The 72,089-nt window shown below is 35.0% G+C and overlaps 1 protein-coding gene and 1 non-coding gene across 3 annotated transcripts; one reads left to right on the forward strand and one right to left on the reverse strand.

Moving 5' to 3' along the window:
- Positions 1 to 4,579: 4,579 nt before the first annotated feature.
- Positions 4,580 to 56,971, forward strand: EMC2 (ER membrane protein complex subunit 2). Of its 2 annotated transcripts, XM_060127386.1 has the most exons (12): positions 4,580 to 4,681; positions 14,857 to 14,970; positions 15,487 to 15,551; positions 17,775 to 17,860; positions 24,928 to 24,985; positions 34,652 to 34,737; positions 34,888 to 34,947; positions 40,384 to 40,465; positions 41,282 to 41,392; positions 43,856 to 43,960; positions 53,189 to 53,276; positions 56,800 to 56,971. In XM_060127386.1, exons 1-11 carry the CDS (start codon positions 4,642 to 4,644, stop codon positions 53,273 to 53,275), a joined length of 894 nt encoding a protein of 297 aa, XP_059983369.1. In that variant the 5' UTR covers positions 4,580 to 4,641; the 3' UTR covers position 53,276; positions 56,800 to 56,971. The 2 variants fall into 2 exon arrangements, with proteins under 2 accessions (XP_059983369.1, XP_059983370.1); XM_060127387.1 differs by lacking the exon at positions 43,856 to 43,960.
- TRNAR-UCU (transfer RNA arginine (anticodon UCU)) lies at positions 49,476 to 49,548 on the reverse strand. Its single transcript has one exon. It is a non-coding gene; the product is annotated as a tRNA-Arg (tRNA).
- Positions 56,972 to 72,089: the final 15,118 nt, after the last annotated feature.

The following is a 72,089-nucleotide window of genomic DNA, read 5'->3' on the forward strand; positions in this document are numbered from 1 at the left end:
TGACCATAATTCATTCTGATGTATTATTATTCTAACTTCTCAAACATGATTTTGTAGGACAAAAAATGGAAATCATAAGATAGCTTCACATTAAAAAAAAGCATATAATAGATCACATTCATGTGCCTTTTTCATTTTGCTGTTGAGATCATTAATGAAATAGTAATTCCCATGGTGTTGGACATGGCATAATCTACTATTTGGCTGCTGGGATAGTTTCCTGATATTTGTCACCAATATTGGGCAGTTGTTCAATCAGATAAAGTGGATTAAATATTTTTAATGTGTACGAATGAAAACTCTTTTTCAAAGGAATGAGAAGGTGAGAGGTAAAACTTTGAGAACATCTGTAAAGGTGGATTTACAGAAAGTATGCTTGATGTTTATGTTGCCAAGGTTATGGTTTTATCTATAGAAGGTATTTTTAAATTTACTTTATAATTACATTATAAAATGTTAAAGAAGAATACAGAAGTTTTGTCACTGACATGCCAGTTTTTTCCTGAGTGTGTCTGAGGAAAGCAAGTTTTACTGGACAATTGAAATGTTATAAAATATGAACAGTCACTGTCCTCGCTTCAGAGAGTACTATTGGTGACAAAACATTTTTCCTGTAAATATTTCATCTTTCACCTATGAACTAAACATCTCATCTCCACCCTATGAATTTTCCATCTTTTTTACCTACTAGTAGTAAGAACTTGAGCAAATAATTTCATTTCAGGGCCTCATTAGGAAATGCATACAATGTTCATTAGTGTTTTTCAAAACATGGGTCATTACCCCATTTGTGGGTCACAACTAATATTTTTATAAAATAAAATGGAATTGACTCAATTTGAATAGAAAATATAGAGAACAAGACACAGTAAAAGGCTTGTTTGCAAATTTTGTTTTAGTTTTAAATATCTGTATGCACAGTGTGATATAAAGTGTATTCCTTAATATAAGATGTAGGCAAAAAAGTTTGACAAATACTGTTCTAAAGAATCATAAGTTCCTTCTAAGTCTAAAATGAAATTATTCTAGTTTCCAGCTCAAAAACTCTGATATTGACCTCTTTTAACCTTACGTCATATGGTTTATTGCCTGACAGACAACAGTAGCCAGCTATTGGGTTGGCCAAAAAGTGCCTTCGATTTTTAAGTAAAAATAAAAAACACATTTTTCATTTTCACCAAGACTTTTATTGAAAAAAGTGTTCACCCTTTTGTTCCACTACCTTCTGCCATTTTTCAGGCAACTTCATAATTTCATCTTCCCAATACTTTATCTTTTTGAGCAAAGAACTGTTCCAGGTACCTTTTACAGTCTTCCAGGGAATTGAAATTTTTTCCTTTAAGAGAATTTTGTAAAGACCAAAATAAATGGAAATCTGAAGGTACTATGTCTGGTGAATATGGCAGATGAATGAGAACTTCCCAGCCAAGCTAAGCTTTTGCCTGGTGATCAAAGAAACATGCAGTCTTGTGTTATCCTGATGGAAGGTTATGCGTTTTCTGTTGACTAATTCTGAATGCTTTTTTCTAGTGCTGATTTCAGTTGGTCTAACTGAGAGCAGTACTTTTTGGAATTAATCATTTGGTTTTCAGGAAGGAGCTCATAATAGAGGACTCCCTTCCAATCCCACTATATACACAACATCACCTTCATTGGATGAAGACCGGCCTTTGGTGTGGTTGGTGGTGGTTCATTTCACTTGCCTCACAATCTCTTCTGTTCCACGCTCTTGTACAGTATCCACTTTTCATCGCCTGTCACAATTTGTCTTAAAACGGAACATTTTCATTACATTTAAGTAGAGAATCACATGCAGAAATATGGTTAAGAAGCTTTTTTTCGCTTAACTTACGTGGAACCCAACCATCAAAGCGATGAACATAACTAGGCAGGTGCAAATGATTTTCAACACTTGATTTGGATATTTTGAGTATGTTGGCTATCTCCACCGTGGTGTAACACTGATGGTTCTCAATTAATGTCTCAATTTGATCGCTATCAACTACAACGGGTCTACCTGCCCGTGGAACATCATCCAGTGAGAAATCTCCAGCATGAAACTTCGCGAACACTTTTGACATGTTCAATCACTCACAGTACTTTCTCCATACACTGCACGAATCTTTTTTTGCATTTCAGTTGCGTTTTTACCTTTTAGAAATAATATGCCGAAAATGTTGCTTTTTTCCTTCCATCTTCAATGTTAAAATGGCTACAAAAAATTCACCTATTTTGATAAGTCTTTTTTAAAATGCATGCTGATGTGACAGCTGTCATGTGCAATCTAACAAAATTCTTTCAATGAAGTTAAAGACAACTAAGTGCTACTAAGCCATCTTATGGAAAAAAATGAACGAACCTTTTGGCCAACCCAATACAAGGGCATTTAGTTAAAGTGAGTGAAAAATATTTACTCCCTCAATTAGTTGTACTCGTTATAGCCACTGTAAGTCATTAAAAGACAACTTCTTGGGCTTTCACACACTCTGGGTAAATGCCAGACCTAAGGCAGATAGGAGTTTGCCATGTTTGAGAAATAGAAATAGGTGAGAATGGTAAGTATCTAGTGAAAAGAGACAATGGTAGGAGATGAAGTAAATCATGGTAAAGTGTTTAGAGTATATTTTTACTGCCAGAGGAGCCATTTGAAAGCTGTAAGCAGAGGACTTCTGTGGCCTTTTTAAGACCAGTAGGATCGCTGTATAGAAAATAGATTTTTACACAGCAAGAATGAAACTAAGAAGGTTAAAAGACTATCAGTCATTCAGGTGAGAGATGGTGTGGCTTCTATTAAGGTAGTAGCAGTGGAGATGAAAAAAAATAGATGGATTTGGGGAAAGTTTTGGAAGCATACAATACAGAATTTGCTAATAGACTGGATATAGGGGGCTTGGCAAAGAAGGGAATCAATGATAGTTCCTAGAATTTTAGTTGTGATGGGGAAGAGCAAGTTGGGGGGCATGGTGGCAGGAATCCAGATTTCTGTTTGGGAGATGTTAACTTTGAGATACATTTTAGGCATCTAAATGAACATGTCAAGAAAGTAGAACTGTGTTTCATGGGAGAAGTAAGGACTGCTGGATTTTATGCATTTGGGCATCATCAACATATAAACAGTATTTATAGCCACAGGACTGCTACTTCCATAAGAGTGTCATGCAGTATCTCTTTTAGTCTTGATAACAATTCAAGGGAGATATTTTCTTTTTATATCGATATGATTAGCTTCTTTCTATATCTGATCGACTCCTATGCTCAGAGATACATAGGCTAACTGTCAAGCAGCTACTAAATGGTGGAGCCTGGATTCAGATTTGTCTGACAGAGTACTTGTTCTTTCCATTACACCAGGTTGTTTTACTGAAGTATTAGAATATGTGAATTTCTGAGTGGAGGATTTTAAATTTTTTTGAATGAAGGTTTTTTTTTTTTTTAAAAAAGGTCTGTCTAGCCTAGAGAGAATGAACTTCATTCAGAATCTAATCCAAGTTTATAAATTCAGTAGTCTTTTTTATCCTTATGCAACTTCCCTTGGGCAGGTGCCACTGACAGTTCCTTTTTTTTCTTTTTAACTCTACTCCTTTGGCATGTGGAATATGACTCTCTGTTTTCCTTTCTCCTCATATGTTGATTTTCTTTTCTTCACTGACCCTTAAGTATACGTGTTATGCAGGAATTTTTAGCCTTCTTTCTTAACTTTATATATTCCCCCTTTACATTTTTATGTTCTCATTGCTTCAAATACTAAATATACCCTTATGACCCTCAAATTTTTTGCTTCCACTCCAGACATTTTTTCCCTAGCTCTACCCAACCAGGTCCAAAGGTTTCTGAAAGCAATTAGCCTGGAGGCTCCCCCGTGCGAATAAAGAGGAGCGAAGTGTAGGGGCTGTGATTAATTCATCTACTTATAATCATTTACATATCGGCTGCCTTTATGGAGTTTAAAAAATAGACTGGCAAGCAGACAGTGATCCACGGGGAGCGTTAACTAAGGGTTTGGATTGGCACGAAGCCATTCATGTGAACATAAGTCCTCGGCCACAGGAACATAACTTGCAAAGCAGAATTCTGCTTAGCTCCTCAAAGAGATTTAACCAGAAATTTTTGAAGTGTATCAGTTCAGCCGAACATTAAAAAGGAAATCGAAGGCGAATCCCATCATGGAAGGAGGAAAGTTGGGGACAGATAACGGGTTCGCGCAGAACTTTGCATTGCAGCAGGTCATGAAGAGAACAAGGTACCGATTAGGAAGTGGGAAGACAATGAATACAACTATGCAGAAAAAAGTGAAAAGCCGGGAGTGACACACATTAAAGACCCAGAATTTGTTAAGAATCCACGGTAAAGTAGACATCTCACCCCAAACCGGCTTCGGCGGCTCCCGCTCCAGCGGCTCCGGCTCCAGCGGCTCCGCCCCCGCGCCCTCACAGACCTTAACGCGCGGCGCACCGCCCAGCTCGTCCCGCCCCCTTTCCCGACTGCCCCTCGGCAGAGCCGCGTGCACGTGTGAGGCGGATCCCGCCCCCTCCGCGCTCTTGGCCAATGAGAAATGGTGTCGTAATTCGCCACCGCCTAGTCTCGGGTCGTGTGACCACATCTCCCCGCCCTCTCGCCCGGTTGCCTCCAGGTTCTGAGAAGATGGCGAAGGTCTCAGAGCTTTACGATGTCACCTGGGAAGGTAACTGCTGCCGGGGCGGGCGCGGAAAGACCAGAAGCCGTGGGAAGCCGTTCGGGAGTACCTGCTGCCCTCGGAGAGCTGGATTTTCCGGTCTCTCTTCGGCATTGGACCGGCAGAGCTGTGGTGGTGGCTGAGGTGGAGGTTGAGGCTGACCCCTTCCTTGGCCCGGCCACCGACTGGAGTCTGCGGTGTTTCCCACCTCTTGTGCCAGTAGGCTGACCGACCGTCCTACCTCCGCGCCAGTCCAACGGCCCAGGGTAGCTTCCATTGAAAGGCGACCGGGACCTGGGGCTAGGGTTGTCATACGTTTCCTGTGGCTGCTGGGCGGCGCGGAGGAGGCGGGATAGTTGCCTGCAGAAGCGTCTTTGCAGCCGAGAAATACACGGCCTGTACGGGCCTTTGAAGTGCTCTGTAAGGGTTACAATTCTGTGTAGTAAATGTGTGTGGAAAACTCGTGAACATATCTGATTCTTTTACATGCCAGTTTACATTTCATTCTCTCTTCAAAACTGGGTTTCTGATTTCTCCCCTTGTTAATTATTCCCTGTCCCATTTCCCCTCAAAACACATTTACACACACAACTTCCTTATTATTCCCTACCAGTAAGTAATTCCTTTTCTGAAGGGGAAGTACCTCTGGTTTAATCTGAGGTGGAGTTTGTGTTTAAATTTGGAAGCAGCCAAACTTTGGACGAGTTCTGTAAGAGATTTTCCTTTCTTAAAAACTTTCGTGGGAGGCATGCATGCTTAAGAGAAGAGCCTTGAGTTTCTCTAAGGCATGGAATTTGTGTAATCGAAATTTATATTCCCAACATTTCACAGTAGACTTCAGTAGCTTATTTGTTCGGATATTTAAATAATGGCCTGATAACACGTGGACTGAAAACTATATTGATTGTTCAGTGGTGAGTAAATCTTTCCAGTATTACAAAGTTGAAAACAATAATGAGAAAAGGTAAAATTCTTTTATACTGGAAGTGAATTCAGTGATTTATTATTGCTTTTGTGGCTTCTAGCACACTGTGAACCGCAGTGTTTCTACGTGTACTGGGGAATCCATTATATTAAAAGTATTAAGTTCTCAGTACTTGGAGACAGCAAATTAAGTGACACAGTCCCTACCTTCAGGGAGTTCATAGTCAAAAGGAGAAAGACAGACTTGTAACATGGTTTTAAAAGGCTTGTGTCAGGGTATATTCCTTCAGTAGATACGTGGCTGTTATTTTTAATGCTTTTAAGAAATTTTCAAATATTTCATGGTTTTTTGAAGGTGCTATTTTGAAGGTATGTTCAATATAAGTTTCTTAGATGATAGTGTTGTGTAGAATGGTAGGGAATGAGTGGGTGTGTTAACTACCAGCAGACAAGGTAATTTAAGTAACTTGGACCTTACCCTGTGGACATTCTAAAGATGAGTGACATAATTAGATTTAGATTAATCAATAATAACTACTTCACAAGTTTGTTGAGGAACAAAAGGGAAAACATATGTTAAAGTGCTTTTAAACTATTAAATACATATAAAAAGATGATCTGGCTCCTGTCTGTGTCTCCAGCTTTATCTTAAGCTACTCTTACCCTTGCTCTGTGAGCTGGCCACGCTGGCTTTTGTTGAATTCCCTAAATGTGCAATGCTCCTCTAGTCTTAAGACTGGATACAAGCTATTCCTTCTGATAGGAGTGTTCTTCCCTCCTGGTTCTACTCTTATACTCTGCTCTACTGACTATACTTTTATCATTTCTCGGCATTCCCCTCAAAGGTCACATACTCAGAGAGCCTTCCTTGACCACCCTACCCCCGCCCATTCTCCATCCCACCACCAAAATTTAAAAGAGAAAAGACAACAAAAGCAAGCAACAAAACTTACCCCTGGTCCTTTAACTATGTGTCCTCATAGTACTGAAGTACTTACCCAATTGTGTTAAGTTTAAAAATGTCTCTCCTCGAATGAAGAGGGACCAGGCCTATCTTGTTCTAGTGCATGACATATTGGAGGAACTTAGTGATCTGTTGACTAAATGAATTGTTAGTAGGATTAAAAGATCATCACAAAAAATACTATAAGTAATTTTCTTAGTATTGGAGTGATTTTTTTAGTATCTTAGACTTAGGCAACTCACTTAGCAAATAGAATATAGTTTGCTCATTTTAATTAATGTAATTAATAAGTAGAATTAAAATTCTATTTTAGGAGACTTTTAGGAAAAGAGTATTGTAGATTTTTCTTTCAGAGACTTTTGGTAACAAGAGGGTAATGGGAGGACCCTGGGGTAGTTTTTTTGTTTAGATTTGGGGGGGGCGGGAGTGTCAGTTGACCTGTGTCCTTTAAGAATTCCATTGAATAGGGCTTCCCTGGTGGCGCAGTGGTTGGGAGTCCGCCTGCCGATGCAGGGGACACGGGTTCGTGCCCTGGTCCGGGAGGATCCCATGTGCCGCGGAGCGGCTGGGACCGTGGGCCATGGCCGCTGAGCCTGCGCGTCCAGAGCCTGTGCTCCGCAATGGGAGAGGCCACAGCAGTGAGAGGCCCGCGTACTGCCAAAAAAAAAAAGAATTCCATTGAATAGCATCATGAATTAAAGTACTGGAAATGGTTAGTTCAAAGAGTAGTGTGATTTCTTGTGATAGGAAAGTTTATCACATTTATAAAAGGCATATATACTAAGTTTAACGCTCTCTTAGTTTCTCTTGGGCTCTATAAAAAAGTAGGTATATGGTTTATTTATCAGCCAGTTGAAGGTTATTGATGTTTATTATATAGAGGAATTTGGAGGTGGGAAAGAGTTGAAGGAGGGTATAGTCAAGTTTGTTGAGAATAGGGTATTTGGGCAGAATATGGATAGGATGCCTCACACAGTGCCTGGCCTATAATAGGCATTAAATGAATATTTGTTGAAAAAATATTTATTAAAAATGTTTGAGGGGATTTTAGTTGTGTATGCTCACTGTCTCTACTTCTCTTTTTATTCAGTCCTTTAAACAACCACAATTTGGTTTCCATGCTCTATTAGTCCAGTAAGATTTCTAGGGAGATCTAATGCTGGGTCTAATGTATCTGTTTTGTACATCTATACTACATTTGTCATTGCAGGTCATTCCCTCTATGAAAAATTCTTTCGTTGGTTTCTTAATAGCATTAAGGCTCTCTTTTTACTTTTCAGAACTTTGCTGTGTTCTCTACATCCATTTGCTCCTTAATTTTTGATGTCCCCAGTGGTTCTTTCCTTAGCCCTCTTCTTAATCTGTTATTGGTGGTGATTAATCCTGAGTTCAACAGACTTCTAACTGATGCAGGCATAGGTGTTATGTGGTCTGTGACTTTCCTGAAATTATATGCAAAATTGAGTGTGTTTTTAAACATGTACATATTTCTGGGGGAAAGTTGGTTCAAAGGTCCCATCAGCTTCAAAGAGCTCTGAAAAGGTTGAATGTCTTCTGTGGGTAATCATCCACACCTAGCTTTAATTATTAGCCTATATGCTAGATGACATGTTAGTTAAACATATATTTGAGTACTTTGTGCCAGCTGCTGTTCCAGTTCTTGAGGATACAGTGCTGAAAAAGACAAGCAGGGTCCCAGGTCTCATGGCACGTACCCTGAGATTTCACTTCTGCACTAAAAGTTCATATTTATGGATATGTAAATATTTAGTGAAGGTCATTTTTGCAAGGTAAGAGCTGGAGAGGTAGGTTGGTGCCTTGAATACTAGCCTAAGGAGTTTGGACTTTATTTTGTAGATAGTTGGGAGCCACTTTCCTATTTAAAAAAAAAAAAAAGATCAGTGACTCCTTTTGGTAAACTTAAAATTTTAAATGGACTTTTGATATAGGGCAGGGCTTTTTCTTTGATAGGGATCTCCTGATTGAAATTCCTTGTCATCTTTAATAAACCATTTTCAACTTTGCTTTCTGTAACATGGAACAAGAACATAAAGACCCTTGTATAGCAGCTTCAGTGCACAAGTCCTGTAGATTTTTATTATTTTCCTCTTATTTTTAATTGAGTCACCTTAACATAACAGCAGTTTTTGAAAGCTCTTTACCTTTGTGGAGTCTTTTTAAAGCATCCAGCTTTGTTTTGTAGAAAAAGTCTATCTTTTGCACTCAAGTTTTTTTTAGCTTTTGTAATATTTAATTACAGTATATAATTACATTAAGTTTAACTGCCATGAACTGGTTTGCATGCAACTGACTTTTTAAAATGTAACAAATAATGGAAACAACCAAGAGCCTATTGGCTAAGAGCTTCTCAAATGCTAGGGGCATCATTAGTATTTTTTGCAGGAAGAAATCTTTGATTATAACTGGAGGATAGTTAGAGTTTTTAATGAACCTTATTAATGTCACCCATCATATTTTTTTCATTGAAGTATAGTTAATTTACAAACACCCCTCATATTTTAATTACTTGTTTACATTCTGTACACACACAAATCTTCTCAGTGCTTCCAATGACCAGCATAGTGGTGAGAGTCAAAAAATAGCTCTCAGTAAATGCTAATTAAAATTTTTGTAGCACTTTATATTTTATGAAGTGCTTTACATAAATTATCTGATATTAGGAGTTCTAAACTCAGATGCCAAGAAGATGAGGATAATGTGTGAAATTACGTGAAAGATGATAGTGGTGCCTATGAAGAACTGGTGAGTGCGTGCCTTATCTAAAGGTAATCAGAATCAGATTAAAAACAGATTACCCCCCACCCCAACCCCCAACATTGTACTGGCTAAGACATTTGAGGGGTCTAGGTTTTGCTTTATGTAATGTTCATTGCAGATAGGCTTGTGATCTTCTGTATTTTATAGCTGAGGTTAGAAATGTTACATAACAGGTCCAAGATGACTGTGCTAAGTAGCAGCATTGGGATTTAAACCAAAGTCCTCTGACTGTATCTCCTATGTCTTTATGCCACTTCATGCTCTAAATCTGGAATTGGCATTATTTTCTGTAAAGGGCCAGGTAGTAAATATTTTCAGCTTTGTGTGACATATGGTCTGTCTCAACTATTCAGCTCTACCATTGTAGCACAGAAACAGTCAGACAGTACCGAAATGAATAAGGGTACCTGTGGGTTTTTTTGTTTTGGGTTTTTTTTTGGGGGTGAGGGGTCCCTGTGTGCTGGTAAAACTTTATCCATAAAACAAGTGGCTGCAAAATTTGGTCCTGGGACTTTATTGACCCCTGCTTTCAGTCTCCTGCTTTAAATGAAATATGAAGACCAAAGCCAAAGATGGAAGGATTAGGAAAAGATAAATAGCATTTGGTTTTAGAGAATGTACTGTTGGCTTGCAGAGAAGTTTCAAAGCCTTTTGGTTCAGAAACAAAAGAGAATTAAAAGTGGGTATGAGAACACGTAAGGAAACAGGGTAGAATATTAATAGCTTAAATTTTTTTGAGCACATTTTGTACCATACTCTGTTCTAAACACATAAATTATCTCACAGTGCTTACCACAACAACTATATGATACAGGTATTATTATTTTTCATCTCCACTTTTTAGATGAGAACATTAAAGTGAAAAGTGTTAACTATCCAATATCACACAGATAGAAAGTGGTAGAACTGGCATTTGAACTCCAGCAGTTTGAATTTTGCATCTTCACTTTTAACCACACTACACACTAGTGCCTTTAGATAGTAGAAGAGATATCTGAAGAAAGAAGATAAAAATTTAAAGCTTATGGGAGTTTTGAAACACAGGAAAAACCTTTGGATAGTGAAAAGAATTGTGAGGCAAAATTGAAGTGTATGTAACACTTTAAATATATCTTTGAGGGAGTCGTAACAGTGCATAGATAATACTTTTTACCTTGCTTTAAAAATATCTTGAAGTACATGTTATACTCAATTTGGTTTTCTTTTAAAATTTAGAACTTGGGTAAATAGGGAAATATTTGTGTGAACGGGCTCATTGTTTTTCCTAGTTGATCTTTAGAAAAAGTGCTTTTGTTACCAAGTCCAAGATCATTCTGCTCAACGAGCAACAGGCTAATAAATCAAGAGGTGAGTTGTTGGGACAAGGAATAGTGACTTTATTCAGAAAGCCAGCCAGCTGAGAAGATGGTGGACTGGTGTCCCAAAGAACCATCTTACCCCAGTTAGAATTCAGGCTCTTTTATAACTAAAAGAGGGGAGGGGGTATGGTTGATTGCTGCAAACTTCTTGGTGTCAAAATCCTTTGTTCTTGCATCTGTTCATGTGGGTCAGGTCATGATGTTCCTGAAAACCTCCAACAAGACAAACTTTATACTCTGTTTGCAACTTCTTATCTCTGTATAAGTAGAAAAGTGTTATACCTTTAAAGGTTGGAGTCTTGAGAAAGGGCTGGCCTGTATATTTCAGGCCATTAGGCAACACTCTTGTAGCAAAAGCAATAGAATACAAAGGTTAAAGTAAAAGAAAAAGATACAATATGGAGTCAGATTTGTTCTTTCCTATTATACTTTGCTCTCCTAATTTTCCTTCTTCTGGTGAGTGATCCTTCAGGGTTTTTTTTTGGTTTTTTTTTTTAAGGGTCTCTGGGAGTAGTCTTTGACAGAGAAACATGTTCCCCACCCCTGCTGTGGGTTACATAAACTAAGAATTAACCTGAGCTCCATTTTGCAATGGCCTGAAGGAACTGCTTTGCCTGCCTTCTCTCTCTCCCCCAATAGGTGGGTTGGGCACTTTCCCAGTCCCTGGGAAAAGGTTGGTCCCCAACCTTTTTGGTACCAGGGACTGGTTTCACGGAAGACAATTTTTCCACAGACCAGGGTGGGGTGGATGGTTTTGGGATGATTCCAGCACATTACATTTGTTGTGCACTTTATTTCTATTGTTATTACATTGTAATATGTAGTGAAATAATTATAAAACTCACCATAATGCTGACAGGAGGTGGAGCTCAGGCAGTAATGAGAATGATGAGGAGTGGCTGTAAATACAGATGAAGGTTTGTTCACTTGCCCGCTGCACTCAGCTCCTGCTATGCGGCCTGGTTCCTGACAGGCCACGGACCGGTACTGGTCCATGGCCTGGAGGTTGGAGACCCTTGCCTTACCAAATGAGATACTTTTATTCCTCTACCATAGTTTATGCTCTTTGTTGTAGAATTCATCTAACAAACTCCCTTTGATCCTTAGGGCTTAATTCACATATCACAGATGTCTTCTTTAACCCTTTCTCCCTGCCAGGTGAAATTAATCTTTCCCTCACCTTGCTTTCTTAGTGCTCTGAACATAACCACTATCTTACCTTTTATCACATTATTTTGCTGCTGTTTACAGTTTTTCTGTTAACTTGTCAATTTCTTAGGCACACTGGATGATTCTTTTTCATCATTACGTTTATAGCATGTTATAAAAAGTATGTATTAATATATTTTTGAATGACTAATTAGAAGTCATGGGGGACATGACAGTGGGTGAAAGGGAATGTTTTAAAAGTCAGAGATTTTCCAGTAATATACTTTGATTATGAATAAGTAGGAGGAGACTGATGGAAAATTGAGTACTGTTGGTAAATGAGAAATTTGACAAAAAAGGAGATGGGACCAGTTTTTCTCTTTTAGTCTCTAGTTTATGGGAAGGAATTCTACAGTTTCTTAAAGGGCATTCTAAAGCAAGTTAAGAAATAATCTAATAGATTAAAAGATATTTCTTAAATTCAAACTGCATATTTTATTAATTCACCTGGGCTAGCATTTCTTAATTTGGGTGTCAGGGTACAGGCAAGGGGTGCAGTTTTGTGGAACAGATCTGTAAAACACTAAATAGATTTATATTCCCGAGGCTCTTCCTATTTTAAAATAGTCTGCCAGGTTGACAGAGAATGTCAACTTCAGACAGTATAACTATGGTGTAGGGGATGTGGTTTGAATGAGTTCTGAGAACCCAGGTCGTGGACCTTGTGGATATATGTTATATGCATGTTATCTTGTGGATATATGTTATATTGTGATGTAATAAGGTATAATGTATATTTGGTCTTCATCCCCAATTTCTGGCACAGAGCTCCTAAACCCTTGTAATTTCCTTAGTGGTAGGGTTGATAGGAACATCTTCTGTTATAATATTTGGTCTTAGTCCTGGGTTCCACATACAACATCTTCTAAGATTTATAGTGATACATGTCTTTTTATATACCATTGAATAACTGGTAGCTGGATAGCTTCGGGATGGGGGCTGGTCACTGGTAAGACCAAGACTTGAGTGAAGGGTTGGAACTTTCAACCCTACCCCTCAACCTGCTGGGAGGGGAGAGGATCTGGAGATTGACTTAATAACCAGTGTCTAAGGATCTAATCAGTCATGCCTACAGACTGAAACCTTCATAAAAGCCCCTAAACTTCAGGGTTTGTAGAACTTCTAGGTTGGTGGATACATCAAGGTGCTGGGATGGTGACTCACTCAGAGAGGGTACTCCTATGCCCCCAAAAACCCCCTCCCACCCCCAGCTCTTTGCTCTGTGTATCTCTTCCATTTGGTTGTTTCCTGAGTTGTATCCTTTATAAAAAACCAGTAATAGTAAGTGAAGCACTTTCCTGAGTTCTTGCAGCCGCTCTAGCAAGTATCAAACTGGATGAGGGAGTTGTAGAAAGGAACCCCTGATTTTGTAACGAGTTGCTCAGAAGTATGGGTATCCCTGACTTGTGTTGGTTTCTGAAGTGGGGGCAGTCTTGTGAGACTGAGTCCTTAACCTGTGGGGTATGTGTAACCTACTTTTTTGTTTGCCTGCTCAATTCCTCTTCAACCTTTAAGATTGAGTTCAAGTTACTTCCTGTGCAGAGTGAGAGTCAAGGTGATTTCTAGGTTTCAGTAGAAGAAATTAACTATGTTAATTTGTAATGATTTTCTAAGACCGTTTTTGTAAATTCACTTAGGGTCCATTTTCATCTTATGATGATTTTTGTTTTCTTTTGTAGACTTCGAACTGTAGGGACTCAGGTAATGCATATAAAGGTAGTGAAAATCCTATATGCTTCTCTTAGATATATTCTATAGAAGCATAGCATATTGTTTATTTAACTCATGTGTTCAACAACAACTTAATTCAACTATTTAAATCTGTACAACATGTATGTCAATAGAAGGAAGAAGGTAGTACTTCAGATGAATATGTAAGATTTTCAAGAGGTAAGAGTAAGAAAGCATGTATGTAATTGGTGAACTGGACAGTTAATTCTACCTTAGCCATATAAAAAAGGGATCTTTTTTCTGGGTTAGGTACTCCCCCACCCCAGTTATTATTTCTGCTATTGTCAAAATGCTGTTCTTTGAAACTCCAGTTCCCTATTCTATTAATATGCAAAGTTGTTCTCTCAACTTTTGTTGTTTGCTAGTGCCTTTGACCTTACTTTACATTATTCATTTTTATCTTTATATATAATCAAAAAATTTCCTTTGTCCTAATTTTTTCTTCTGTTTATTTCTCTGTGTAATTGTGTATCTTTATATGGACTGTTGTAGTAATGTTGTTATTAAGAGAGTTTTGTGATGAATGTTTCTTCAGTGCTGATAGCCTAATATGATACCCTGATTATGAAAATTTTATATTCTTGAGTCAATGGGTAAACTTCAGGAGCACCTTGAATTTTTGAGATTTCAATGTATAATTTTATTTGTTTTTCTGAGAAAATAATCCTTAGCTTTTATCAAATTCTGAACATTGTAACCCAAAAAAGCTATGATCCATAGTTGCTTAAAGGGATAGAGGATATTTGTAGCAGACCCATGCCGTACACTACTTTTAAAGATAGTTGTAATATCAGTTGTAATGCATTTTCAGTCTTCTAAAGCAGGGGTCCCCAATCCCCTGTCCTCAGCCTGTTAGGAACCAGGCCACACAGCAGGAGGTGAACGGTGGGTGAGTGAGCAAAGCTTCATCTGCTGCTCCCCATCACTCATATTACCGCCTGAACCATTGCTCGCACTACTGCCTGAAACATGCCCCTCCCCCATCTGTGGAAAAGTTGTCTTCCACGAAACCACTCCCTGATGCCAAAGAGGTTGGGGAGCGCTGTTCTAAAGGATCTGTTGCTCTTGCTAAAATGATTTTCTGCTTTATGAAATTTGAGATACCATAGACTTTTACATTAGTGTGAGTGTATTTTCTTAAAAAGTTGATTTCATCTTGTCAACTGTTTGACATTAATCAAATGTATATATATATGTAATCGCAAGCATTTTTTTTTCAGAAATGCGAGATAAAATGAGAAAATGGAGAGAAGAAAACTCACGAAACAGTGAGCAAATTGTGGAAGTTGGAGAGGAATTAATTAATGAATATGCTTCTAAGCTTGGAGATGATAGTAAGTTTTTAAATTTATTGTGTTCATGCTCAGCACATGTTTCATTTACAGTTCTTAGTTTTTTTTAAAAAAAATTATTATTATGTTTTTCTGCTGTTCATATTAATCTCTCTATGATCTGTTAGTTTTTAAAAAACTTCTTAGGAAGTCTTAATGACAATTTTATTTTGAGAAGGACTTATAATTGTTGGTAGTAGTGAAGCTATCAAATAGGCATTTTTGTTTTAAAGCTCACAAGGCTGTAGTCCTGGTCAGGTCAAAATGTATTTTATAATGATCTTTTGAAACAGTAAAAGTATTAAATAATTAGAGATTTTTTTTTACCTTATATTAAAATATTTTGCATTGCTGAAAACATAAGGTTGCTTTCTTTCCTTAATTCCAGATGTAATACAATAAATCAATTTTCAGTTATGAGTAATGTTTTTTAAAATATCAGAAACAGGAAGAATTTATTATCTAATTTCTGTTCTGAGATTTTTATATTAAATTGAGTTTTTTCCTCTGTGTATCTAGTTTGGATCATATATGAACAGGTGATGATTGCGGCCCTTGACTATGGTCGGGATGACTTGTCATTGGTAGGTATTTAAACTTGTTTTATTTTATATTTAATTTGCTTCATAAATTATGTGTAAGCAGTTAGTATATGGCTGTATTGAATGCTTTCTGTAGGTGGTTTTCAGTGCTACTCTTTTTTTTTTTTTTTTTTTTGCGGTACGCGGGCCTCTCACTGTCGTGGCCTCTCCCATCGCGGAGTACAGGCTCCGGACGCGCAGGCCCAGCGGCCATGGCTCATGGGCCCAGGCGGTCCGCGGCATGTGGGATCCTCCCAGACCGGGGCACGAACTCGTGTCCCCTGCATCGGCAGGCAGACTCTCAACCACTGCGCCACCAGGGAAGCCCTCAGTGCTACTCTTGAGTAGCTGGGACTAGCTAGGTACTTTGGGACACAGTATGTTTTTTTATATCTTTTTAACAATCCTGAGAAGTAGATGTTTAGTATCCCAGTTTCACTGAAGAGGTTAAATTAGTTGGTGAAGGTTATCCACTTAATAGGTGAATTATGCCATACTATAGAGTTAAAAATAAGAAGCATATAGTTTAAAACATTTATTTTGGGGGTTGTTAAATGACTTACTTAATATATAATGTTAAGTACTGTTTTACAGTGTTTTAAATGTATATGTTAAATTAGTAGAAAATCCTGACATGTACAGAACATGACTTAAAATATTAATATTAGGTATTTAAGTGGGGCCTGACACATTATGGAAGTAATTTTTAATTTTAATTTAATTTTAAAATAAAAGAATGATAGCTATATTTTTAAACACTCATGTGCTAGGTGCTATGCTAGAAGCTTTACATCATGGTTTATTTAATCTTTATAATTATTTCTTAATTTGATTTGTGTTGATACTATCACTATATTCATTATATAAATCAGGAAGCAGTGGTTTCTGTTCTTTTGTTCTGTATTTCTGAGCTCTTAAGTGCTCCTTCAGACTGCTTCCTCATTTAAGCCCAAAAGAAATACAAAAAAAACAGAAAGTAGAAATACCCAAGAACATATGCATGTCTAATTAGCTTTGTCCTTTTCAAGGTAATTATGTCATGTTGACTATACACATAACTCCAGTGGAGCTACCAGTGATAAAAAATATTCCATGAAACCGTTGTATTACATTTAGAACCTATGAGACATAGTCTTTTGAATACCAACAGAGGTGGCAGCTTATATCTTGAGGGAAATTTTGAAGTTTTTTTTTTGTATAGCAAAATGCCATTTGGTAAAGTAGGAGATTAAGTGAATAGGTAATAACTTCTTTTGTAACACAGTATTTTTCTTTTTAATGGTTCAGAAGTTCAGCACAGCTAGCTTGATTGAACAAGTACTATGAGTTTTGCATGATGTCAGAGAAATAAATGACCATCATTTTCAGTTTTGACTAACTTGAATATTTTTCTTATTATAGAACTTAGAGCCACAGACTTTGAAGCTATATTTCCAGATCATATTAAAATTTACTTTATTATTGGTTAATAGTTTCTTCATTAGTTAAAGGCATTTTTAATCAGTTATGGTTGGGGGAACTAGAGTGGACCATTTTTATCATGCTTAATATTTCTAGCACTTCCAAGACTCTTATAATCCCTTATAGGTTGCTGAGAACATAGTAGGTGCTCAATAAATATTTGATTATTTGTATAGTTGAGTTGATGGGTAAATTATGGATATCTGCCAAAAGGAGATTGGTACTCCATTGATATGGTGTCTGTATTTTATGACCCCAAATCACATGTGTACTGACAAGGTGATTGATTAGAATATGACTTCAACAGGGCAAAATTAAACAAAGTGTTAACAGTATTTGCTAGGGACTTGAGGTTACTACCAAAAAACTTAATTTTTATCAAGAGAATGTTTGTGCAATACTTAGGAAGAAAAGGCCAGGAAGCAGTTGTAGTTATTTAAGTGGTGCCTGACACATTATGGAAGCAGTTTTTAAGTGATATGGTAGTAGTATTTAAAGAGTTATTAGTGGACCTCATAATCTGCTCATTTTCTTAGTTAAGAGCTTGATCAGTTTCTGAGAACTGATTGTTGTCCTCACTGTAAGTTCAGAGTTCTTTTACCGCATTATTCATTACTGATTAATTTCACTTATGTCATTAGATCTCAGTAATGAAATTATTTAAGAAAAACATTGAAGACTATGTAAGCCATTCCTTGTAACCCATTTAGTATATGTAGTGTAATTACTATTCTTCAAGTCTTTTTTACCAGTATTTTTTTTTAGTTTTGTCTTCAGGAGTTGAGAAGACAGTTCCCTGGCAGTCACAGAGTCAAGCGACTAACTGGCATGAGATTTGAAGCCATGGAGAGGTAACTGAATCTTGTAAATAGTGTGATCCTGTTTTAAAATGGCAAACATGGGTTCTTACATTTAGGTCCTTCTATACCCGTGGCAACATCATTAATTGTGCAAGATCTTTTGCTAGTGAGCTTCAGAATAGTGTCAGAGTGCTTCTCAGCCTAAATCCTGCCAAGTTACTCTCCTTAAATAGAATTTGACATAAGAGTGTAATCCATTTACCATCTTTGGCCTAGTGGAATTGGGATCATGCTTTGGAGTAAAATAGGCTTCCTATCCTGTTTCTAAGGATTTATTAGCTATTGACCTGGCAAATTATTTAAGATTTTCAGCCTTACTCCTCTGTAAAACAAGAATATTACCAACTTGTCAGGGTTGTTTTGGGAATTAATAATGATATATGTGTAGTGCCCTCACAGGCACTCAAGGTACAGAAGCTATTATTATTATTATTTTATTTATTTATTTATTTTTTGCGGTACGCGGGCCTCTCACTGTTGTGGCCTCTCCTGTTACGGAGCACAGGCTCCGGACGTGCAGGCTCAGCGGCCATGGCTCACGGGCCCAGCTGCTCTGCGGCATGTGGGATCTTCCCAGACCAGGGCACGCACCCGTGTCCCCTGCATTGGCAGGTGGACTGTCAACCACTGTGCCACCAGGGAAGCCCTATTATTATTTTTTTAATTGAGATATAATTGATATATAACATTGTATTAGTTTCAGGTGTATAACATAATGATTTGTTAAATGTGTACTTTGTGAAATGATTACTGCAATAAGTTTAGTTAACATCCATCATCATAGTTATAAATTTCTTTTTTCTTATGATAAGAATGTTTAAGGTTTACTCTGTTAGCAACTTTAAAATGTACAACACAGTATTGTTAACTATAGTAAACCATGCTGTATTTATATCCCCAGGACTTAATTTATCTTATAACTGGATGTTTGTACCTTTTGACCACCTTCACCCACTTCTTCCACTCCCCATTCCCTTGTCTGGCAACCACTAATCTGTTCTATGTATCTGTGAGCTCAGGTTCTCTTTGATTCCACATGTAAGTGAGATCATACAGTATTTATCTTCTCTGTCTGACTTATTACACTTAGCATAATGCCCTTAAGGTCCATCCAGGTTGTCATAAATGGCAGAATTTCTTTCCTTTTTTATGGCTCAGTAATATTCCATTGTATATACAGTTGACCCTTGAGTAACATGGGTTTGAATTGTGTGGGTCCACTTAGTACGTGGATTTTTTTCAATAGTAAATACTACAGTGCTACACAGTCTGTAGTTGGTTGAATCTGTGGATGTAAAACCTTGGATATGGAAGGGCCGATTTTAAGTTATATATGGATTTTCCTTTTTTTAATTTAAATTTTTACTTTTGGCTGTGCTGGGTGTTTGTCGTGGCATGCAGGCTCTTCATTGTGGCACATGGGCTTCTCGTTGCAGCACGCGGGCTTCTCTAGTTGTGGTGCACGGGCTCAGTAGTTGTGATGTGTGGGCTCTCTAGTTGTGGCATGCGGGCTCTAGAGCATGTGGGCTCAGTAGTTGCGGCACGTGGGCTTGGTTGCCCTGTGGCATGTGGGATCTTAGTTCCCCAACTAGGAATTGAACCTTCATCCCCTGCATTGGAAGGCGGATTCTTAACCACTGGACCACTAGGGAAGTCCCCTATGTATGGATTTTCCACTGTGCCGTAGGTTTGGTGCTCCTAACCCACACGTTGTTCAAGGGTCAGCTGTACTTACACCAAACTGTTTTAGCCATTTATCTGTCGATGGACACTTAGGTTGTTTCCATGTCTTGGCTGTTATAAATAATGCTGCAATGAACATGGGGGTTCAAATATCTTTTCAAGTTAGTAATTTTATTTCCTTTGGATAAATACCCAGAAGTAGAATTGACTAGATCAAATGGTAGTTCTGTGTTTAATTTTTTGAGGAACTTTTATACTGTTTTCCATAGTGACTGTGCCAATTTACATTCCCATCGACAGTGCACAAGGGTTCCCTTTTCTCCACATCCTTCCAACACTTGGTATGTTTTGTCTCTTTGATAATAGCCATTCTAATAAGTATGAGGTGATATCACATTGTGGTTTTAATTTTCATTTCCCTGATGATTAGTGATGTTGAGCACCTTTTCATGGACTTGTTGGCTATTTGTGTGTCTTCTTTAGAAAAATGTATATTCAGTTGCTCTGACCCCTTTTACTTGGATTGTTTGTTTTTTTGTTATTAAATTATATAATTTCTTATAATATTTTGGTTATTAGCCCCTTATCAGGTATGATTTGCAAATATTTTCTCTAATTCCATAAGTTGCCTTTTCATTCTGTTGATGTTTTTCTTTGCTGTGCAGAAGCTTTTTTAGTTTGATGTAGTCCCACCTGTTTATTTTTGCTTTGGTTGACTTTGCTTTTTGTGTTGAATCCAAAAAATCATCACCAAGATTGATGTCAAGGAGCTTACCACCTACATTTTCTTCTAGGGGTTTTATGGTTTCAGGTCTTATGTTCAGGTCTTTAATCCATTTGAGTTGTTTTTCTGTATGGTGTAAAGATAGAGGTCCAGTTTCATTCAGGCTGTCTAGTTTTCCCAACACTGTTTATTGAAGAGACTGTTTCTCCCCCATGATATATTCTTAGCTCCTTTGTCATGAATTAATTGACCATATATGTGTGGGTTTATGTCTGGGCTGTCTGTTCTGTCCCATTGATCTATGTGTCTGTTTTTATGCCAGTACCTTACTGTTTTGATTACTATAGGTTTGTAATATAGTCTGAAATCAGGGAGCCTGATCCCTCCAGCTTTGTTTTTCTTGCTCAAGATTGCTTTGACTACTCAAGATCTTCTGTGATTCCATACAGATTTTAAGATTATTCTATTTCTGTGGGAAATGGCATTGGAATTTTAAGAATTGCACTGAATCTGTAGATTGCTTTGGGTACTATGGACATTTGACTAATTTTTCCAGTCCTTGAGCATGAGATAATCATCTCATTTATTTGTGTCTTCAGTTTCTTTCATTAGTATCTTACAGTTTGTAGTATATAGGGCTTTCAGCTCTTTGATTAAATTTATTTCTAGGTATTTTATTCTTCTTGATGCAGTTATAAATGGGATTGTTTTCTTAATTTCTCTTTCTGATAGATTCTTATTAGTGTATTGAAACACAACAGATTTTTGTATATTAATTTTATATCTGCAACTTTATTGAATTTATTAGTTGTAACAGTTTTTGATGGAGTCCTTTGCACAAGTAAGCTGTGATTGTATTCACCTGTCTCGCAATTTTGGATGCAGTGGTTTGCCCTGTAACTTTAATTGTCTGATGGATCTAAGAAGAGTTGTTGGGTCAGCTTTTTTCTTGCGAGGATGGTAGTGATGACTTCCAAGGTCTTTATGTGCCAGACCAGGAACCAGAAATCTTGAGTATCTTTTCATGCAATAATTGGCCATTTATGTATGTTCTTTGGAGAAATGTTTGTTCACATTGTCTGTTTTTAAATTGGGTTACTTTATTTATTTACATCTTTTTATTATTTAGTTGTAAGAGTTCTTTATATATAGTCTAGATACAAGTTTTTTATCATATATATGATTTGCAAAAATTTTCTTACATTATGTGAGTTGTCTTTCACTTGCTTAATGGTGTCTTTGATTACAAAGGATTTTGATTTTTTTATGAAGTTCAGTTCATTTTTTCTTTTGTTGCTTGTCATTGTGGTGTTATTTCTAGAAACCATTGCCTAATTCAAGGTCACAAAGATTACACCTCTTTTCTTCTAATAGTTTTATAGTTTCAGTTTTTGCATTTAGGTCGTTGACACTTTTGAGTTAATATGGTATGAAGAAGGTGTCCAACTTTATTCTTTCTTTTGTAGATATCCCGTTGTTCCAGCACCATTTGTTGAAAAGACTGCTTTCCCCATTTAACTGTCTTGGGCAATTAAATCAATTGAATGTAAATGCAATGTTTTATTTCTGGGCTTTCAATTCTGTTCCATCGATGTATATGTTTATTATATACCACACTGTATCGATCCCAATATTGATATTGTAGCTTTGTAGCAAGTTCTAAAATTGGGAAGTGTGAGTCCTTCAACTTTGTGGGTTTTTTTTTTCAAGATTATTTTGTCTGAGTCTCTTAAATTTTTATATTCATTTTAGAGTCAGCTTGTTGTTTCTTACCTTTTTAACTTGGTGTTTTAGGTGAGACAGGGTTAACTTGTACCTCAATTGTAGCAGCTTTTTTCACATAGGATCTATAGATATAGTTTTTCTTAACCCTTTTATTTCTTGGCTTTTGGCTTATGTGTTTATGTATATGTATATTTTAATATCTTTGGATCTTCTCAGTTAGCAAAGGGCATGGATAAATAAAAATAAATAAAATAGTATTATTATAGGTTAGCAGAAAATAGTTTTGAATCAGAGGACAGAATGGAAGAAATCTGCAAAGGATTGCTCCTGAATCAGTATTCCACTCTAATACCACTTTTTGTTTTACTTCAAGTAGTATGAGTTCCTAGCCCGTTCTTAAAATATGTGAATAGCAAAGCATATCCCAGAGTCCAAGATGAATGATTTTTCAAATTATCTTTTTAACACATTTTAATAGTTATCATTCTACCCTCTTTCCAGCCATACAAAAAATTGATATGGTAACAATAATTTATTTTTAAGTATTAACTCAGGTTTCTAAGAAACCTAGTGAACTTTAATTTCTTTAAGCTTTTATTCTTTAATTGAAACTCATATCATCATTTTACCTGGTAAGGTTTTACTGTTTTTTTCTGAAAGAGTGGCTGTTATATGTTTTTGTTACACAGGACCTTTAACCATTGATTCTCACACATGATTGTGTGAATTAGAATTATCTGTGGCATTTAAAAAATATGTAGTTGCCTAGTCCTCACTACTGAAATCAGTCTATTAGGGGTGTAATGCAGGAGAATAGACAGGCAGATTTGAGAACGTTGCTGACTAAAGGTAAATTTTTATGGACCTTCAGTGTATTAGGCAAGACTCTCTAGAGAAACAGAACCAGTGGGATGTATGTATATTTATGTGTGTATGTGTGTGTGTATACATATACATATATATATAATGGAGATTTATTATGAGGCAGTTATGGAGGCTAAGAAGTCCCAGGATCTGCTCTCTGTGACCTGGAGACCCAGGAAAGCTGGTGCTGTAATTCAGTCTGAGACCAGGTCTGAAGGCAAGAGAAAGTGAGATGAGATGTCCCAGCTCCAACAGTGTAAGGCAGTAAAAAGAGGTAAATTCTTCCTTCTGCCTTTGTTCTATTCAGGCCCTTGAGGGATTGGATGGTGTCCACCCATATTAGGGAAGGTGATCTGTTTTACTGAGTCCATGGATTCAAATGCTAATCTCATCTGAAACACCCTGAGACATACCCGGAAATAATATTTGATCTCGGCACCCTGTGGTTGACACATAAAACTAATCATCACACCCAGTTTTTACATAAATTACTTTTTTTATTATAATATAACTTAAATATGTTCAAATATAAAACCAGTATTAGTGCCTTACATGTATATTTTCATATAACTGTGAAAACAATGTATGGTTTCTAATAAAATACCAAAAAAACTAGAAAGTACTAAAATTCAAATTATTCTATTAATGAAGTGAATGAATAGTTTCCTCTGTCATTTCCAATATATTTCCTAGAAGTTATATAGTTGGGAAAAGATCCCCAAGTGATTCTCATGTACTGTGTCTTGTGAGAACCCGTGCTCTATGGCATTAATTTTGCCCTTGTTTATATACTGTTTATATACTTTATTTTATACTTGTTTAATGATACTATTTTCTCTTTCTCCATATAGTTGCAGGTTCTTATGAGGCTAGCATACCTACTATATAATCATGTGTTTGGTGTCCAAACTAATTTTCTTTTTTTGAGCTATTGCTAAGTCTGATTAACTTAGTGTACAGTGATGTTATTTGGACTTTGCATGGTATGGACATATTTACAAATTAAGTCTGATTTTATTTTTCTCAGTAGTCTGCTACAGTAGTCAAATATTCTTAGCTACTGGCATGACCACAACCACAGATACAGGCTTGGTCACTAAAATTGTGGGCTGGTGTTTGATTAAAAGATGTGTCACCATGATGATATAGAATATTCATGTGTTGAATAACATTAAGAGAAAAATAAAAAAATTATCATAGGGAACTTAAGAATAGATCACAAGAGTATATCTGCCGTCCCTAGTTTTATAAATACTGCTGTAAAAGTGTTTAAACATCGTTTTTTGCTTTCTCTAAAGATTTATATCCGGAAGTGGAGAAATTGATTGGAAGGGAGTTGGGGGTTGTGGATATGGTTAGGAGGGAATTTCAGAATCACTCGACTATGTCCTTGTATTCCAAATAAGATCACGGTGTATAGGAGTATATTGTTAGGTAAAGTTCTTTATGTGATTTCTGATGTATTCCTCCCTTTGATTGAGTATCATATAATGTTAATTTTGGCTTCTTAGTTATATCCTGCCATATTTGATTATTTTTTCATTTGATAAACTTGTTAACTATTTCCCATATGAGACTAACCCAGCAAAGTGTATTATGTGTGCATACTTAATAGGTACTTAATGAATTGAACTTCACCAGCTCAACTAAGAAAAGCTGTCATAAATATTTATTAAAGGAGAACTAATACTTAGATCATTTCCTTGTGAATATATTTGTTAAAATTAAACTTTTTTTCATGGTTTATTAACTGTAATTCTATGTATAACTAGGACCACAAAGGTGTCTCTTTGAGCTGCTAGTTTTTACCTTTGTATTTAGGCCAAATTGAATCAGTATGTTTTTGAAGTAAGTTTTTCTATAAATACTTTATACATATTTTTTTTTTTTTGCTTAGAAAATGACATTGTAGCAAACTTGCTGTCATGTGAAGATCAGAAGAGGCTTAGTAGCAATTGTAAATGCATATAAAGTCCTGCCAGTTCAATCATTTTCTGTATTTACTATTTGTCACTAAATTTTAAGGTAATGATTCTTGATATTTGTTTTTCTTTTTAAATAGATATGATGATGCTATACAGCTATATGATCGAATTTTACAAGAAGATCCAACTAACACTGTAAGTTAGCTGGTTGTGCTGAAGATCAATTCGTTTTAAGAAGTGAAATTAATTTATTTTGGAAATAATGGAAAAAAACACATGGAACCATGTTCTATTTTGTTATTTCAAATATTTCATGATGGGCCATTTAAAAAAAATAGGTTTAAAATTCTTCAGTAAAATTTGATTTATAATATCTCTTATTAGAAAGAAGCTAGTTGAAATTTAGAAAGAATGAATTTTATGTGCTTGCAAAAAGAAACACCTAGCAGAGCTTATTGTTTTTGTAATACTTTGAAGTTTATGGAATACTAACTTCTCTGGTTTGGGTAGTTATATTTTAGTTGTCTTCATCAAAAATGAAAGACGTCACCTCAGTAATTAGTGTATGGAATTGATTAATGAAGGCTTTTTTTTTTCAGTTTTGCTTTCTTCCTTATACCTGAATAGGGATATATATATATGTATATGTTTTCCTTAATATAACATCTTTAATTCTGATTTTGAACAAATATTTATCTCAGTTTATTGGGCAGAAGATTTGTTTCAAATATACTTATGTAGTTTATCTGTTTTAAAAACACCCTGGTGAAAAATTTTTTTTTAATATTGAGAACATTTTAGTTTACTATATTGGCATAATGGCTTCCCTCAGACTTACCTTTTACTAAATGAAAAGTCAGAGATGCTAGATAACGTATCAGGCGTTTCAGTGTTTCATATTATTCTATCCATACACACATATGCCTGCTAAAGTAAAGTAAATATTTTTAGAGTTTTTAAATAATAGTTTGAGTTTGTTTTTTCCCTTTATAGAGACAGATTGTTATGTTAACACATAATACAACTACGTGAAGGTTTTCTCTTATTTGCCAAGTAGTTTATTAAAAATATACATTTTAAAAAGTCATATAATGTATGATTGTGGATTAAAAGATGCAGAAATACTGATTGAACATTGGTAACTTGATTCATTTTAAATTATTTATGCTAAGTTTGGAAGTTAATATTGAAGTATGCAATTTTTAGATAGCATTTATACCAGGCATTTATTGGTCATAAATCCCTGATCTCTCCTTGCCCCTTTTGTTACCTGTAGGAATATGTATTTTTTTTTGCTTGAATAATATTTTTTCCCAGCTTTATTGAGATATAATTAACATTGTGTAAGTTACACAACTTGGTGATTTGATATGTGTATATATATATTGTGGAATGGTTTAGATTATTGCTTTTAATACAGTCTCACCCCAGGGATATTTTCTCTGGAAACTTTCTAGGTGTTGTGTTTTGTAGATATTTGAGTGGTAAGGATTCATCATTTTGTGAGGATTCTCAAAATATAGAAAGTTCAGGGAAAATTTTGACAGAGCTGCAAGCCTACCTGTTATTAAAAAAACCCAGTTAATTTAGATATCCCAAATAAAAAGAGAGTTAAAATTGAGAAGTTCTGAATAATCCTTAAATCTTATTTATCCTAATAGCTTACCATCTGTCTTAATAAAACAGTCCCTTATAAAAAGCCCCATTTTTCTTTTCCTAGAGATTTTCTCGTGTACTTATTTCAGCTCTAAGACTTTACCACAGTTTCAAAGGTATTCATTTTTTACACAGCGATATTTCTGTGTAATATGAAATATTACATCAGATTTCTGAAAAGTTGTTTCATGTAGTTTTCTCATACTAGTTTAAAAGATTAATAGTTTGTAATTTATTTTTTGAATTAGGAGTCATATTTTACTTCTCTCAGTTTAAGTTGGGCATATTTTAAATAAAGTATTTCACTACTTCAGATTCTCAGATAATATGTAACTAAATATTATTCTGTCTTTGTAGTACTTTCCATGGTTTGGCTCCCCTCATAGACTATGTATGAGGGGGTAATAACTAAATTATGTAGTTGTTAGGTAAACATTTTAGAACAAGGTAACTAAATTCAGCTTTGCTAGATGTACTATTCTTTCGTCAAATATTATTTTTATCTAGTCTCCCCTCAGTCCCTTCTGTCCTTCTGTAAATGTTTATTGAGTACCTGTGAAGAGCCACGAAAATGTTGGTGTTACTAAGAATAAAGACACTATTTCTGTTACTGTATCCATAGAAAGCACTGTGTTAGACATTAAGGGAGAAAAACAAAGGCATATAAGACCTAGAACTAATAAAGTCTAGTAGGGGAAGACTTTACTTATATTAAACAGTAAAGTTACTATGTAGAAGACACGATAGTTATAATTCAAGCTTTTATACTGTAGAGCTTTGCATAGTCTAAAGCTGATCATGTGACTCTTTCATCTGCTTCTGTGTTCCTATATATCCAGTATAGAAATGAGGCTGTTCATTAAAGCTTTAAGGAGCTCTCTTTCCCTCTCACATTCATTCATTATTTTTTCAAAAAATGTTTGTTGAGTGCTTGCAACATGCTTGTTGTGGAGACTATCAGGATGAATTAGACACCATCCTTGACTTTGTTTTTAGAGAGATAGCATGATATAATGAACACATAATGGACTTTGAAATAGACTTATTGAATCCTGACTCTGGTGATTTGCTGCATTACTTTTGAGCCTTGTAGGCCTTGAAGGATGAGTATGGCTTAAATAAGACAAAGGTGGTAGGCTGGGGAAAGACATTGTATCCCATGAATGACATGAGTAAGCCTTAGCATTATTAAAGTACATGGCCTACCTAGGGAAAAAAGAATAAAGTGATTAAAATGGAAGTTTTCAGATTTTGGGAGATTGCTTAAATGGGACATCTCATCTATTTTTAAAAAGCTGTAAAATATTCTTTTGAAAAAAGTAACATGTACCCATGTTAAAAAATTACAAACAGTACAGAGTATATGGTGAAAAATAAGTCCTCCCACCCCTGATCTCAAGTCCTCCTTCACTTAGGCAAACGTTGTTAACAATTTCTTAAGAACTCTTCCAGAAATTTTTTCTCATGCACACACAAATAGGTGTGTGTGCATGTGTGTCACTTTTGACAGGGAGAGTGGTTGGAAATGCAAATGGTAGCATACTCTACCTAGCAATATCTTTTAAAGTTCGTGTGCTGTCAGCACATCCTTTACCTCATCCTTTAGGTACCTGCATAGCATTGTAATGCATGGATATATAATCCCTGTCTTGATGGAAAACTTTCTTTTAATTAAGTCCCCTTGGTATCTGATATATTCTTCCCAGAAGCAGTGTTGCAGTACATGTCATTTGTAGGATAGATTCCTAGAAGTGAAGTCTCCTAGTCTGGAGGTCCATGTATTTTAAAATTTGATAGTTGTTACCAGATTTCCCTCCACAGAAGCTTTTTAGCTGTCTATACTCATTTATTTGGTATATGAGAGTGCTTCTTGCCCTGTATCCTCCCAGGTGGTATATTATCAGCTTTTTTTGTGTTTAACCTTTGCCAGTCTAATTAGTTAAAAATGTTACTTTGTTTTAATTTGCATTATGAGTGATGTTTAATATCTTCTAAAGGGCTTAAAGGGCCAGGTGTATTTCTCTTTTTGAACTGCCTCCTTTAACACGATTTTCGCATGAAATTTCATTTCTATTCTTGTTGAAGAGAGGGCATGGTTCTGGTGCTCTTTGTAAGTTTTAACCTCCCCCTTCTTCCTGACTGATTTACTGCTGAGGAAAACTAGGGCTCTAAGGAACAATATTTTATACCTTTTAGTTGGTTCATTGTTCAGAGTGACTAGCGATACAAGAAAGTCTACATTTGTGAACCTCCTGGTATGTTACACTTTAGAATTTTAATTTTTTTCTGCATTATCAATACATTTTTATTTCTTTTTTTGTTTTTAATTGAAGTATAGTTGATTTACAATATTCTGTTAGTTTCAGGTATACAGCATAGTGATTTGGGCCTTTTTGCAGATTAGATTCCATTATAAGTTATTACAAGATATTGGGTGTAACAGAATTTTAATTTTTTTTTTTTTTTTTTTTTGCGGTACGCGGGCCTCTCACTGCCGTGGCCTCTCCCGCTGCGGAGCACAGGCTCCGGACGCGCAGGCTCAGCGGCCATGGCTCACGGGCCCAGCCACTCCGCGGCACGTGGGATCTTCCCGGACCGGGGCATGAACCCGCGTCCCCTGCATCTCCAGGCGGACCCTCAACCACTGCGCCACCAGGGAAGCCCCAGAATTTTAATTTTTATTCTTAGAAAATGGAGAATGAAGTCAAATTTTGATAAGTGAAATTCCACCAGATTTTTTTTTAGAGATAACTTTGTCAGTAATACGGGAGTTGGTTTGAAAGAGGTGAAAAGAGATGAAATAGTAATTTGGAGGCTGTTCTGTCTTAGGCTAGAGATTATGGGGATCTAAACCTAGGATAAGTAGAATTGAAGAGGATGGGGGTTGGATGAAAGTATATTTTGCAATAAAAATATACAAATGATGCAAACTTAGATATGAATGTTATTTTAGAAGGATAACTCTGAAGTATGAAAATTTTCGTCACCAGCTCATCAAAATCAAGTATTGAATTAGGCTCACTGTGAGCTTTTTATCCTTTAGATTACCCCAACACCGGTCAGTTTTTTGTTTGCCTGCTTTTAAAGTAAAAGTAGGCTTTTCATCCTTTGAAAGCTCTTTGAGGGAAAAATTATGTCCATTGCATGCAACAATGCCTAGCATGTATGCCTTCAGTAAATACTTGTTGAATGAATGAATGCCTTTCAGAAAGAAAGTACAATAATTCTTATCTTTTTAGTTATATTTCATATTTCAGAAAGATCAGATTTTGCCTCCAATTGTGAACTGCCTGTTATGATATATCAAATATTTGAAGTCTTATTTTGGAATTAGATGTAATTGCCTCTGTGCCAAGAGTGAAGATGGTTTATTTTTTTTTTAATAAATTTTATTTATTTATTTTTGGCTGTGTTGGGTCTTCGTTGCTGTGCGCGGGCTTTCTCCGGTTGAGGCAAGCGAGGGCCACTCTTCGTTGAGGTGCGTGGACCTCTCATTGCAGTGGCTTCTTTTGTTGTGTACAGAGCACAGGCTCTAGGTGCGCAGGCTTCAGCAGCCGTGGCACGTGGGCTCAGTAGTTGTGACCCGCGGGCTCCAGAGCACAGGCTCAGTAGCTGTGATGCGTGGGCCCAGTTGCTCTGCGGCACGTGGGATCTTCCCATGCTCGAACCCGTGTCCCCCACATTGGCAGGCAGATTCCCAACCACTGCACTACCAGGGAAGGCCCTGAAAATGCTTTTAGAATGCCATATTTCCCAGGGTCACGGCATAAGCCTCGGAGGCAGAAGAACTTGGAACTCTGCTTTCCCTTTGTTGGCGTGGTCTGTTTCTGTGTCCCAACATCTGGGGTAGGGGGCTTTCTAGGTTGTATTTTGCTGGTAGACCTTAACCCTTTAATCATTTTCTAGGTTCTCTCCCTACGTGGCCTCATTTTTTTTTAAGATGTGATATGTCTTTCAGGAAAAATTGCTAGCTAGCTCCTTGTACATATACAGAGGTATGTAAGAAATTTATGGTCATAAGAATGTTTTGAAGTTGCATAGTTTATAATAGAAATTCTGACTCCATTATTAAAATCGCTTGTAAAATGTGGAACAGTTTTCATTTTTGACTTAAACTGACTTTTACAAAGGTTGATCTAAACAAGAAATATAGAAAAATTCAGAATATTGGCATATTTTATAAGATAAAAAGTATAAGAAAGAAATATAAATGGAAATTGATAGTCAAGACTCTACTTAATGTCTAATTAGTGCTATTTTAAAAACTGTTTTGGCATATAATTGATGTAGAGTAGACTGCACATATTTAAGGTGTATAATTTGATAAGTTTGGACATTTGTATACACTTGTGAAACCATCACCACAATCATAATGAACAAAACCATCATGCTCTAAAGTTCTCTTTGCTCCTTTTGATTTTTGTATTCTTATATATATTGTTTGAGCTTTCTTGTGAGATATCATTAAGTTACTTGCAAACAATTTCATCCTTTTGGGTCTTTGTTAGACAGGACCAGAACAGTGTTTATACTGGGACTAATTAATTCCCCATTATGTTCTTCTGGGTAGTCTGTTCACTGCCCCAGGAATCATGGCATTTTCCAGTCTGGCTGGTAGGAAGGGGCACTATTCCCAGCCCTGTGTGAGCTCTGGGCACATTTTCTCCTAAACTTTTCTGGTAGATCTTTCCTTGGCTGTAGTGGTTTCCACATACACGTGCACGGATCAGTGCGAACCTGAGTACTCGAGGGAAACCCTTGAGATTCAAGGCGAATCTCTTTAGAGTCTCCATTCTGTATTTTTCTCTCTTCTCCTGTACTCTGTCCCGTGAACTGTAGCCTCTTTGATCTTCTTGGACTCTGAGCTCCTTAGGAACTCACAGCTCAACCTGATTTTCTTTTCTTGCCCAGCACCCTTGAAACTCTCTCAAAGCAGTCAGTCAGGGCCCACCTCAGTTGTTTCTGCCTGTCAGGGATCAACTCTCCTTTTTTGCCTGTCGTCCTATGCCTTAAAAGTGGTTGTTTTATATATATAGTACAGTTCTTTCATGGTCTCAGGCAAGAGGGTACAACCGCTCCCTGTTACTCCATCTTGGCCGGAAATGAAATCCCTGCTTAATGCTTATTTTAGATGATCATGGTTTTTGTGCCAGAATGTGGTAGTATTTTTCTGTAGAGGGCTGTTGTATGTGACTTAATGATCCACTGTTGCCTGTATGATAGTGATTGCCATATAGGTTTTTCTTTAAGCTGTCATGTATAGTTTCATTAGGAAGACTGGCTTTGCATAGTTGAATAGTTACCTCTTAAAAGTGTGTTTTAAACCTTATAATATTAGGAGATAAGTTACTATTATCTTAGGCCTTACATGGTTAAGCAGTGTATTGCTTATTATAGTAGAGATTTTGGGGCATGTTTCACAAATTGATTAGTAAAACCTTATGTTTAAAATCTTTGCTTATACTTCACTGAAGTGTTTGTTAGGTGGAAAACTCTTAGTTTTTAAAATAGGCTATTACAAAGTTAATACTGAATTTCTGTTTTACGTTATAAAATTATGGCATTCCACCTACTATAAATATACATAATTCAAAATAATAGTAACAAATTAATCTGTAATATTTCAGTTTCAGGAACTCTTATCAATAAATCTAGAACGGGAATCAGAAATTTGAGATCCTACTTCTCATCCTACCTCTTTTGATGCATTTAGGTTGTTTAAACCTCTGTTTTTCATTATTTACAAAAGGATTGTGTTTTAAAAAGGCATTTTTAAAGATTAATTATCTTTGAAACACTAGCAGTGCTTTATAAACTGTATTCTGCAAAATGCTGCTGACCTAAAAATTTTGGTGTTTGTTCAACAGTAGAGACATGATTCTCTTGTCAAATCAATGAGAAAATGAGTTAATATTAGACAGGTGTTTTTAAAAAAACGAAACTCATTTTGTGAATAATGGTGTCCATTACAGTGTTCATACCACATCTCTTACTGTAGAGGTATTAGTTGCTATTCATGTTTATACTTTGACTTTTTGTCTCTTATTTGTGGCATTTGAATGCAGTATTTTCAACAAGTTTCACTGCATCTATACAATATCTCATTTCAGCTGATACAAATCCTGTAAGGATTGGGGCAATATATCAATATTAAACTAAGCAAGCCTGTGCCAGTTCTTTAAAGATCTCATAGGCAGAGCTTTTGGCAAGGTTTAACACATATATATTAAGCATAGACCAAAGGTAAAAAAGAAGGAAGATAACATTTATTCAGTACTGTTATATGCTGTGTACTGTGTTAGATACTTCACTTTGATACTTGGAGATTGGTGGTATTATTGAAGTTTGGGCAGGTCGGATGTTTTGGTCTTGGTTAGAAAGCTCGTAAGTGACAAGAGTTGGGATTCAGTTCCTTGTTTTTTTTTATTTCAAAACCTAGACTCTCCGCTCTAACATATTGCCTGTGGAAGAAGTAGTGTCATCAAAAATGAAATGAATAAACAAAAATGTTTCAAATTCTGTTGAACTGGTGAAATTAGATAATATATGCCCCAAAGAAATTAGTTTCTTAATTGTGTTAATTTAATCCTCACCTATTTTCAGAAGGACTTTGGAATAAGGCGTACATTTGAAGTCTAATATTCTTCCTAAAGGCTTTAGGATTGAGTTACTTTTAGAGCTTTACTTTTCCTTTCCTTCTGAATTCTTGAGACTTAAACTTTACATTTATTATGGCACTTTCATTGTTGTGCATAGTGAAATTATTCCAAAAATATTTGAGTTCCTGCTGTGTGGCAGGTGTTCTGGTAGGCATTCAGCATTAACCATATAATCAGGGGTATACATTTTTAACAAATGTGTCATTCTTTCATTACTGAAATATTGTTATCACTATTATTATAAATATTGCTTTTGGTCATATTTATTGGGAGTCTCTTGATTCACTCTGATATTTTGACTTTCAGTTTTTCAGAGCAAAAACCCACCTTTTCCACCCCAGGACAGATAGCTCCTTTGGTCTAAAGAGGCCCCATTCATTTTACAGTACTTCCCTTGTCTGTATCTTGTGGAGTGTGTTTTACATAAAACAATGACAATCATGTTCATAATTAATAAGCCTAACCTAGCCCTAATTATAGTGTTTTATTGTTTAGTCTTCTGCATTGAATTAAACAGAGATGGAGGGGATATAAATTTAATAATTCACACAGAGCCCTCCAGTCACTTCAGCCCCAAACATACAGTCTTGATTATACACAATGCTGCTGTCTCCTATGCCTTTGCTCCTGTGTTCTCCTACTGTGCAGTATCGTCCCTCCACACAACTTTCTTTTCTGCTTTCTTAATGTCTACTTGCACTTTCTCTTTCAGCCCAGGTATCACATCTGGGACGCTCTTTGCTTCCTGTGCTTCCACTTCCTCCCATCTGCCACAGCCTTGTTAGGATCACCTCTGTGTTGCCACAACATCTTAGATATCTCTATTATTGTCTTTTTATTTGATGTCTCTTTCTCTTATCAGACTGAGCTCCTGCAAGGAATTATCTTTTCCTTTTTTTTATCCTTATATTTTCATTGTCCAGCACAGTACCTGGCAAACAACAGATGTTTGTTACATATTTGATGAATGTATAAATAAATGGCATTGATTTTTATATATTTAAAAAGCTTTAAGTTGCAGGTTTTAAATGTTTTGTCTATTATAAAATATTTCTTTCAGCACCTATATTATTGTTTTGAAAGACTCTTAGGTAGATTTTTCTCTTGAAATTGTGAAAAAAGTTATTTGAAGCCATATTTGTATAATGACATTCAAGTGGCCACAGTAAGATTATTTTCTAATCTCCACTATCCCTCTATCTCTTAAGATACAGATCTTATGAATGAGACAGAGTAAAGGACTTTAGGCTGGATAAAGATTAGGATTCCCTGCTGGCTTGTAATTATCAGAATCTGGATGGTTATTTATTTGAATGAAATGATGCATACATTGTGTACATCAAAAGTAAAGCACATGTGATTGTTAGAGGAATGTTTGAACTCCCCAGTGGGATGTCATGGGGTATGTTTATAAACTCCCACTAAGCAGTAGTTTTACAATGGAATTTCACTGGCATTGAGATAATAATTTGCACAGTCAAATTACCTCTTTACAAAAACCCAGGGAATCATGAGGGTCTAATCCTTTATTAATGTCAACCCACAGGCTGCAAGAAAGCGTAAGATTGCCATTCGAAAAGCCCAGGGGAAAAATGTGGAGGCCATTCGGGAACTGAATGAGTATCTGGAACAGTGAGTGTCTTACAAGAGGATTGTGTTTTGTTATTCTGATAAATCTTTTTTAATTAAAATGGAATTTGCATTTGATTTTCCTTTTTGCCTCCATGCTGTTCATTTATAGAATATCTACACACTTACTTTTTTTCCCTTTCCTCTCACCAGATTTGTTGGAGACCAAGAAGCCTGGCATGAACTTGCAGAACTTTATATCAATGAACATGAGTAAGTCGTTAACACATAAAATTTCGTTAAGGAGTGCAATTTTCATCACTATATAAGTTCAGAAGGCATAGTAGTTTCTAAAGGATTGGTGAGAGGTATGAATCACGTCATTTTAAATTAGCAAAATAAATAAATGAAGAAAAACAAATCGACAGTTTGTTGGTTATAATATGTGAATTGCTTTAAGTAGGTCATTTGTGTTTTGCTAAATTATTTTTGTTTGGGAAATGAGTTTTCTTTCAAATACAGATGGCATTCTTTGGAGTTAGAAAGGCATGTATGTGCTGAGCTAAGGTTATTTTTAGTGAATCAAAATTGTGAATTTTTAGAATTTAAATTGTTCTTACATACAAAGAGTATTATACTCCCTGCTGTTTAAAAATTCTGTCAATTGTATGCATTTATTAGCCTTAGTGCTAAGAGAATCAACTCTTCCAAAGTAGAAGCATTCTGTTGCCTGGGTAAAAAACCAAGAATAATCAAGAATGTTGAATGCTGTAGGAACTTGCTTATTGGATATTTAATGTTTTTGTTAGCTTTTTTTTATTGCAGTGACAGGAGGAAATCCCAGTGTGAGAGGATTAGCCCAGTCTTAGCGCAAGTTTTCTAATATCACAGCATTAACGCTAACCTCTATCTAGAGGCAGGCTTTTTTTCCCCTTTTTTCTTAGTGAGGAGTCTGAAGTATATCACATTGTTTCTTTCCTTCCTTTTCAGAGAACAGAATCAGATTCTCATGCACATATTCTTACTGTGCACGAATACTTAGAATACTTAACCTCATCCTCATAGTACAAATAGCTGACATAGGAAATAATATCGAATGAAGATACTTGTCTCTTGCCTTTTCTCAGGGGTATATATGTATGTGAAATAGAGTTAATGTATTATCTGTGTAATTCTAATAAAAGTGGCGGCGAAAATAAAATGTCACTTAATGAATGTGTACTGTATTCTGGGAACCATTTTTCATTTCTCTATTATATATGCTGGCTATCAGATTCTCTTTGTTTTTTGTTTGGAAGTTATTTCCTGAACCATGTTTGGATGCTTGTATGATCATATTTGTAAATATACTTAGCTTTCTCTTATGTGTGTAAGAGTGGTAGTGTATTTGGTTAAGTGGTAATGTTTCTATTTTTCATTGTTTTAAAGTCAACATTTATAAAGTATTTTATTAAAATGTAAATTATTTGTATGCTGGAAACTATAAAATATTAATTAATGAAATTAAAGAACACCTAAATAATACCAAATTCATAGATTGGAGGCTCAGTATTGTTTTGTTTGTTTTTTAGGGTTTTGTTTTTGTTTTTGTTTTTATTGAAGTATAGTTGATTTACAGTGTTGTGTTAGTTTTAGGTATACAGCAAAGTGATTCAGTTACACATACATATAATGATTATCTTTATTTAAATTTTTCCTTGGGCTAAATTCTTAGAAGTAGAATTACTTGATTAAATGATATGCACATTTTCAGTGGTTTTGATAAATCATTCCTAGATGTGCACTAGAAAGGTAGTGTCAGTTTACTCTCACATTAGCAATTATTAGAATGTCCACTTAACAACACCAGGTGCTACTATTCTTTCTAATCTTTGCAAATTTTGATAAGTGAAAATTGGTTACACGTTTTTTAAGAGCTCTTTATGTAAATGATATGAGCCTTTGTCCTGTCAAGAATATATCCTTGTTTATTATGTCTTTTTAATATTGATTTTTTTTTTTGATTTTTTTAACTTATAGAAACTTTATATTTTTAGATGGTCAGATATATCAATTTATATTGCTTTCAGGTTTTCTGTCCTCTAAGAACTATATAAATATATATCTGTTTTTTTCTTCTACTTCTTTATCAATTTTACCTTTTTACATGTATTTGTAATATTTCTATATTTAGTTCTCAAATAGGTTATACTTTATTTTTAACCTATCATTAAATTTATTATTTGCCTCACCTTGTAATAGCCACATTCAGTTTTGCTTTGTTTTGCATCTCTAAAGAGTTTATTGAGATAGAGTTGGATGTACATTTAAGAGAAATGAACTGAAGAATCACAAGAAATCAAGAGATACAAAGACAGAAAAGCACCTGAAAAATAGTTTCTTTTCATGGGAAATGATACTTACATTCTGCCTACCCTTTTATCTTGTATTACAAAACTCTTTTTGGTCTTGAAGCTAGTTACTTACACAATGTCTGTTTATTTTTTCTAATTGAACACTTAGAAGGGATATTCAGATTTACAGTGAGTGGAAATAAATGTCTTCAGATTTTTTGAAACTGTATGAAAATTAGAATGTTCACTTAATTCATTTAACTTGTTTGAGCAAGTCATTGTCTTCGGTAGGATATTGTTGGTACAAGTAGTAAGTTACTGTGGAATGTCAGTTTACCACAGTTTTGTGGACCTGGTGGCAAAAATGAACCAATTTAGGAATTGCTTGATATATTTAATATTTTGACATTCTTTTCTTCATATTAATAGTTATAGTAAGTCACAGGCAGCATTGCGAATCTAGATGTAGACTTTTTTACTCCAAATAAATTTCCACAGTAGACTGTTCATATAAGTCTATTCAGTGATTTTATAGAGAGAAAAGGGGATATAGAATTCTGCCACATACTTTTTTTATGTCTTTAAGTTATTTTTATTTAAATTTGCTTCTGATTTATAAATTCTAGATACAGTTATTCTAGTGGTATATGTCACACCAGTTGATCACATTGAGACACTTGCTCTAAGTATAAAAAATTTGTCATGATTTATGCCTTAACCCACAGTACATATTATAAACAAAAATATGTATTTTAAACAAAGATACTGAATTTTTTTGTACTTGATTTGTAGTTAAAAATAGATGTTATATCAGCAGGGAGCAGTTTAGTAAAGATTGATTATGATTGTGATTATTGTAGGTACAGCCTTACTATAAAATTCTATAACAAAGGGAATTATCAGAATCCTGTAAGGAAAAATCACAATGTTGATAAAGCAGTCAAGGAACAAATATTATAACCTATACATATGCTTTTGTGAGGAACAGAAGAACTTCAAAAGCTTTAGTTACTGACTCTAATGTAGTAATAATAGTGGTTATTCTATTTTAAATGGATTCCAATTATTTTGACTTCTGTAAATCTTAGTCTCATGAGTTGTATGTAATGAATTAATTTCTTTATATATCTGCATTGGTATTGGCTATGTACCATCTTGGGAGAACTGAGAAAATAGTCATCACTCAAATCACTTTTTTATGGCTTAATACTCTTGTGTACCCCTGGCTGAGAAAAACTGGATTAGACCATTTCTCACTCCTTCCAGCTCTAAGTTTATTTGATTCTATACTTTATCCACAAAATTAATTTGATTTTATATTTTGTAAAATTGGGGGAAGGTATCCCCTCGTATGTGATACTAAATAATTTTTGAGAAAAGTATCTTGGCATTCATTTTTCATTAGAAACTCCTCTCTGCCCATTTTATCTTACATTATGTTATATAAGAATCAGAGTCACTGTTCTGCTCAACCCATTTAAATCTCTAAGAACATTTATTCTTAGCATTAATATGAATTTTTGGCGTTACCGTAAAGGAACACATTTAGAAGGGAACTATCTTTCTGATGAAGCTGGTGTTTAAGGTAGAGACGACTTCCCCTTCTACACAATGATGAATAAATATCAGATAGGTAGTCACAATACTTTTGTTCTACACATTTATTGTCATTTGTTCAGTCATTCATTATATAGCTATCATATGTCAAGAACCAATACTAGGTTTTGGGCATAAATATGAAAAGGGCTAAATAGCAGCATGATCTTTGATGAGAATTATATATAAGGTCCTTCATAAGTTTAAAATGCTGTGATTTGGGGCTAATCTGCAGGGTGTTTTTGGTTCCTTTGGCCCTTTGGGTTTGATTGCTGTACCTGTTCTTATGTTACCGTTGACATATTCATCACTACCATCACCACCTCGATTTTTCATCCTGATGTGTAGTGTATATAGGTAGTATGCATTGTGGTTAAGAGTGTAGGCTGTCTGCCTACTTCCTAGGGTTTTGGTGGGATTAAATGAATTAATATTTGTAACACACCTAGAGAAGTGCATGATACATAATGAGTACCTAATAAAAGTTAGCTATTATTAGTCAGTATTTCACATGTTTGAAACTGCAACGTATATATTTTGAAAACTAAGTATATCAGACATTAGTGTAAAATAGATACCTTTGTATATTGGTGACAGACGTCAAAAATAACTGTAGGTAGCCTTTTTCTGTTGTGATGTCATAACCTCCTCACTGGGACTGAATCTTACAAGACCTGTGTTCTTTAGGATTTCCTGTAAATAGGAAGGATATTCACAGGGCTTAAACATATAAAATACATTAAGGAGAATTATAGTCATGTGGTATAAAACTATTTTTCCAGAACCCTTTGCAGCAGTTTTCTCCTTAGGTTTTCAGTAAAGATTTTGTTTCTCTACCACATGATTAAATAGTAGTAGAGTGCATATCAAAACCACTAACTTGATCTGTTTTTCATGGGTTTAGAAATTCATAACTTAATAACTTTGTATTTGACAGTAACCTTAAATAATGAAAAGTCTTTGTAATAGAATATGTGGGATATGTCTGTAAAGGATTTTTAGTGAATAGAGAATATTTAGTGTTTATTTCCTCATTACACTTTAACTATTTGAATATTTTATTAAATGATCAGTGGACTTGTAGAACCTATTTTATATGTAACCTGATCCAAGATCTTGAAGCCTGTGTTGTTAATTATGTTTGGATGTCATCCTAGTGACCCAGTTTTAAAAATTTAATATCTCGGGACTTCCCTGGTGGCACAGTGGTTAAGAATCTGCCTGCCAATGCAGGGGACACAGGTTCGAGCCCTGGACCGGGAAGATCCCACATGCCGTGGAGCAACTAAGCCTGTGCGCCACAACTACTGAGCCTGTGCTCTAGAGCCCGCAAGCCACAACTACTGAGGCCATGTGGCACAGCTGCTGAAGGCTGCGCGCCTAGAGCCCATGCTCCGCAACAAGAGAAGCCACGGCAATGAGAAGCCCGCGCACTGTGTAACCCTTGCTTGGTGCAAATAGAGAAAGCCCCGCGCACTGCAATGAAGACCCAACGCAGCCATACATATATACATACATAAAAAAATAAGAAAAAAAGAAAAATGTAATATCTCTTGATAGTTCACAGGCTGCTTTAGGATTTAAGCTTCTGTGTATTCATTTCATTAAAAAATATGATATTCATATTTATGAATTCAAGATAGGTACTTTATTAATAAAGGTATTTAAAGTATTTTGGGAATAAAATGTGTAATATCACTAAAATTGTTTTTAAATTATTTTAAGGTGTAACTGACATAAAATTTATGACTTTTAAAATTAACTCCTTGATGTTTTTCAGCTATGCTAAAGCGGCGTTTTGTTTAGAGGAGCTTATGATGACTAATCCACACAACCACTTATACTGTCAGCAGTATGCTGAAGTAAGTATTTTCAAAAACAATTGTATGTGATTTTATTTTTGTTGGTGTGGGTATTATTATGGAACTAAGAATATGTCGTTAACGTTAGGCAAGTATATAAATATGTAAGATGTGATGAAAATTGATTTATGGGAGTAAAATTTTTAATACTATAATGGAAATACTGACTTTTCAGTTAAATGCACTTATTTAAAATAGTGAAATTCTTTGTATTTTTCTAATTGCATACTGTATTCTTTCTTAATTATGAATTATATCACAGTTATCGCCGTTTAATGGACTTTAAGGCATTTTACAGTGATTACAGTTTTTACATCCATATTCTAGGAAATTCATATTAAGGTCAGTATTTTGGAAAGTAGGAAGTATTTATCTTATTTGATTAACTGTTAAGAATAGCAATACAATTGAATTCTATAAGGTTAAAAGGACTTCATCATTAAGGAATGTCAGTGCAACTAGGAAAGGACAATTCACTATGAAGTCTAGTTTTATAATACTAGTAATAGAAAATAAAGTTGTGAAGCATTTCGAAGGCAGTTGAAATAGAAATTATACTGCCTTTTTTATATTGGCAGCATTTTTTTATTTTAAAAGCTCAGTGATCTTAATGTTCATAGAATATAATGATTCTGGAGGGTAGGTTATGCTTTAAAGTTTAGATTAGCTTTAACAACTTTAAGATGAATTCTTTTAACATCTTGCATTTGTTTACAGAATATCTGTTTCAATTACTAATGCCTATGGTATGATGAAACATGCTATATTTCAAAGTAGTAAAATAAACAGGTTTCAGCACTCCGTAATTTTTAACAGGTTAAATATACCCAAGGTGGACTTGAAAATCTTGAACTTTCAAGAAAGTATTTTGCACAGGCATTGAAACTGAACAACAGAAATATGAGAGCTTTGTTTGGACTTTACATGGTGAGTTGAGGTGCATGTTTAATGTTATTTTATGAAATGTCATTTAAAGTCCGTTAACCGTCCCAGTTAATCACTTCCCTCTTTTTTTTTTGTATTTCATTGATAAGCATATGATTTTTTTCCTCTATCCTCTAGTTAATTATGAGCAATAGGTTGTAAGGCAGTTATATTTTTAAATGTTAATATATCCCAGCTATTTGACATTTTATTGTCAATTATCTTTTACTATATCAGAATTTAAATCTGCCTTTATGAAATTAAATAGTAACAGATACAAAGCTATATTATGTATTTCTTTTTTTTTTTTTTTTTTGCGGTACGTGGGCCTCTCACTGTTGTGGCCTCTCCCGTTGCAGAGCACAGGCTCCGGATGCTCAGGCTCAGTGGCTATGGCTCACGGGCCCAGCCGCTCCGCGGCATGTGGGATCTTCCTGGACCGGGGCACGAATCCGTGTCCCCTGCATCGGCAGGCGGACTCTCAACCACTGCGCCACCAGGGAAGCCCAAAGTGATTTCCTTCTTTTTTGTTTTATTCTTTTTTGTTTTTTTTTGCGGTACGCGGGCCTCTCACTGTTGTGGCCTCTCCCGTTGCGGAGCACAGGCTCCGGACGCGCAGGCTTAGTGGCCATGGCTCACGGGCCCAGCCGCTCTGCTGCACGTGGGATCTTCCTGGACCGGGACATGAACTGGTGTCCCCTGCATCGGCAGGTGGACATTCAACCACTGCGCCACCAGGGAAGCCCGTTGTATTTCTTGATTGTTTTGTTATTCTTGGGTTCATGCCCAACATTTTATTTCTTACCTTAAATTATAATTGTATGAGATATTTTTAAACTATGTTTATAAAAGACATATTAGAAATAAAATCTCTGATGCCAAACTAAAACTTTTTTTATGGTATAGAAAAACTGTGGTACGCATGTAATTAAATGTTTCTTTTGTTTATGTATGCTAAATGATGAGCTTAGAAAAAGTCAGTTAACAAGAGTTATGGGAAATAGAGGAAGAATTTAATGAACTTCAAATTTATATAAAATGAGCTCCTTTCTACAGTCAGAATGACTAGAAAAATAAACTTCTTTAATAGGCCAGTCCTTTGAAATTTTAATTTATCCTAGTCTTTTCATGGACTTTCGGATGAATATTTTGTTGGAGCTCAGTGAAAAGGATTGATTGCAGAAATGGAGGCAGGAAGAAACGTAAATGAAATAACTTTTAGCAAAGAAATGGCAAAATATAATTAGAAAACAGATTAAAGGGATTTCAAAAATTTTTTTCTGGATTCTACTAGTGCCAGTTGTAACAGCTTGTAGGTACAGTATGGTAGCAGTGTCTCTTTTACCAAATAAATACTATTTTTTAAAATAAATAAATTATTAATAATAGTAAAAATACATAGCACTTTATGTGTCAGGTGTTGTTATGAGCTCTCTTTTTTATTTTAAATCATTACATCTTTATATCAACTATTTGAGAAGATACTATTACTACTACCATTTCACAGAAAATGAAACCAAGGCACAGAGAGTCCTGATTAATTTGCCCCAGGATGGACACAGAGCTGCTAAATGATGCTCAGGCAGTTGACTCCAGAATCATTCTCTTAACTACTGCAATCAGATTTTGGCATATAAATTCCTTAGTGGCAGAGAAGGAGACAGAAGGAAAAAGCATATAACACAGGCTAGGCATTAAAGAAACCACATGGACAGAGCTTCTTAAGATATATTTAAGCATAAGATAAAATTTGTATCTTTCTCTCCCCAGAAATACATACAATTAAAAATAAGAATATGATTTTGAGGGTCTACAGATTCTTGCATGGATCCCAGTTTAACAATCCCTTGTTTAAATACATCTTTAAAAAGGAGATGATGGCTCTAATTGGTTATTTGGAACATAGTTTGGAAACTCTCAGTGTAGTGAAAAGAGAAATAGGTTGGAAGTGATGATCTCTTTCTACTTGTAAGACTTTCGTTAACTTACTTTGGTTAAGTCAGTTCACTCCTATTGGACTTAATTTTTTTTTCACCTGTTAATGTAGGAAGTTAGACTAAATTATTTTTGAGGTTCCTTATATTAATATTCAGTAATTCTATAATTCTGACATAGAAAAGTTGAAGTAATTCAGTAATAAGAAATAGCACCAGTAATATCCTACAGTATTTAAGTGATGATGGAATTTTACCTTCAAGGGCTGTGGTAGACAGGTAATAAAATAATTTTAGATATTATTTAAGGTATCCTTTCTCTTCCTACTATCTTGGATTATTCTCCATTTTAAAATATATTTTCATTTCATTTCACTAATTTCATTCAGCTCTATTTTATTTTAAAAATTGTGTTGATACAGTTTTGAAAAACTTTATCATCAGCCCATTGCAATTATGACCCTTACATGTTTTTGATTGTCTTGGCTACATCAAAGGAGTATTGTTTTTGATGTTTCTTTTTTGTTCTTAGTCTGCAAGTCATATTGCTTCTAATCCAAAAGCAAGTGCAAAAACAAAAAAGGACAACATGAAATATGCTAGTTGGGCAGCTAGTCAAATAAACAGAGCTTATCAGGTTAGTATCGATAATTTTATATTATGACAAAGATCAGTTAATGTATTTCTTAGTTGTTGTTTATGTTTCTACAAACTACAAAGCTAGATGTCTATCATTGAACTTTTGTGCTTTTGGGTCTTTATCAAATGTTTTTTACTTTAGTAAAATAGTAGTTTTACTTTAGTAAAATAGTAACTGGAGTCTGTTACTATTATGATCCCATAATGAGCATTATCATCTCAGTAGTTCTACATTTAGCAAATAAAAAAAAGTAATTGTAAAAATCCAGAAAGGATAAATTTCATGATGTATTTCACAGGCAGATTGGGTCTGTGAGTGTATTATTAATCAGAGATATCTCAAATAATAAAGAAAGAGGAAGAAAATCCTAAACGTAAACTAACAAGACTATATAACAAAGTTTATGTACTCTGTTTACAGTCAGATCTTATCTGAAACATCTCCCCTCATATTTTAGTTTACTGAAGCTCATCCCTAAGGAGATTCTTCAGGAAAGACTCATGGAAAAACTCATCTTCTTACATCTTTCATGTTTGTAACTTATCCGTCTATAGTCTTTATATCTGAAGGACAATTTGACTTTTTATACATCCTTTGCTGTTAAATACATTTACCTAAGTATTAAGCATATTGTTCCTTTTTTTTTAGGATAAAATATTGCTGTCAACAAGTTTCATGCCATCCTGATTTTCTTTCTCTAATAAGTGACTTGCACTTTTTGTCAGGTTGCCCAAAGGAATTTTTTTCTTTATCTTTAAAATCCAATAGTTTCACTATGATAATGTTTTGTTGATATTCTTGGGTCGGTCTTCCCAAATACACTATAGACCTTTTTAATATTTGGATTCAGTCCTCTTTTAATTTGAGGAAAGTTGCTTTTAGAATTATGATTTTGAATTTTTTTTGCTTGATTCCTTAAGTTTTCTTTTTCAGGTCTCTAACTATAAGTTTATTGGATCTCCTTTCACACTTCCTTTTATCATTCATTTTTTTTTCAAATCTGTCTGTCATTTTCTGTATTTTATTCTCTTCTTTTTTTTCTGGTAATTTATATGTTTCCTCTTCTTTGTTACAGAGAACTCAAATATGACCTCTCTGTATATCTAGTCTTTCTTAGAACTAGGTCAGGTTCAGAATGATTTTTCTGGCTGCAGGCCTCCCTGTGTTCTACCCCTACTGGTCTACAGATCTTGAATTTTGAGGTGGTGTTCTCAGTTTTAAATGTTACATTTTGTTGTTGTTGTTTTTTCTTCTGGGATTTTCTGCCTCTGGGCATCACTACCTCCCACCCTCCCCTTCTCCCCTTATCTGAACCATCTCTCCCTCTTAACCCCAGTGTTTCTGCCCTGTTAAATTTGGTTTCAGTTTCTGTAGTTTTCTTTCAGTTCGAGGTTTTTTTCCTTTTGGAGGAGGGTATTTGTTGGATAATTCAGAGATTTTGAGGTTTTAGACTATTAGATTTGTTTAAGGTCACGTTTGCATGCAGTGTTTTTTTTTTTTTTGAAGATGTTGGGGGTAGGAGTTTATTAATTTATTTTATTTATTTATTTTTTGCTGTGTTGTGTCTTTGTTTCTGTGCGTGGGCTTTCTCTAGTTGTGGCAAGCGAGGGTCACTCTTCATTGCGGTGCACGGGGCCTCTCACTATCGCAGCCTCTCCTGGTGCGGAGCACAGGCTCCAGATGCGCAGGCTCAGTAGTTGTGGCTCATGGGCTTAGTTGCTCCGCGGCATGTGGGATCCTCCCAGACCAGGGCTCGAACCTGTGTCCCCTGCATTAGCAGGCAGATTCTCAACCACTGCGCCTCCAGGGAAGCCCTGCATGCAGTTTCTTATACTTTGATTTGGAGCCTATGAGACTGTCCTAGTTTTGCAAGCCATTGCATCAGTTCATACTTTTTTTTTTACTTCGGTGGCTTATAGAGTAGTAGGTTGTCCTCTTTTCCATCCTGTAGTGCCTACCACATAGCTGTTGAGCTTTTGTAGGTCCTGCTACTGTTGGTGGTATAACAACCTTCTAGGGTTTTGAAGGATTGCCTGCAATATAGTTTTTTTTGAAAGATGTCTTTGTTGGGTTTGTTTCCTCTTATTTTGGTCTTGGTTTTGGTGCTGTTTATTTCTTTGTTTTTGTACTCTTGGTTGGGGAGATTAAAACAATTCAGTGCCCTGTGATCACACCATTTAGTCACTTTTGTGTAGTTTTATTATATATAATAGAGAATGTTGGTTCTGTTGGCATATTGCAAGTCAGAATATCTATAAATATTAGCTAAGCTATGCTTCTTCAAATGGAGTTTGAGATAGCTCGAGGGGTTCCACACAGAGTAGGCTTGGGGGTTGGGGGTTGCGAGGGAGGGAGGGATAGTTTGTGATTTAAAAATAAGACTTGGGGGCTTCCCTGGTTACGCAGTGGTTGAGAGTCCGCCTGCCGATGCAGGGGACATGGGTTCGTGCCCCGGTCCGGGAAGATCCCACATGCTGCGGAGCAGCTGGGCCCGTGAGCCATGGCCGCTGAGCCTGCGCGTCCAGAGCCTGTGCTCCGCAACGGGAGAGGCCACAACAGTGAGAAGCCCACGTACCGCAAAATAAATAAATAAATAAATAAGACTTGGATAATATGAAAATAATAGTGTGCAAACTACATCATTGTTTTTAAGATATTTTTGAGAAACAACTAGCTGCTCAGAGAGTGCTTTTTTTGACCTGGCATGACTATATTTCTAAAATCAATTTTTATTAAATTATAACATACATGGAAAAATGAACCCAAGTCACAAAGATACATTCCAATGAATTATACAAGTAAATGTATCCAGGTCAATAAATAGAAACATTACAGCACCCCAAAACCTTCCTGGTACCTTCTTTCAAATTCTACTCCTTGTATTCTCCTCAAAAGTACAAATTTATAATCCCATAGTTTTGGCTTTTTTTTGAAATTTATAGAATCATACAGTATGTATTTATTTTTGTCTGGCCTATTGCATGATTTATGAGTTTTATCTTTAAGTTTGTAGTTCATTCATTTTCATTGTACTGTAGTCTATTATATGAACATACTATAATTTATTTATTCAGTTTTTTAAAATTTATTTTATTTACTTATTTATATTTGGCTGTGTTGCATCTTCGTCGCTGCTCACGGGCTTTCTCTAATTGTGGCAAGCGGGGGCTACTCTTTTTTGCAGTGTGCGGGCTTCTCATTGTGGTGGCTTTTCTTGTTGCGGAGCACAGGCTCCAGGCACACGGGCTTCAGTAGTTGCAGCACACAGGCTCAGTAGTTGTGGCTCGCGGGCTTTAGAGCACAGGCTCAGTAGTTGTGGCGCATGGGCTTAGTTGCTCCACAGCATGTGGGATCTTCCTGGACTGGGGCTCGAACCTGTGTCCCCTGCATTGAGGGAGGATTCTCAGCCACTGTGCCACCAGGGAAGCCCCTTTATTCAGTTGTTGATAGGCGTTTGGATTATTTCCTGTTTGGGGCTATTATGAATAATACTACACTGATATTGCTGTACAAGTCTCTTGGTGTATATGTACATGTACTTCTTAGGGGTGTATACCTTTGAGTGGAAATACTGTGTCATAGGATGTATATATATCTAACTGAAGTAGATAAAGCTGGTTTTCCAGATTACTTGTTTATAGTCCCACCAGCAGTGTTTGAGCGTTCTCATAGTTCCACATTTTCACCAACACATCCTTCTGTCAGTTTTTGTAATTATAGTCATTCTGGTGTATGTGTAGTGGTGTCTTCATGGTTTTGTTTTGTATCTCCCTGATGACCAGTGAGGTTGAACACTTTTTCATATGTTTATTGGCTGTTTGGATATCTTCTTTCATGAAGTCTATGTTTTTCATTGGTTTATAACTTTTTATTTTGTTTTTTAGTTTTTTGATTATGGGCCCTTTGTTCATTATATGTGTAGCAGATCTTTTTAACTCCTTAGTTGCAATCACTCTCAAATGATTTTGATGAAGAAAGTTTTGAAGATTATCTTCACCCTAATCGTTCATTTCCTTTATGGTTTGTCTTTTATGTTCTGCTTAAGAAATCATTTGCTACTGATGGTCATAAAGATAATCTTGTGTGTCTTTGGAGTTTTTTTTCTTCTACTTTTCACATTTAGATCCACAATCCATTTGGAACTGATTTTTATGTATTATGTGAAAATAGAGGTCTGTTCCCCCCTGCATAGCTTTCCAGTGTTTCTCTCTGTATTCTGTCATGAGTCCCATTCTATGAAAGCTGCTACCTTATAATAGTTGAGAGAGAACACAGATGCGCGAGCCTGTATTGTCTGGCTTCCAAGTTTGGCTCTGACATGTGGCCATGGACAAATTACATACCATCTCTGGGCCTGGCTTTTCATTTGCAAGATGGACATAATAAAAGTTTTCTGAGTATTAAAGGAGTTGATACATACTTTTTACCATATCACAGTAATACACCTTATATTGTGTTTACTAATTGCATGCTGTAAGTTCACTTTATTATGTCTGCTATTTTTATTGCAATTACAATAGCAGTAACAACAATAACAGTTATAATAGCAAACAAAATTTATTATAAGGTAGGTACTTTTCTTGTTTTACAAATGAGGAAATTAAGGCATGAAAGATTAAATAACTTTCTCCAAGGTGATATAACTGGATATGAACAGGAGCGATTTTCAAACCTAGGCAGCCTGACTCCAAGTTTGATGCTCTTAATGGCCACAATATACTGCCTTTATAAAGAGATGTCAGGTATAAATGTTTCTAAAACTGTAATTATAGTTTCCAACTCCCTTCTTAGTTATTTTCTCATGTGAACAAGTGATATCCTACCCTCACTTGTTTCCTTTTTCATTTCAGACCCAAAGCTCTCCATAGTAACTAAATTTAGAGTTTCATTTTGTTTGTTTGTTTTTCCTCATTTTCACTGTCTCTTCAGTAATGCAAGACCAGGCAAGCATGCCCTTCCCTGCCATATGAGATGCACTTTACCATTAGACATGAATCCATCATTTCGATACTTTAAGTCATTGCTCATATATCCAAACCCTATTCGTTAGTAATATTTTCCCTCCCTGCCATTCTCTTTAAACAAATTTTTTTAAATTGTCTTATTAGATCCATTCTCTTTTCATAGACTTATTTTGTAAAGTCTCAGTGTTTTTGGAAAGAGCTCTGAGAATATCATCTGTGCTCTTCAGTCTTTGACTTTGGCACCATAAACTCCATAGTACCCAGTGATGTTTTACACATCTTTCCTGAGGTATGATTTGCCTTTTCTTGACTCTAAGGGAAAGGATAGTATAAGGAATTTTTGTAAGTTTCTGTCATCTTGGATACCACTCCAAAAAGATAACATCTCTCAGTTGATAATGTCAGGTTTCTGTATAGCAGCCTAAAATACCTCTCAATTAGGAATCACCCATCATGCAAAATTTATTTTTGCTTCTAGACACTAGTAACATTTTTTTTGTTTATTTTTGTTTTTGTTTGGCTGCGCTGCACGGCATGCAGGATCTTAGTTCCCTAACCAGGGATCGAACCTGTGCCACCTGCAGTAGAAGCGCAGAGTCTTAACCACTGGACCACCAGGGAAGTCCCCGTAACGGGTTTTAAATAAAATCTTTTGTTGCTTTTGAAATTTTCATCTCTATTCTTTTTCTACAGAAGTTGGTGATTTTCTTCATGTGAATCAGATTTCATAAATATTTGTATCTATTGCCTTTTGCTAACATAGTGGTTTAAAATAACGACTTATTTGCTTATGAATCTGTAGGTATCATGTAGGCTTGTGCTCAGTTGAGTAATTCTACAGGTCTGTAGTGGACTTATTTTCTTTTCTCCTCTATGCTAGTGGTTGATGGCCTCACTTAAATGTCTGATGGTTGGCTCTCTGTCAGCTGGGGGTGCTGGGCCTTGTATTTCCCATTTGGCAAGCTAATTTGGACTTATTCACATGATGGTTTCAGGGTTCCAGGAGCAGCAAACAGGCAAACTCCAGAGCCTCTGGTTGTGTCACATATGGCTAATATTCCATTGAGCAAAACAAGTCACATGGTGAACCCAGATACAGGGGATATAATATTTCACCTCTCAATCGGAAGAGAAATATGTGGTCATTTGGCAGTTTATTACACTTTTGTATAACTCCATAGTTCCATCCTTCTGTTTCTGTTTATTTTTCTTTTTATCCACTTTATTGAGGTATAGTTTACATACAATAACATGCACACATTTTAAGTGTATAGTTGAGTTTTGACAAATGTATACTCCTCTCTCACCACTATCCCATTCAAGACATACAGTTTCCATCAGCCCAGAAAGGTCCCCTCTGCCACTTTGTAGTCAGCCCCATTCCACACTGCAGACTAGCACTGATTTGATTTTCATCACTATAAATTAGTTTTGCCTGTACTAGAACTTTATATATAAATGAGATCATTGATTATGTACCCTTTTGTGCATTGCTTCTTTCACTCAGCATGTTTCTGAGATTCATCAATCCACTTCTCCATTTTATTTATCTTATTACTTTGTCCACCCATATTATTTTCCACAAACTGTAAATTTGTGAATTTTAACCCAACTTACTCCAGTTATCACAATGGGTAAATCATTGACCTTTGAATTTGATAAGCAATTTTTTATTATTTGAGTGGTTTTCTGGTTAGTTTTCTTTAAGATCCATCAGGAAATTATGAAAAAGTTTACTTAAGCAAAATCTGTGTGAAAAATAAAAATGCAGAATTTGTGATTAATGTGGAAAAGTATAATTTTCAGAGACTGACATTTTAGTAATAAATCTCTGGGATCTAATTGAGAACTTTATATATCTAGGCATATAAACAAGTATAAAGTGTATAGTAAGTATTCCTTATTGTAATGTTTTTCTAGGCATTTAAAAATTAGAGAAAATGAGATTTTAAGAACTGCTTTCTGTCTTTGTTTCTACTTAATGAAACAAAATATGGCTACTACTTGCTTTTCAATTAGGTAATTGGTTTAGCATGTTCAGTAGAGGCAGGCAAGTTTGATTAATGCTCATGAAAAACTTTAATGTGAACCTACTCACAGTAATTTTCCAGATAAATGCTTCTTTGGTACTCTGTTAAATTCGTCTGTGCTAGTGATCCATATGTTATTTGTGATTGCAGAGGTGATTCTGTTACTATCCTTTTGGGAAATAGAAAATTAAATCATGATTTGAGGGAAAAATAGGATTCCGGCTTAATCAGTTAAATTGCCATATAATTCTAGAATAGACAAAATAATTGCATGTCAGGTAAAATTTGAAGTGATAGATTTATATTTCCAACTTTCTTTTTATTTGTTCTGACACAAGTTCATTTGGTTTATTCTAAATTGCACTGGTTGTCAGTAGTGTTGATATACAATCTTAGGTGGTTTTCTAAAATTAGCTAATTTTAAAAATCACAAATTTGTATTTATTATTTTATTACATTTAAATACAAATCAAGAAAAATGCTATATTTTAAAATACTATGATTTCAGCGCTACACACATTTTTCATTTTTATTTTCCATTTAAAAAATTAGGTGTCCTATTTTGTACCCCTTCCCCCAACCCATCAAAAGCTTTTTCTTAGAATTAGACCTTTAAATATCTGATTAGGACAATTCCTGTTTACTTTGGGTAGGCAGTAGTAAAAGAAAAGGCTTTCTGTTCTTGGTAAGTCCTTGTGAAAGTGACTCTATCAACTGGGTAATAGGAGTAATAAGCACACTCCACATCCTTTACTCACCAAGGGAAATTATGAAAGGGCAGAGTTTTAAATGTGGTGTTGCTATTGCCATATTTTTAAATTATGGCCTGTATATTCAGCATTTGAATTCTTTAAGTTAATAATGTCTTATGAAAGGCAAAGTGATCTTGATTCTTACAAGAAGCTTTTTCTCTTTCCCTGGCATTTCCTCTAGAAATCCCGTTTAGTTACTCTATCAAATCAAGATTCAACCACAGAAGCTAATGGTTTAGGAAATAGGAGAATCATAATGTTAAGCTGCAGCCAGAGAGGTCAGAGGCAGGTTACCAATTCCTGAAGCCTATTGCTTCTACGATGTTACCTGTGCTTGATCACTTAATCTTTCTCAACAGGTCACAAGAAGTTTGCCAAATTAAGTTAATTACAAAAGAGAAGGAACACATCATAAATCAAGTACTAAGTACCTAAGACAGCATTGATATTTGAAGGAAAGATCAGTCACTTGAAAGTATACTGAGTGCTTAGATGTTAACTTGAAAATACTGTATGTTGCTAATAGAAAATGTTAATACTTTAACCAGGGGAAAAACAGGTAATATAGTTATAATAAACCTTCCCCTTCCTTAACAAGGAATATATAGTTATCTAGTAAATCTGTAGTGTTAAGTCAAACTGATAAATGATGGGAATTGGCAGTCTAGTTAGAAAACTCATTTTGAAATCAGCATGGGGTATTCAACAGTGTTTTCCCCACTTATCATGCACTATATTGAATTTAATACACATGAATTTGCTTTTAAATGTACAAAGATAGTATTTAATGTACTATATTTTGTTTTTATTGTAAAATCCAATCCCAATTTGGTATTATAAAATAAATTATGACTTAATAAACTAAAAATGCATATTTTAAAACATTTACTTTAATATGTAGCATAGAGTTTTATTTGATAGGTTTTTGCTGCAGAAACATGATATTATCTAGTCAACTAATAAATCTGGGAAATTTTTAAAAATTGCAGCCCACTCTAAGTAGTTTTGGAGAATTCTTGCAACTCTAAAATGTTTGATAACACTTCTTTACATTTGTATTTTACCTTTGTTTGAAATTGTAAAAAGTTGATTAGAGGCCACACAAGTAGTCCACATTCCTACATAAATATAAGCTAAATTTCATTTCTAAATTATGCTTTTTATTTCATAAAGCTTTTCTGGTCTGAAGAGGGAGTACAGTTTGAAAATCATGTTAATGTTTTTATAGGTTATCATACTACTTAAACATTTAAACTGGCCAATTTCACACGGAAATTTTTATATACGTCAGTTGAAGATGAAACCTTAATGAAAATGTCCTTAAAACCCAAATTTTGTTTTTTATTGAAGAAAAAGAACATATCAGATTTCATGCTAGTGATAAAATAGATAATGTTAACTCTCTAACAATTTGAAAGTAAGACTGTGATTTTGAACCTGCCACTGAAATTGAGCCTAATTGCATTTTCTAAAAATTAGTTTGCAGGTCGAAGTAAGAAGGAAACCAAATACTCTCTCAAGGCAGTCGAAGACATGCTGGAAACACTGCAGATCACCCAGTCTTAAGGTTTCAAAAACTCTTTCACATTACATTTCACAACTGTAAAATTGAGCTCACTGGTTTGTGACCTATTTACTAGATGCCCAGTGCTATTTATATACTGATTTTCTGCTAAGAAGGCAGTTGTAAAGAATGTGTTTATATAAACCTAAAAATGCCATTTACTGCTAAGCAGGAAGATGGGAAAAGCCGATGGAAGAGAGATTTGACAAGATTCTTACTGATTGTACATCATTCTTTCCATATCATACATATATAACTGCTTTTAAACCACAATCTGATATAGAAATAACCTTGTTAAATAAACTGATGATTTATTAAACTTGCATATGAAAATTCTAGATTCTTTTTGTTATAGTCAAATAGTGAGTGACTATATTGTTTTAGAACTCGATTTCTAGTTAACTCCTTTTTATTTGTGATAGGAAATACATAGCATATATAGGTGACAGAAGCAACATGCTGGCAAATTATTTTCATTCTTTTTATAGCGTCAGGTTGGGTTTCGCTCTGTATTCCAGTGGGCTATTATTTTATATGCTGTAATGTTATTCTGATAATCTTGATTAAAATATATATCATTCTCCAAAGTTCAGCACTATCTTTTTATAAAATTTTGTTTTGCTATGGGACATAACTGAGATTTTTTTTTACCTATAAAATGGTTTAAGGTTCATGTATGTTATGATATTCAAATTTAACCCTTATGAAAGTAATATTTATCCAACTTTCAACTCTATGTAAAAGGCATAATTTTTAGAGAGCATAGATAATAGGAATGAAGGGGTTTCAGTGGCTTAGTTATTTTTACTTTAGGGAAAAATAAGAATATCTAAACTATCTTTAGAAGCAAATTTTTTACAATTCTCATATCTCATTACTCCTCAGTAATAATAATTAGAATTTCTTTTTCCTTTTTTTCTCTTTTCATAGTGAACAACCATTACACTACCTTTAGCAGTATTTTGCATGTTTTGCAATAGAATAGAAAGAACTTTGAGAGTTAACAACTTTATTCAGACACAAATCAGTTTTTAAAATAGGCAGTTGTTCATTCAGAGCAAATATTGTTAATATTAGTTTATAATTTATATACATAACTTATATATTACATATAGAACTACATATATAAATTTTAATTAATTAATTACCAACATAATACAGAGACTCCAGCATGCTTGTTATTGCTTTATTTGCACAAATTGGAGATCATGGAAGAATTGACAACCTGGAAGTCTTAAGGAAGAAAACTATTGTCAGTATCAGCTTCTTAACCTTTTGAGTTATTCTGTTAGTAAATTATTCTCCACATCTAGTCTAATTCTTTCATTTTGCAGTTTTTTTCATTTTATTTTGCCCTGAGTAATGGGCAGATGTGAAATAACTCTTCCCATATGAAGATAATTCTTATAAATTAATAATTGTTATCACAAGATACACTGTTTTTGCCCATGAATTTAGTGACCATTTTCAACACAATCAGACATTTCAGATTTGTTTGCTATAAAGAAAATAGTGCCCACATATTATTCCACTACCTTTCTTCCCTTTAATCTCCTCCCATGAGTCACTAGCGTAGTGTTTACTTTAGCAGTATTTTTGTAATAAGTAATTTAGTGTCCCTTATAACTGTCAGCCTTTAGTTTCACTTTATTTTTTCTAATTTTAATACCTCCTTGCCAGGAATCTTTTATTTATTAAGTACATTGTTAATGTGTAATAATTTATAAAATTCAATTATATATAATGATAATCTCATTGTGGCAGACAATTGCCCACCCAACTGCTTTTACCTTCTTCCTTGTTAACTGTATCCTATATTGTTCAGATAGGAGCACAGATCCCTGTTATTCCACGAGGTTTGGACCTTACCCTCAGCCCCAAGGGAAGTATCATGATTGATCTGAAAGAGAAGTGGTTTCATTCCATATGGTCCGTGATATGCCAAGGCAGAACTTTTTGCATTGAAGGAAATATTCCATATTTGTGCTAACTAATGTGGTAGCCACTAGCTGTATGTGGCTATTAAGCACTTGAAATGTAGCCAGGACAACCGAGAAATGGAATTTTTTATTTAATTTTAATTTTAGTAGCTGCATGTGACTCATGGCCACCATATTTGAAAGTGCAGATATCCAAAATCTGGGCATGTGGCCTAATTAGGGCTAATGAAATGAACAGAAGCTGTGGGGAAGGGCCTTTCTTTCAAATTAAAAAGTCAAAGTTTTGTGAGCTGAGGCTTTTTGCTTCTTCTGGCCATGAATGCCAACAACAAGCCTGGAGGTATAATAGCCATCTTACAAGCATGAAATAGCAAATATGAGAATTAAAGCTGTATTTCAGAGATGGTTCCGTAGAAAGATTACTGGGAGCCTGGGTCCCTGATTGGCTGAACACTTGAACCAACAAGAGCAATTGCTAGCTTCTGCACTAACTAAATGAGAAAAATAAACTCTTGATTGTTAAGCCATTGTTTTTATTTTTTGTTACTTTAGCCATATATGTTTCTGACTAATATATCCATCATTCAGCTTTTTTTTTTAAGATGCAAAACTCTTATCTTAGACACGCTAGGGATGCTATTTTAGAATTTAATGATTTAAAATTAAGTAGATAATTACATGTAACAAAAGAAGTAGTATCTTGTTCCAACTCAGCACCTAGTATTTAAGCCAACAGAGGTGAGAAAAAGGTATATTTAGAGTGTCTTTAATCATGAGGATAATATTGACTTGGGAACAGAGGAGGACGTAGAAAAAGTTGAAATGGAAAATCAATGTTTCTATATGTTGGAAGCATACAATTTTTATTATCAAATATTTAGAAGAATTTTTTTTCTTTAATTCTATAATCCCTTTATTCTCAAAGTAACATTTAAATTCAAAGAACTATAGTAGGAGTGTAGGAGGGACTTTAGAGAGATTTAGTTGTTCTGCATTTTAGGATGAGGAAGTGAGGTTCTGAGAAATTAAGCTCTTCTGTGACAGAGCAGGTAATTGGACCAGGATGTCAGGCATTCCCAAGTCAGTGCTCCTTCTAGCATATTCTAACGCATATGTCTAGTCTCTGATAGGTTGTTCCTTGACAAAAATGAGAGCCAGATATATCTAAGGGACATTGCTTGTTAGCAGAGCAAGGACTAGAATTCAGATTTTCTGGCTTGTAAAAGAATTTTTTAATGGAATAATGAAGTCAGAATTTCAGTTTTAATTAAATTGAATTTAAACAAAATTACCCATTAAAGATGTTACTTCATTTATAGTTAATAGAAGTATTTCAAACTATTTAGAACTATTTCAAACCTCTTTCACTTTGAACCTGTAATTTATCCTATCTCTCTTCTCATTCTTGGCAAGTAACCTCTTTTATAGGCTGAATTGTGTCTTCCCCAAAATTTCATATTTGAAGTTCTAAGCCCTGGTGCCTCTGAATGTGACTTTATTTGGAGATTGAGTCTTTAAAGTGGTCATTAAGTAAAATTAGGTCATATTGGTGAGCCCTAATTCAATATGATTGATATCTTTATAAGGAGAGATTAGGACACAGACATACAGCGGAAGGACCATGAGAAGACGAAGAGAAGATGTCCATCTACAAGATAAGGAGAGTTTCCTCAGAAGAAACCAACCCTGCTGACACCTTGATCTTGGACTTCTGGCCTTTAGAACTGTGATGAAATAAATTTCTGTTGTTTTAAGACACCCAGTCCTCTGTGTACTTTATTAAGGCAGCCCTAGTTAACTAACAAGGCTCTCTTACTGTTTCACAGAGAAAAAGAGAAGTTATGAGATAAAAACATACCCAGTATGACATTCTTGTGCCCAAATTCACCTCTTTTCCTCTTAGAGTAAAAGAAATTGGCCCTACCCTTTTCTGAGCTATTTCCCACCACTGTCTTCCTCATTTTTTATGCTTTAGCCATACTTTAGCTTCATGAATTTGCCACACTCCCTTCCTGACTTCCCAAAACTTTGTCTTTTCTTCACATTTGTCCTTAAACTATTTTTTTCTTCATTACCTCTTCTCTTTTTTATTTCAACTAGATTCTTCCTGTTAACACTAAAATATGCTCAGTTTGCTACCACTTTTTAAAACATCTTCCTTCATTTCCACAGTCCCACTCCAGCCACTACCCATTTTTCTCTTTTTACAGCCAAATTTCCTCACTTGTCTAAACTCATGTCTGTTTTCCCATTCTTTAAAATGCTCCAGTCTGGCATTCCCTTCACCCCCTGCATTGTTCCTTTGAAATAGTTTAGTTCCATGTCACCAATCTAATGGACATGTTCAGTCTTTTAAGTCATGCCATGTTCCATACCTCAAATCTATCCACGCTTCTCCATTTCTGTTGCCACCACTACCCTACACCAAGCTACCATTACCGACTCCTAGACTACAACAGTGGCTAGAGAGCATCTTCACTTCCCCTGCTCCATTCTTCACTACAATTAGAATGTGACAAAACATCACTAATAATGCCTTTTTACCCTCCCCCTCTTTAAAACTCTTCAGTTGTTTCCCATTTGTTGCCTTAAATATGACCTTTGAGGTTCTATATGCTGTCAGAACCAGGAAGGAAGATTCAGATTTTCTTAACTGTAAACTGTCGTCCTCTACTCTTCCCCTTTGTTTCTGAATTTAGCTACGCTTAAATTCAATGGCCTTGTTATGCTTCCTTCTACAAACTTGGTACTTGTTGTTCCCTCTCTATAAAACAAAGCCTTCCTTAACTCATCTTTCAGAGGTCACACCCCTCTTTTTTTTTTCCTACTGTATTTTAAAGACAATGTCTTATTTTAAAATGCTTTAAGACTCACAAGAAGTTGCAAAAGCAATACAGAGAATTCCCATGTACTGGTAAACTTCTCCCTATTATCTTATGTAACCTTAGTACATTGTTAAACCAGGAAATTGACATTGCAACAGTATTATTAACTCAGGTACAGACTGTATTCAGATTTCACAATTTTTACATGCCTTTTTTTTCTTTTCTGTTTATGAAGTGTTGCATATGTAGATTCATTTTACCATCACCACAATCAGGATATAGAATGTATATCACAAAGGAACTTCTTCTTGCTGCTCCTTATTAGGTTACATGTTACATCCTCATCTAACTCTAATGCCTGCTGTCCACTGATTTGTTTCTCTGTTGCTATAATTTTCTCACTGTAAAAATGTTATATCAGTGGAGTCATACAATTTGTAACCTTTTGAGACTGACTTCTTTAACTCAACATGTTGCCCTTTAGCTCTATGAGTGTTGTTGTATGTGTCAATAATTTGTTCCTTTGTATTGCTAAATAATATTCCATTGTATAGAGTTATCACAGTCTGGTAATGCATTCACCATGGAAAGACATTTGAGTTGTTTACACAATGAAGTGGGCTTTATTCCAGATATGCAAGACTCTTGCTTTAATATTTGAAAATTGGTCAATGTAATTTATCATATTAAGAAGAAAATAAGAAAAAGTACATGATCATGTCAACTGATCTGAAAAAAGCATTTGAAAAAATTCAATACCCATTTATGATGAAAAAAACAACTCAGCAATAGAAGGAAACTACCTCAATTTGATAAAAAGCATCTACAAAACTTACACCTAGCATGCTACTCAATGAAAGACTAAATACATTAAGATGGGAAGAAGACAAGGATATGCACTTACCACATCTGTTTGTTATAGTACTTGATGACTTCGCTGGTGCAGTAAGATAAAGGAATAAAAAGCATACAGATTGGAAAGGAAGAAGTAAAACTCTCTGTTTACAGATAACCTGATGGTCAACATGTAAAATCCCAGGAAGTCTCCAAGAACATCTTGGAACTAATAAGTGAGTTTAGCAAGATCACAGAATAATACAAGGTCAACAAAAATTTTTATGCTAGCAATGAAGACATTTTCACTTACAAGTTGCTAAAAAATACAGTATTAAGTATAAATTTAAGAAAATCTGTGGGATATGTTTGCTGAAAACTACAAATGCTAATGAAAGAAGAGCTCAATACATGGAGAGACATACCATATTCATGGATTGGGAGGCAACATAGTAAAGACACCAATTGTACTCCAAATGATCTGTGGGTTTAATACAATTTCTATCCTGAAGGATTCTTTGCAGATAGACTTTCTAAAATTTATATGAAAAGGTAGAGGAACAAGAATAGCGTACACAATTTTGAGAATGAAGATAAAGTTGAAGGAATTAGACTGCAAGATACCAAGACTTACTATGTAGCTACTACAGCAGTCAGGAAAGTATGGTATTGTTACTGATTGTGTGGTTTTGCCAGAGTGATAGACACATAGAACATGGAACAGAATATAGAGTCCAGAATAGACTCACACCAGTTTGGCAAACTAATTTATTCAGTGGAGGAATTGTGCTGGGACGATTGAATATTCAACAAATGGTGTTGGAACAGTTGGGAATCTATAGCAAAAAAACCCCTAAACCTAGACCTCACACCGTAAAAAAATATTCAGAATGGGTCATGGATCTTAATGCATTGTGTAAAACTAAAATTTTTAGGAAAAAAACATGAAGAAGCCCCTTTGACCTAGGGTTAGGCCAAAATTCTTCAGGTAACAAGGTGTAATCTTTATTTAAAAATATGAATAAATTGAACTCTGTAAAAAAAATTTTTTGTTCTGAGAAAGACCCTGTTAAAGAAGTGGAAAGACAAGCCATGGACAGAAAATACTTGCAAACATATTCAATAAAGGACTTGTGTCCAGAATATATAAAGAACTTTTAAGATTTAATAGAAGACAATCCAATTAGAAAATAGGCAGAAGACTTGAACAGACATTTCAACAAAGAGGCTGTAGTGGTGGCACATGAAAAGATGTTCAACATAATTAGCTATTATTAGGGAAGTGCAAGTTGCAGCTATAATGAGATACCACTGAAAACCTATTAGAATGGCTAAAATAAAACAACTCTGTGCTGATTATGCAAAACAATTTGGAAATGTCAAATGTTTAGCTTCTCTGGTTTTTCATATACTTTTATATTATCACATACCTTTCATTTGAAGCACTTATCATTTTAATCATTTTCAGGTGATTCCCACCCCACCCCCACCCCACCCGCCTGCTGTAGATTCTTTAATTACGTGAGGTCAGAGACCATATCTGTTTTTGCCCACTATTGTCATTCCAGTTTTTAGCATGGAAGCTACACACACACACACACACACACACACACACACACACACACACACGTTCATATACTCATCTCTCTCCATTTATATATTTGTATTTATTTTTGCACCCAATTGTAATAATCATAATGAGGTGTAGAAGGTATGAACGTTGCATTACAGTAGACATAGTGGAAAGCAAGAATAAATCAAGTCTTCTATACTTATTGTTTCTTAGCATAAAAATATAATTAATAATTAGAAAGATCTTGATGCCCAAAGTTAAATTAGAAACATTGCAACAGACCATTTAATCCACAGATGACCGAATTCCAATAAGGTCAATTGCATCTCTACTATTTAACATAAAAACACAAACATTATAAGAATGCACAGCTAATTTTCAAGTCTAAGTCCTGGAAAAATTCCTCTATCTCAACAAACTGCTGCCAGCAAAACAAACTTAGAGACATTAATTTGACAAATAAGTCACTAATAAGGAAATATGTACTTGCAGATGTCCAAGTAATCATGAACATCTCCAAACAGTGAATGGACAGTAACTTCGAGGAAACCTGAGTTTATGCCTAACAAACTTGAGAGATACACTACTAAAGAATCCCTAATTGCAAATTCAGTTCCTTTTTAGGCAACTTAAATATTACATGAAAACATGGATACGAATTATGTGAAAATGTGATTGTATCAGATGAATGACCCAAAAAGTTGAAGTTTATCAAAAAGCATGTTCTTTAAAAACTCTAGGTAACAATGTGTACCAAAATATCACATCAATTTAAAATCAATTTGAAGCTCTCCAGAGTGGTAACTGTAGAGTGGTTTCAAGACTTGGCCTCAAATGACAGCTGATTTTGGATCCAGTTTCACTATACTGGTCTACGTGTCATACTCGGTATGACAGAGAGAACTGGACACAACACAGCTCCACTGGTTGATAATTCCCCAATGTCCCCCCTAGTCTGACTTTAAAAAATACGGGAATAAATATGACTACAGTTCTTGTGAGGGGAATCAAAGTTGTGTGGTTCCAGATAAAAACAATTGAAGAAAACTGTCTTGCTAAAAAGAGCTTCAAGTAACATGATATATATGCTGATTTTAAAAAAACTAATGACTTTTGGGAAATAGACATGGTGCAAAAGTTTGCATCACAAATTGTTGCATCACAAATGGCACCCAAGAGTCAGAACTCTGATGCTTGCACAAATGCAATCTTAATATTAGAATGAGAGGGAGTTCTAAAAAACAAGTTTTAAAGATGTAAAAATAGTTAAATACAATATTTTTTTTCCATGGGGTGGGAGTTACTGCTAAATATTTCATTTTTCTGCATGTGATTTCTCTAAAGTTTTTCCCACAAGACACTATTTACTAGTCTAAAGAGAATCATAATACAGTATTTTCTGTTAATTATATCCCAATTTAGCTTAGCAGCTTTAAACTTAATTTTCTATTAACAAATCTCAAATATCATTAGACTAGTTTTTGAATTAACAGTTATTGATTAGAAGTAACAAAAAATGATTTTCAATTGTATTCTTTTCCTTCTACAATCTTATAGAAGTACGCCACCTAGAGTAAATTTTGTAATTTTTAAAGTATAAAAACTGCTGGGCTGGTTTTATTCTAAACTACAAAAAGTAGGCACATTTTAATCAAAATCAAGCTAAATATTATAATGTGGAATTTTTCATATATTTTCTGTTTTGATGTGACTTTCTTAATATTACTGTATATAAAATAGACTGTTTTTCAGTAGTTCCAGATTAAGCAATTTACACAATGTGCCCTCTCGAGATGGTTAACAAATCAAGTTCAGGAGTTATCATTTTTGAAACCTGATTCAGTGACATTAGGTAATCTTAACATGCTATTACCAACTAAAATAACTATGGAAATATTTGAGAGAGAATATAAATAATGAGTTTTGGATATATACATAAGTACACACACAGTACACTAGGCAATGTTAAAAATCATTGACTTTATTTTCTTTTTTCCCCCAACTTTATTGAAATATAAATGACATATAACATTGTGTAAGTTTAAGATGTACAAAGTAATGATCAGATACACATATGTATTGCAAATTATTTACCACAATAAGGTTAAGTAACACATCCTTAACCTCATATAATTACTATTTTGTTGTTGTTACAGTGAGAACACTTAAGGTTTACTCTCACAACAACCTTCAAGTATGCAATACGGTATTGTTAACTATAATTCACACTATACATTAGATCCCCAGAAATTATTCATTTTAGAATTAAAAGTTTGTGCCCTTTGTCCAGCATCTCACCGTTTCTTCTGATCTCCAGCCTCTGGTAGCCATCAATCTATTCTCTGTTTCTATGAGTTTGACGTTTTTAGATTCCACATATAGTGAGATCATATGGTATTTGTCTTTCTCTGACTTATTTCACTTAGCTTAATGCCCTCAAAAGCCATCCATCTTGTCACAAATGGCAGGATTTCCTTCTTTTTTATGGCTGAATTATATTCCATTACATATATATATATATTCCATTGCATATATATATATATATATATATATATATATATATATACACACATTTTCTTTATTCATCCATTGATGGACACTTGGATTGTTTCCATGTCCTGGCTATTATGAATAATGCTGCACTGAACATGGGAGTGCAGATATCTTTTCAAGGTAGTAATTTCATTTCCTCTAGATATATATTCAGAAGTGGGATTGCTGGGTCATATGGTAGTTCTGTTTTTAATTTTTTAAAGGAATCTCCACACTGTTTTCCATTGACTGTTTCAATTTACATTTCCTACCAACAGTGTACCAGGATTCCTATTTCTCCACATCCTCTCCAGCATGTGTTATCTCTGGTCTTTCTAATGATAGACATTCTAACAGGTGTGAGGTGGTATCTTATTGTGGTTCTGATTTGCATTTCCCTGTTGACTATTGATATTGAGCACTCTTAAACTTGGTGGCCACTGTATGTATGTCTTCTTTGGAAAAAGAGTTTTTGCCCATTTTTAAATTGGGTTTTCTTTCTTTCTTTTTTTGCTATTGAGGTGTGTGAGTTCCTTATATTTCTTAGGTTGCCTTTTCATTTTGTTGATTGTTTCTTTTGCTGTGCAGAAGTTTTTTAGTTTGATATAGTCTTACTTGTTGATTTTTGCTTTAGTTGCTTGTGTTTTTGGTGTCATATCCAAAAAATTATTGCCAAGACTGATGCCAAGGAGCTTTCTCAGTGTTTTCTTCTAGGTATTTTCTGTGTTTAAGGCCTTAGTCCATTTCAAGGTAATTTTTGTGAGAAGTGTAAGATAGGCATCCAGTTTCATTCTTTGCATGTGGATATCCAGTTTCCCCAGCATCATTTATTGAAGAAACTATTCTTTCCCCATTGAGTATTCTTGGTTCCTTGTTAAATATTTGAGCTTTTGTGCGTGGATTTATTTCTGAGAGCTCTCTATTCTGATTTATTGGTCTATGTGTCTGTTTTTATGCCAGTGCCATACTGTTTTCATTACTACAGCTTTGTGATATAGTTTGGAATCAGGACATGTTATGCTTCCAACTTTGTTCTTTCTCAAGATTGATTTGATTAATCAGGGTATTTTGTGGTTTGATAGGAATTTTAGGATTGTTTTTTGTTTCTGTAAAAGTTTTCATTGGAATTTTCATAGGTATTACACTGAATCTATAGATGGCTTTGGGTAGTATAGACATTTTAACAATATTAAGTCTTCTGATCCATAAACATGGAATATCTCCCATTTATTTGTATCTTTAATTTTTTTCATCAATGTCTTATAATTTTCAGTGTACAAATCTTTCACTTTCTTAGTTAAATTTATTCCTAAGTATTTTATTATTTTTGATGCCATTGTAAATGGGATTGTTATCTTTATTTCTTATTAAGATAGTTCATTGATAGTGTATAGAAACAACTGATTTTTATATGCAGATTTTACTGAATTTATTTGTTCTCATCTGACTTGGTATCAGGATAATGCTGGCCTTCTAAAATAAGTTTGGGAGTGTTTTCTCCTCTTCTGTTTTTGGGAAGAGTTTGAGAAAAGTTGGCATTAATTATTCTTTAAATGTTTGGTAGAATTCACCAGTAAAGTCATTAGTTCCTGAGCTTTTCTTCATTAGGAGATTTTTGATTACTGATTTAATCTCCTGACTAGTATTTGGTCTGTTCAGATTTTCTGTTTCTTCCCAATTTAATTTTGGTAGGTTGTATGTTTCTAGGAATTTGTCCATTTCTTTTAGGTTGTCCAATTGTTGGTGTATGATTGTTCATAGTAGTTTCTTAGGACCCTTTGTATTTCTTTGGTATCAGTAGTAATGTCTCCTCTTTCATTTATAATTTTATTTATTTAAGTCCACTCTTCTTTTTTCTTGGAAAACCTAGCTAAAAGTTTCTGAATTTTATCTTTTTACAAAGCCAACTCTTAGTTTCACTGATTTATTTTTCTATTGTTTCCTTATTCTCTATTTCATTGTTTTCTGCACAGATCTTTATTATCTGCTTACTTCTGCTAACTTTGGGCTTAATTATTTTTCTTTTTCTAGTTCCTTGAGGTGTAAAGTTAGGATATTTATTTAAAATCTTTCTTTTTGTAATGTAAACATTTATTGTTATGAACTTTTCTTTTGCATAGCATTTACTGCATCACATACATTTTGGAATGTGGTGTTTCCAATATCATATGTTTTGATACATTTTCTAACTTATCTTTGATTTCATCTTTGACTCATTAGTTTTTCAGGAGTGTATTGTTTAATTTCCACGTGTTTGTAAAATTTCCAGCTTTCCTCATGTTATTGATTTCTAGTTTCGTATCATTGTGACCAAAAAAGATACTCAGTGTGGTTTCATTGTTTTAAATTTGCTGAAACTTTTGTGACCTAACATATGATCTATTCTGGAAAATGTTCCACATGCACTTGAGAATGTATATTTTGCTGCTGTTGAGTGGAATGTTCCATATATGTTTTTAGGTCCTTTTGGTTTAGAGTACAGTTTAAGTTCCACATTTCCTTATAGATATTCTGTCTCCATGATATATCCATTGTTGAAAGTGAGGTATTGAAGTCTCCTCCTATTATTGTATTGCTGGCTATTATTTCTTTCACATATGTTAGCATCTGCTTAATATATTTAGGTACTCTGTGTTGGGTTCATATATATTTATAATTGTTATAGCCTCTTGATGAATTGACCCCTTTATCATTATATAATAACCTTAGTTTCCTGTTACAGTTTTTGACTTAAAGTCTATTTTGTCTGATATAAATATAGCTACCCTGCTCTCGCTTGGGTTTCATTTACATGATATATATTTTTTCATTCCTTCTCTTTGAGACTATGTGTGTCCTTGAAGTTGAAATGTGTCTCATTTAGGTATCATATAGTTGGGTCTGGGTTTTTAAAAATTCATTTAGTCACTCTATACCTTTTGATTGGAGATTTAATCCATTTACATTTAAAGAAATTATTGATAGTAGGGACTTACTACTGTCATCTTTTTAATTGTTTTCTGGCTCTTTTGTAGTTTTTTTGTTCATTTCTTCCTTTCTGTCTTCCTTTGTAAGTTGATTATTTTCCATAGCAGTATACTTTGATTCCTTTCTTTTTATGTTGTGTGTATCTAGTATAGTTTTTTGTTTTGCATTTATCCTGAGGCTTACATAGAGCATCTTAATGGATATAGCAGTCTGTTTTAAGCTGATAACAACTTAACTTTGATTGTATACAAAACTCTACCCTTTTACTCCTCTCCCCACATTTTATGTTTTTGATGTCACAATTTATATCTTTATATTGTGTATCTATTAACAAATTATAGTAACTATAACTATATTTACTACTTTTTCCTTTAACCTTTATTGTAGAGTTAAGTGGTTAGCACACAACCATACCATAGTATTAGAGTACTTTGAATCTGACTATATACTAAACGTTACCAGTATGTTGTATATTTTAATATGTTTTCATGTTACTAATTAGCATCCTTTCATTTCAGGTTGAAGAACTCCTTTCAGCATTTCTTATAAGGCACGTCTAGTGGTGATTAACTCCCTCAGCTGTTGTTTGTTAGGAAAGTGTTTATCTCACCTTCATTTCTGATGGACAACTTTGCCAGGTAAAGTATTTGTGGTTGGCAGTTTTTTTCTTTCAGCACTTTGAATGTATCATCTCACTCTCTCCCACCCTGCAAGGTTTGAGAAGTCCACTGATAACCTTATGGGGGTCCCCTTTTATGAGAGAAAAATATTTTTTCCTTCTGGCTGCTTTTACAATTCCCTCTTTGATTTTAGACAGTTTTATTATAGTGTGTCTTGGAGAAGATTGTTTTGGATTGAAATTTTGGGGTGACCTGTTAACTTAATGAATTTGGATGTCCAAATCTGTCCCCAGGTTTAAGAAATTCTCAGACATTATTTCTTTAAATAAGCTTTCTACCCCTTTCTCCCTCTGGGACTTCAATTATGCCTAGGTTGTTTCTCTTAATCTTTTACCATTAGTCCTGTAGGTTTTCTTCATGCCTTTTCATTCTCTCTTTTTTTTTTTTTTTTTTTGCTTCTCACTGGATAATTTCAAATGATCTGTGTTTGGACTCACTATTTCTTTCTTCTGCTTTGTTTGTGCCATCTGCTCTTAAAGTTCTTACTGACTTTTTCAGTGCAGTCATTGTGTTCTCCAGTTCCAAAATTTTTCTTTGGCTCTTTTTCATGTTTTCTGCTTGTTGAACTTCTTATTTTGTTCTTATATTATTTTCCTGACTTCAATAATTATTTGTGTTCTCTTACAACTCTCTGAGAATCTTTATAACAATTATTTTGAATTCTTTATTGGGCAATTCCTGGATCTCCATTTCTTTGGCATCATTTACTGAAAATTTACTGTGTTCCTGTGGTGGTATCATATTTACCTGATTCTTTATGATGCCAGTAGTCTTGCATAGGTGTCTGCACTTTTGAAGAAGCAGTCACCTCTGCCAGACTTTATGGACTGACTTCAGTAAGAAAAGACCTTCACCTGTGTGGGGCCTGCTGGAACATGATGTGACCCTGGGTCTAGTGGTTCAGGGCACCAAGTGTGCGTGCATGTGGTGGCTCTGGGTCCTGTGGAGGGGTGTACCATCTCAATTGCTTGGCCAACTGGAGTACATAATATCAGAAATTATGTGGTCCTTGGTGAGCACTGTGGGGGATCTTCAGTGGCTGCGAGGGTTATTGGTTCTTCAGCTGTGCTTCCAGGTCCAGTGGCTAGGGACCAAGCCAGTGGTGGTGGCTGGAGTCAGGGGTATGTGGATCTGGGGGCCAGCTGCAGGTTCCTGTGTAACGATAGGGGCTGGTTGCAGGTACACACATAGTGATAGCGGCCAGGGCAAGCAGCGCATGCCAAGGTCAACTGGGCATACTGGCAGTTGGGGGGCCCTGGCTGTCAGCATACACTCCTGTGACTGCAAGGTCTTGCCATGGGTGCATTCAGTGCAGCAAAGTTTGGTGACAGGAATCAAACTGGAGGTGTACAAGTGCACAGCTGGAGGAGCTAGCCCCAAGCATGCACATGGCATTGGGGGTCAGCCATGGGGGTCTAAGGCTGTGTTTTGCACTCATGCAGCCACAGAGCCGGGATGCCAGTGCAGATCCCAGGTTCTGATAGGGAGGGAAGTGGGGAGTGAGGAAAGATACTCAGGCATTTGGCATCTGTAAACATGAAAACCTGTGGGGCACAAGCCAGATAAATCTGTAGGGGTTCTGTTGTGGTTGTGCTGGTTTCTTCAGTAGCAAAATCTGCTCGGGTCTTCTGTAGAGGAGTTTGCTGGGGATCATGGTCACTTCCACCGTGTGGCTGATACTGGTAGCCCTTGCCCTTCTTCCTTATTCCTAGCTGTATCTATGTCTCAGCTTCGCCAGTCTCTTGGTGGGCTGAAACTGAAGTGGATTCTTCTTATAGTGAACTGAAAGGCTGGGGAAGCTGATGACTCACCCTGCTCTCTCTTTCCCAGTGAGGGGAACTCTTTCTAGCTGGGGAGTTCCTTCCTGGCCTAGGGAGATGAGGGAGGCAAAATGAAGCTGTTCTTCCTATCCTTTTTGTGTGTTTATTCTCAGGGTTTTTGTTCCACTGTGTTGCTAAAGTTTCTTAAGTGGACTCCTGAGTTCTCCCAGAGCTGGCTTTGTTCATGGATAGCGGTCTAATTGTTGATCCTTGTGGGGAGATGGAGTCTGAGGTCTCCTACTTTGCCATCGTGGTGATGTCACTCCTCAGAATTGACATTTCATAGTGAATGTGATGGGGGAAGATATCATGAAATTGAGTACAAAATATTTTAGATTTGAAACCAAGGCTATTTGGAGAGTTCTATCTTATCTCTGAGACTCTATCTTATCTCTGCTTTAAAAGATCATTTTCTCTTCTAGTTTTTGTGTCTGTTGATAGGTAATGCTTGGAATTTTTGCTTTGGGAGTTCAAAATTTGAAACAGTTGTGGGCAAACGATGCTTCTTGTAACATCCCACAAGGGATCAGATTTTCTAATGAAATATCGCTTTGATTTATTTGTGTCCTTGTATAGGTGATTTCTACACTTATCCAGAGGAAAAATTCCTGCAGAGTAGAGGTCTTGTCTTCAGTTTCATTTCCTTACATTATCTAACACATACTTTTGCCACAGGGAATGCTTATAAATATTTGTTGATATCATATTTTATCTCCAAGCTAACTGAAGTCAGTGAGGAGAGTCATTCAATTGCTAAACTTTAACAGTCAAATTAGGTTATCAGACTATGAATTTAATTAGCAAAGTTTGAAAACTCTCCATGGTTTTTTTTTTTTAAATTTAGTATGGCAAATTTTATTTAAGGCATAGCAAAGCCTCCCTGATAGCAGTTTTGTATTACAGAAGTTCAGAATGAAAGATTTATAAAATTTCTCAACCCACTAAAAATATAAACCAGACAGAAAAATTACCCATTGAGTAATAGTAAATGTCAGTGTTTTAAAAAAAAACTAACTTATTTTTTAGTTACAAGGGACACATGCATTTTATTTATAATATAGCTTCAAGACTTTAAATATGCTGCCCAGAATATCTTCCAGTTGCTATAGGGAGTTCTGTTATTCGTCAATGTAGGGTTTCCTACTTGGCAGCATTATGTATTTATGATGGCATCTGTGTTTGCTGGTTGTTGCATTTGCAGTGGAACTTGTATTTCAGCCAGTTGAAGAGGGAGGGAAAAAGAAAGTAAATTAAACCTGACTTCTTGGCAATGAAGTAGTAGCTTCTTATTACTTGGACCCATATATTCCAAGAACACCAAATGTAACTGCAGTTGTGTGCCATAGTTACTCTACCTATAATTGACTATATTTGCATTGTAATAAACTTGTATAATAATATTAAAACCAAAAAGTTAAAAACTAAAATATTATGTCTTGTCAGTTGACATGCACTTTTCAAGCAGAATTTTAATATGGGAAATTAGCTATTAGAATGATGCTTATTTTTTCCTGGTCAAAGAAAAATTGTCATTATCATCAATATCATTTTGTAAGCTTTCATTTACTTAAACTAAGTGAAAATCTAAATGAACTAATTAAAAAAGATTTTCCTCAACTTTTATGAGAGAAACAGAACAGAAAATAAAAGTGAACTTATTAATATGTAGAATTTCTTTTTAAAAACAACTAGTATATTTTAGAGTTAGTGTACATTTATCTCAAGCCAATATCCCAAACCCATATACATCTACCACATTAACCTGTAATATTTGATGTTCGTAAAGGTTATCTTCAGATATCCCAAGAACTACCTTTTTAATATTATGAACCTAGAAACATCTTCTTAGCATTGATTCTTAATATACACAACTGAGAATTAACTCCTTAATGTTGACATATGAAATTATATTCGTTATAATTTCTAGGTTTGTGAATTGTGTTCATTTTAATTTATGTAATTCATTTTATTTTTTAAACACTGGCAGTCTCTGAGTCATAGTTTAGTTAAATATCTACTAAGTTAACTTTTAACTTTGTGTTTACCCCAACTGTGTTGCACAATTATATTCCCTGTTCTCTGGAAGCTTATGAAATGGATACACTGGTGGTACCATTATGCATAAAACAGAAGTGAATATGGCGACAAAAATATAATATTTAGATCTTGCCCTCAAGATGCTTACAGTTTAGTTTGAAAGACAGTGAATAAGAATGAAAATTCTATTAGTGTACACAGGAAATAACTGTCCAGTAGAATAATATGTGAGTAATTCTTATTGCCTAGTGACTTAATATGTTAGTGCCGTACAGCTTCAGATGAAGATGTCACTGCAGTTCAGAAGGTTCTGTAAAAACTTGAGGGAAGGGGAGAGACTTGGCCTTGATACTGAAAGATGGGTAGTTTTAGATCAAGTGTTGGCATTCTAGGTTGGGGTAACAATTTATGCATCAGTATTAGAGAGGAGAAAACCACCTTCTAGAGGCACAGTGGCTAGGCCTTTTTTGCTAGGATGAGAGTTTAGAGAAGTAAGTATACAGAAAGAATGGGGGGAAGTATTAATTATTAGAACAAATATTTCTCTAGCACTTTACAATTTATAAGGGATTTCTATGTAATTCTCATTTAATCTTAAATACCTGTGATGTAGTATCTTTATTACTTCTATTTTTAAAATAAATCTAGAACTAAGGCAACTGGGAATTATTGTTACAAAATAAAAATGAACAAAATATAAATGTAAGCTTTGATAGTCTAAAGAGAAAATATAACAAAAATTAGGTTAGAGTGGAAAAAATTGTTAATGTGTTTAATCTTTCATTGTAAGGAGATGGTTTAAAGGTAAAACATATAGTTTCAAAAGTGACATCAAAGATTTTTATAATTTTTTTTCTTACCTTTAGAGAGATCTTTTACTTAGTAACCATATCTTCTGTGAAGATTAAATTTTTATGAATTTCAGAATTGCCTTCTATTTATTTAAAAAAATTTAAATTTAAAAATAATCATGATTCCACCATTTTTTCCTGAAGTTATTTATATTTGCCCTTCTGAAGGACTCCTTTGCAAGCTGTACATGTGCGTAAGAATGTTCAATAAAAGTTGGCAATGATTATTTTGGGATGATGGAATAGTAGTAGATTTTTTAGTTTCTTCCTGGCACTTTTCAGTGTACTTTCTGAACCAAATATGCATCATTTTTTTTTTCTAAAACATTAAAGGCTTTATTCTTAAAATTTAAAAATTCCATACAAGTGCTGTTCTGAGGAATATACTTTGGGAATCACTGATGTAGATAATTATTTCCTAACCTTTTTGGATGAATGATCTCTTTCACAATAATATATGATTTTGCCAACTCAGGAATTTAAAAAATTATTTTCTGATTTTCCTATGGCATGTAACAAAGTAATTTAGCAAAAAGTTTTCATAATTATTTTATTTTATTCTCATGATGACATAAGAGAAAATGTTGCTACCTATTAGTATGTCTTCACAAATATAGCATTGATGATAGTGGTTTTTTTTTTTTTTGCGGTATGTGGGTCTCTCACTGTTGTGGCCTCTCCCGCTGTGGAGCACAGGCTCCGGACGCGCAGTCCCAGCGGCCATGGCCCACGGGCCCAGCCGCTCCACGGCATGTGG

The sequence above is a fragment of the Lagenorhynchus albirostris genome, chromosome 17, assembly GCF_949774975.1.
Source record: "Lagenorhynchus albirostris chromosome 17, mLagAlb1.1, whole genome shotgun sequence".
NCBI classification, from domain to species: domain Eukaryota; kingdom Metazoa; phylum Chordata; class Mammalia; order Artiodactyla; family Delphinidae; genus Lagenorhynchus; species Lagenorhynchus albirostris.

Bases quoted from the DNA above. Each gene is read 5' to 3' on its own strand.
- EMC2 (XM_060127386.1), top strand. From the start codon at position 4,642: ATGGCGAAGGTCTCAGAGCTTTACGATGTCACCTGGGAAG. The intron at 40,466-41,281 runs GTAAGTATTTTC...AATTTTTAACAG, and splicing joins ACTGTCAGCAGTATGCTGAA to GTTAAATATACCCAAGGTGG. The intron at 43,961-53,188 runs GTTAGTATCGAT...TCTAAAAATTAG, and splicing joins AAATAAACAGAGCTTATCAG to TTTGCAGGTCGAAGTAAGAA.